This window comes from Triticum aestivum, chromosome 4B (genome assembly GCF_018294505.1).
Source record: "Triticum aestivum cultivar Chinese Spring chromosome 4B, IWGSC CS RefSeq v2.1, whole genome shotgun sequence".
NCBI lineage: Eukaryota > Viridiplantae > Streptophyta > Magnoliopsida > Poales > Poaceae > Triticum > Triticum aestivum.
Genome location: NC_057804.1, coordinates 389,914,269 through 389,986,357, shown reverse-complemented (window position 1 = coordinate 389,986,357; position 72,089 = coordinate 389,914,269). Strand labels below are relative to the sequence as shown.

The following is a 72,089-nucleotide window of genomic DNA, read 5'->3' as shown; positions in this document are numbered from 1 at the left end:
TATTCAAACCAACTTCATTTAATCTGTTGCTAGTCGCATTAGCCCAAAACACATTCATATTGCCATGTCATAGCATGCATCATATTGTGCATTGCATTGATTGTATTTCTTCTTTGTTGCCGGTATTTGTCCCCTCTCGATAGACGTGATACCGATGATGTGATCGTTGACACTGATGAAGACTCAATGTTATCTTCAGAAGTGCCAGGCAAGCAAAACCCCCTTGTTCATTCCGATACAATCCTACTCTCTCGCTCCTGCTCTCTTTTACTGCATTAGGACAACACCGATTCATCTGTTACTTGCTGCGGTAGCTGAACCCCTTTATCCTTTGCATGACCTGTCATTGCCACAGTAAATAGATGAAACCCACTAGCATGAGTAGGAGTTGTTTGAGCCCTGTTGTGCCTACTCATTCATGCTTGTTTGTCATGCCTGCTACTGCTTAGAGTTGAGTCAGGTCTGATTCATCGGGGATGAATCAGAGGTGTGTGAACATGTCCTACTGTGTGTGAGCTAAGTGTGTGAACACGATTTGGTAAAGGTAGCGGTGAGAGGCCATGTAGGAGTACATGGTGGGTTGTCTCATTGCAGCCGTCCTCAGGAACTGAGTTCTGTGTTTGTGATCCATGATTCAGCTACTACCATGCATTGGGCCCTGAAATATGACCCCGCTCGACTTCTTATTCACCCTAGCTCTCTGTCCAGGAGTTGCAAGTAGTTTCTGGTGTTTGTAGCCTACTGGAGGCCGTGGACAGCGCTGACCGTAGGGGTGGGCTGTGATGCGGTAGGTACGTGGCCGGGTGTACCGAATACCCGTTAGGTATCTCGGGAACCCTGTTCACATCGTTCGGGGCCGTATGGGAAACCTCGGTCGGACTCCCTGCGGATGGAACCTGGATAGGCGATAAACCTGGACTAGAGGCTTAAGTGTTTAGGTAGGTCGTGGTCTACACCCACGTCGGCTTTCGCTTGAAGTCTGCCGAGCACATGTCGTGTGCAGACGCTAAGTGGTGGAAACATGTATGAAGAAGTACACCCCTGCAGGGTTAACATCATCTATTCGAATAGCCGTGTCCGCGGAAAAGGACTTCTGGGTTGCTTATATCAGTTCATAGACAAGTGAAAGTGGATACTCTAAAATACGCAAGATAAGCGTGAGTGCTATGGATGGCGTTCTCGTAGGGAGACGGGAGCGGATCCATAGTGGTGTATTGATATGGTGAATATGTGGACTCGTGTGCGCCACCTCAAAAGTTATTTGCAGTCGTAGTTCAGGTTAGCCACTGAGTCAAAGCTGGCTTGCTGCAGTCAAACTCCACCATCCCCTTTGTTGATAATGAGGCATATGTAGATAGATCTGATGTAAGTCTTGCTGGGTACATTTGTACTCACGTTTGCCTATTTTATGTTTTTGCAGAGAGACTTCGATCTCGCTAGTAGTTTCACGTGGACTTCGACGTTTAGCTTGATACCTCAGCTACGATCTTGTGCCCTCGGCAGGATCTGATAGATAGTCAGGCTTCTCAGCCTTTTTCATTTATAGATGTCTGTACTCAGACATGATAGCTTCCGCTTGTGCTTTGACTTGTATGCTCTGAGTGTTGGGTCATGAGACCCATGTTTGTAATATCTCGCTCCTCGGAGCCTAATGAATAAAGTACTTGAGTCGTAGAGTCATGTTGTGATGCCATGTTGTATTTGCACATATCGAGCATATTGTGTGTATGTTATTGAAATGCTTGGTATGTGTGGGATCTGACCATCTAGTTGTTTATCTTTAGTAGCCTCTCTTACCGGGAAATGTCTCCTAGTGTTTCCACTGAGCCATGGTAGCTTGCTACTGCTCCGGAACACTTAGGCTGGCCGGCATGTGTCCTTCTTCGTTCCTGTGTCTGTCCCTTCGGGGAAATGTCACGCGTTGAATACCGGAGTCCTGTTAGCCCGCTACAGCCCGGTTCACCGGAGTCCTGCTAGCCCAGTGCTACAGCCTGGATCCACTCGCTGATGACCGACACGTTCGATGCTGGGTCATGGATGCCTGTCCCTGTAAGTCTGTGCCACTTTGGGTTTACGACTAGTCATGTCAGCCCGGGCTCCTTATCATATGGATGCTAGCGACACTATCATATACGTGTGCCAAAAGGCGCAAACGGTCCCGGGCAAAGGTAAGGCGACACCCGTGGGAATACCGTGCGTGAGGCCGCAAAGTGATATGAGGTGTTACATGCTAGATCGATGTGGCATCGAGTCGGGGTCCTGACAGCGTTGGTATCAGAGCTTGACTGCCTGTAGGATTACCAAGCCAAACTGGTCGAAGTTGAGTCTAGAAATTCTTAGTTATATAAGGGAATTGATTGTGGGATGGAACGTAAGGCTCTTTTTACTCCTTATACCTCATGGCCTTCTGATCTGAGTCATCATCTTCTCTTCTACGGGGATTAAGAACTAGGCTATCTCTTCTTTCTATTAGGATCACGTGTTACTAATCCGTAGACTTATAAGATTGTTGGATTTAAGCTTGAGTTCAGTTTCTACTACTTCCGTATGTTAATTGTTGATCTCGAAACCTTGATATCGTGCTTCTGAGTGGTTATGCCACCATTTTGTGAATGTCTCAAATCTTTTCTGAGCATTTACAGCCGTTATGCTGTCCGAGTCATCCCAGGTTTCTATACAATCTGATGCAATTTGCAAATCCTTTCTTCCCGTTTCGATGTTCCTTTGGGCCAGATTAGCCACACTAATCAGTGAGTTGAGGTACTTTATTGCCTTGACATATATGTTGGAGCTAGTATTATGACCCTAGGTGTCTTAGGGGATCATCTAGTAATTTAGCCATGATTTGTGCTCCCAGTGTGAGGATTCTGGCCATCATTCTCGAAAGCATTCCGTGATGCTACTTAGTAGTAGGTATTCTATTCCTGGGTTCTTGAACCCGAGATTCACTCTACTTACTTCATGTCGATAGTAATTGCTAGCTCCCTTAGGTTATTAGTAACCTTTGCGATAGTCCTTGAAGCCCGTGGTATCTTCTTCTTCCAGGTACCATGAACTACTTATGGCAGAAGTTCCTCGTTGAACTGAAATATCACAACAGGATTATTCTTGAGGAGTTCTCCATTCATAAATCGTGACTCTGCCAGTTCTACCTTTCTGCATGGGTTATCCGGGAGAAATATGTTGAACTTGGTTCGACATACTAATCTATGCATCCACAACTCAGAAAATTATATGTTCCTTTGAGTTGTTCTCTTTAGTTGCATTCTGACCCTCGTCTATCAATTGATAGTCAAGAGTATGCGTGCGTTCGTTTATCGATGCCTATTACTCTTGTGGTCCGTCAAGCCATTCCATCGCAGAATGACTAGGAGAAACAAACTCCAGTACCTCTTCCATATCCAGGATTGGGTCAGAGAAGTTGTGCTCCGCAGATCAAATTGCTAATCCAGCTTTCGTTCTGTTCTACCTTGGAGTATTACCATCTTTAAATCGGGATTGTTATAGGAATTGCACCCCATCCTATGAACTCCTGGTACAGTGATACTTCTTGCCGTCATTAGTCATTCCTCGGTCTTCGTGTTGATGCAACCGGAATACCGACAAATGAATTGTGATGTGTGAAATCAATACGCCTAGCAACCTCGTTGCTGGGTAGTTAAAGGACAATAATTTTATTCTTAGTGTGTTGGTTATTGAATCATCATTCTAAGATTGATCGTGCTACCTAGTCCATTCTCCTGGTTCACTCCTCGATCGATGAGTTAGGATTATTTCAAATTCTTGCTCTATTGATCATATCGTCTTGCCCTGAAAAGCAAGATTGTTCTCGAGCTTAGTAACATACCGGTGGCTCGTGATTCTCTGAATATCTTCTCAGAAGTATTACCAGGTTGTCACCTGACCGCTATGTTGAGCTCGTGATCAAGTTGGTTTTTTGTGAACCATCCTTCTCCAAGAATCTGTGTTGGATATCCCTGAGCTAGTTGGTTAAGTTAGACAACGACTTGGAGAGTTGGAAGATAAAAGCTTGCCTGACTTAGTTCGTTCCAAAGGGATATTCTTGTGTAGTGTGTGTTGAAGAAAGATGATATCTTCATCGATTGGTCCCTGTGATCAGTTGCTGGATCTATTGTCTTATCAATCCTTTGATTTGAGTGTGGGCTATCGTCAAATCAAATCAGAACCAACGATATTCGTAATGTTGTCTTACTCGTGGTTGATTCCTCGAGCATACACCATTATATCTTTGGTCTGACCAATGCTATCACCGTGTTCACTTAACTATGGAATTCCTTTTAAAAGGAAACCTAGATGAATTGTTGTTGAGCCCATTGACAACATCCTTATCTCCTCCATAATTTTGTTGAACATTAAGCTAGTGTTGGAAATTTTTGAAAGCATTTGTTCATGCTAGCTCATGAAGCATATGTTTGGATGAAGGTAGTGACTTCCTTTAATTCATGTGCATCTGATGCAAGTTGCCGCCGTGGATTCGAGAAAGTCAATGTTGTTTTCTTGGAATCATTCCAAATCAGTCATGCACACGTGCGAAGAATTCTGTGGTTTGAAGACTTGCAACCTTCAATCTATATGTGTCCCTAGCACACCAAGCCACTGATTGAATTGTTCAAGGAGAAGAAGTTCCTTCTTAAGAGTATACCTTATGCAAGGACTTCGATATCCTCGATGATGGTTCCCCTCCTGAATTCGGTAGTGTTTTATTATAAGACTACTTTGTGGTCATGCTTGTCTTGGACAACATGTTCACATGTTTGTAGCAGAACCAGCTCATGTTTTGGAGCTTGCTATCGTAGTTCGTCTCCCGAGAATCTCGCAACGTCATCTCGTCGATTTGTGTTGCAAACTTTTATTTTTCTTCCTAGACTCGATGAGTTTGGAATATCCTGACACCAACCAGATCTGAATCTTAGGCAGATATGATGGGTTGGAACATTTCCCAAGAACTATAATATTGGTCTCTCGATAACCGGTAAGGTGGATGTCGTGGCCAACACACCCATCCGGTAGACCTATTATTATAGTATCTTATTTGATGGAATTGGCCACCTCCCCATAGGGATTTCGTAGGATTTACTCCCTAGTTGCCCCTATGGATCTTTGTGTTCCCGAAGTCCGACCTTTACTTGATGTTCTAGATACCAAACCATTTCAATGAATGGGATACACTAGCACATCAAGGAGAACATTAGAAGCGGAGTGCTAAATGTCTCTCGGTCGATCATCCAGATTTTGTTTCCTTGGCCTCGCTAAGGTGAAATCTGAGAAGGTGTTATCTTCCTTTGCATCTGCATCATCCATCATTAGCCATCATGGTAGTATGTTGTGTTGTCAGCACCCTTGACACGGATGTTGATAAAACCTTGATGATTATGGAAATGCTCAAGTTCTTGAGAGCACGCACAAGCGCTAGGTGTTATCATCGACACTAATTGGGATGCTCTCAGTTTCCTCGGCAATGCTATGATCTTTTCAAACAGCGAATTCACTCCCTATTGTTGGGTTCTTCCCCAGTTACCAGAATCATTTCCAGCATTTGCATTTTGTTCCCAGCTTGCACCACCAATGTGCCATTCTACCATGGGTCTCATCCATTTCCGGTGATAAGCAAATTCATCCATTACGTTGTCTTCAACAAGGTAATCCACATCATCCAAGTCCGAGTATGCCATTCTACCGACCCCGCCAATCGATTGCTTGTGATTGCCTTAGGCTGGTATAAAGAGTTTCAATGATCTTTGAATCAAAGGTAATTCTTTTTGCCACTTAAGGGGATATATCTACGAGTCACCATCCCTAAGATGCCTCGTTGTGGTATCATGGCAATCCAACTCCTCGCTACGTTGACAACCGATCGCCACATTCTTAAGTCTGGAATTGTTGTCTACTTAGCGAACCCTCGTCATTTGTCTTACTCCATTTCTTCGGATCTGTGCTTCGTCTCTCAGCTCAAGAGATGTTGCTATATCTCATCCCATGAGTTGATCCTAAGTTGTTCGGTCTTCTCGAAGATCGATTGTTCTAGAGTTTTCCTTTCCTCTTCTTGTCATGATTAGCTGAAGTTCTCAGAGCAAGACGACAAGACAATGATGGTGTTCAAATCAACGTTCATTTGAAGTGCACCCTGGATCATGAAGATTATACTAGTTTGCGTTTCCCCTTCACCTTACCCTACGCTTGAATCTCGGGACGAGATTTTTGTTAGTGGGGGTGAGCTGTCACAGCCCCAGATCAGCCCTTGTTTGTTTTTGCTTTAGCATCCATGCAACATGTTTAAATTTTATGAAATTTGAAATGGGGATTGCTCAAACCCTAGCATTAAAGGAATTCACTAGGTTCACCTAAAATACTTTCAAGTAAGTCCAAATGGCTTTCAAAAATGTTCATGATTTTTGACAAAGGTGAAAAACCTCTACCAAAAATGATGCCAATATTTTTGGGCCATTATGGATTTTTGAATAATCCATATTGTATTTGAATTGGGGCATTTAAATACTATTAATATTTTTAAATGCTCCAACAATTCTGAAAATAGTTAAGGGCCTCTGTAATAATTCTTTTAATGGCCACAATTATTTGCAGGATTTATTAAAATGATTTGGGCTATAAACTAAATCAGAAACAAAACTACAGAAATAGAAAAGAGAAACAAAATAGAAAAAAAAGGGGAGAGAGGCCACCTGGGCCACTTACCTGCTTACCTGCCCGGCCCAGCTCCCCCAGCGGCCCAGCCCACCTGGCCCCCTTCTCCTGTCTTCTTCCCGTGCCAGCGCACGAAGCAGCTGCGTGCTGGACGCACGCGCGCCGACGCCGGCCACCTCCTGCTTCGCCGTGGCAGCCTCCCCGACCCCCTCGCGACGCCACGGAGACGGCCTCGACCCCCCTCGACCGCCTCTCTCTCTCTGGACCCCCTCCTCCTCCTCTGTTCTCCCTCCCTCTCGTCACCGAACGCACCTGAGAGCGCCGCTCGCCGTAGCCATGGCCGCCGGGCCTCCCTCGCTCCCCCGACTAGCCCAGAGGCTCCGCCTCGACCCCCTCTTCCTCTCCACCAAGCCACGAGGCCCCGGACGCCCTGCATCGCCGCCCACGTCGCCGTTCCCCTCCTCGGCCACCGGAGGTCGTCGCCGTCGATTCGCTGCACTCCGGCCGCCCCCGAGCCCACTAACCCTCCCTACAGCTCCGCGGTGAGCCTCCGTGCAGAACCCCTCTCTCTCCCCTCGCGTTTGCGAGCTCTAGGCCATAGCTCCGCCGCGGCCGAACTCCGGCCGCCGCTGACCTCGTCACCGCCGTCACTACAGCCGCTTGAGCTCGTCTCGGAGCGTGTCACCGCACTCAGGAAGCCACCAGGAGTCTAACGCCTATCCTAACTCGCCCTCCCGTGCACCACAGCGCCAGCCCCGCACTCACCGAACTCCGGCGCCGCCGCGAGCTCCGTTCCGACGAGCTCCGTCGACCCCACGACCTCCCACTCGGTCCTCTGGATGCGCGGGAGCAAGGGCCATCCCCTGGTGCCCTCAGCGCGCCAAACTGACGCCTCTAGCGCAAGTCCGGCGTGCCCCGCCGTGTTCTGTGGTCACCGGCGACTCATCGCCGGCGTATCTGACGTGGCGTCGTCATTAGCGCTAATGACCCCACTAACTAACCCCCCAGAGCCACTGACAGCCGGGCCCCACGGCCTAACTAACCGGCTAACTAAAATAGATTAAGTTTAATCTAATTGCAGTGGCCCCACGCGTCGGCGTTGACCTCGCTGACGTGGCCTTTGACCGGCCCCACATGTCTGTGACTCCAGCCAGCATTGTGTCACTGACGTGTGGCCCCCACATGTCAGGTTTGACCCGAGCCAGCCCAGTTGACTGCTGACGTCACATTGACGTGGTGCTGACGCCATAATTCATTTTCTGGAATTATTCTAATTCTAAATATTCAGGAAATATCAGAAAATGCCCTAAACTTCAATAATTCATAGAAAATTAACCGTACCTCCAAATTAAATAATTTATATATGAAAAATTATCAGAAAAAATCAAGGAATCCATCTGTACCATTTTCATGCATGTTAGAACAACTTATCACTACTTTTAGAGCAAATGAAGTGAATGACATTTAAATAATCACATATGGAGTTTGAATTTGAATCTTGTATTCAAACCAACTTCATTTAATCTGTTGCTAGTCGCATTAGCCCAAAACACATTCATATTGCCATGTCATAGCATGCATCATATTGTGCATTGCATTGATTGTATTTCTTCTTTGTTGCCGGTATTTGTCCCCTCTCGATAGACGTGATACCGATGATGTGATCGTTGACACTGATGAAGACTCAATGTTATCTTCAGAAGTGCCAGGCAAGCAAAACCCCCCTTGTTCATTCCGATAAAATCCCACTCTCTCGCTCCTGCTCTCTTTTACTACATTAGGACAACACCGATTCATCTGTTACTTGCTGCGGTAGCTGAACCCCTTTATCCTTTGCATGACCTGTCATTGCCACAGTAAATAGATGAAACCCACTAGCATGAGTAGGAGTTGTTTGAGCCCTGATGTGCCTACTCATTCATGCTTGTTTGTCATGCCTGCTATTGCTTAGAGTTGAGTCAGGTCTGATTCATCGAGGATGAATCAGAGGTGTGTGAACATGTCCTACTGTGTGTGAGCTAAGTGTGTGAACACGATTTGGTAAAAGGTGTCGGTGAGAGGCCATGTAGGAGTACATGGTGGGTTGTCTCATTGAAGCCGTCCTTAGGAACTGAGTTCTGTGTTTGTGATCCATGATTCAGCTACTACCATGCATTGGGCCCTGAAATATGACCCCGCTCGACTTCTTATTCACCCTAGCTCTCTGTCCAGGAGTTGCAAGTAGTTTCTGGTGTTTGTAGCCTACTGGAGGCCGTGGACAGCGCTGACCGTAGGGGTGGGCTGTGATGCGGTAGGTACGTGGCCGGGTGTACCGAATACCCGTTAGGTATCTCGGGAACCCTGTTCACATCGTTCGGGGCCGTATGGGAAACCTCGGCCGGACTCCCTGCGGATGGAACCTGGATAGGCGATAAACCTGGACTAGAGGCTTAAGTGTTTAGGTAGGTCGTGGTCTACACCCACGTCGGCTTTCGCTTGAAGTCTGCCGAGCACATGTCGTGTGCAGACGCTAAGTGGTGGAAACATGTATGAAGAAGTACACCCCTGCAGGGTTAACATCATCTATTCGAATAGCCGTGTCCGCGGAAAAGGACTTCTGGGTTGCTTATATCAGTTCATAGACAAGTGAAAGTGGATACTCTAAAATACGCAAGATAAGCGTGAGTGCTATGGATGGCGTTCTCGTAGGGAGACGGGAGCGGATCCATAGTGGTGTATTGATATGGTGAATATGTGGACTCGTGTGCGCCACCTCAAAAGTTATTTGCAGTCGTAGTTCAGGTTAGCCACTGAGTCAAAGCTGGCTTGCTGCAGTCAAACTCCACCATCCCCTTTGTTGATAATGAGGCATATGTAGATAGATCTGATGTAAGTCTTGCTGGGTACATTTGTACTCACGTTTGCCTATTTTATGTTTTTGCAGAGAGACTTCGATCTCGCTAGTAGTTTCACGCGGACTTCGACGTTTAGCTTGATACCTCAGCTACGATCTTGTGCCCCGGCAGGATCTGATAGATAGTCAGGCTTCTCAGCCTTTTTCATTTATAGATGTCTGTACTCAGACATGATAGCTTCCGCTTGTGCTTTGACTTGTATGCTCTGAGTGTTGGGTCATGAGACCCATGTTTGTAATATCTCGCTCCTCGGAGCCTAATGAATAAAGTACTTGTGTCGTAGAGTCATGTTGTGATGCTTCGTTGTATTTGCACATATCGAGCATATTGTGTGTGTGATTGAAATGCTTGGTATGTGTGGGATCTGACTATCTAGTTGTTTATCTTTAGTAGCCTCTCTTACCGGGAAATGTCTCCTAGTGTTACCGCTGAGCCATGGTAGCTTGCTACTGCTCTGGAACACTTAGGCTGGCCGGCATGTGTCCTTCTTCGTTCCTGTGTCTGTCCCTTCGGGGAAATGTCACGCTTTGAGTACCGGAGTCCTGTTAGCCCGCTACAGCCCGGTTTACCGGAGTCCTGCTAGCCCAGTGCTACAGCCCGGACCCACTTGCTGATGACCGACACGTTCGAAGCTGGGTCATGGATGCCTGTCCCTGTAAGTCTGTGCCACTTTGGGTTTACGACTAGTCATGTCAGCCCGGGCTCTTTATCATATGGATGCTAGCGACACTATCATATACGTGAGCCAAAAGGCGCAAACGGTCCCGGGCAAAGGTAAGGCGACACCCGTGGGAACACCGTGCGTGAGGCCGCAAAGTGATATGAAGTGTTACCGGCTAGATCGATGTGACATCAAGTCGGGGTCCTGACACCTATGTTCCCGTTAATTCAGCTAGGGCATAAGGGGAGCACCTCTGCGATTGTTACTGCCGGTTCAGCCGGATGTGTACCTCAGACTGGGTGAAGCCGAAAGCTAGCGTTCTTAAGGGAATATTCGGTCGGTGAACAAAAGATGTTTCTTTCGTTTATTACAATGTGAACCCCCAGAAGTTTTGTATCCCGTGTTTCTGTTCGCAGTCCGGACATGCACATCGATGCATGCGTACCCAGGGAAAGGAACCCCTAACGGAACTATTCTCCCTGGAAGATGTTTCTTACTACCCATGTAATATAACATAACTAGTTGGGTATTTGTCTGTTCAAGCACTTATGACCCCTACGTCTGGTTTCCACGCATACCTCGGTTCTGCATAACTGAGCGGGTATTTGGATACACCCCGGACTGTCGGATCCGGGGGCTGAAGCAAAAAGGTCCGTCATGAAAAATGATTTTTAATCCGGCTAGGGACTACATATGTCCATTAAATTACATAGTCACTTGGACTGACTATATTCTCCCTCTATACCGTCCAATAGCCTGTCTAGCTTGCAATCATGTTGGGAATACTTTGCGGCTAACGCTACCTGGTCATACACCAGACTCACGGGAATTTCTTGCCCATCTGGCCCCGCCGGTCCAACTTCGGCCATATGGTTCGAGTCAAGCTTGGTGTAGCATGTCTTCACCATGGCCCAGGCTTCCCTTGCACCTTGTCGGCAGGCTGAAATCTTCCACAAACGGAAGCACCACTGTGCTCCTTGGAGCATATCCACGAGCTCCCCCATGCCTCTTGGCAAGGAAGTGGATGGCCACAAGGCCTGGGCAATACCCTGCATCACCTGCCGAACTCGTTCATGTAGTTGTGAGAGGTCCTGTAGTAAATCGCCCGCGGACCCGGGCATCTCCTCTTCAGGACGGCCCGTCAACATACCTACAGATATAAAACTCTTTCAATATGATTCCTCACCGAGATGTACTGCGGTTCGTTTAAGCACTTACCATAAATGCCACGACGAAGCCTTCTGTTCTCCTTCACGGAGTCCGCCAGCTGAGCTCGAACATCTGATAATTCGACGCCCAGCCGGACATTGGCATCTTGGAGATTGTTTTTCTCCTGCCTAACCTGCGTAAGCACACGCTCGCCAGCCTTCAGCAGTCTTTGGAGATGCGACTCGCTATCTCTTACGATTTCCGGATTCGTCCCGAGATTGTCTGCAGAATTTTCTGTTAGACTTACAAAGCAAGCCAATTGCTAACTGGTATATTCCTTCAAGAATTCTCTATTGAGACAAATGTTACCAGATGAGGCCTTCTGGGATTCCTCTAGTTTGGCAACCGCGGCCCTCAGCTGGGTCTTGCACTCCTCCAGCTCTTGAGACAATTGAGTATTCTTCTCCACAAGAACCTATGCATAAAATGATCCTTAAATCAGTTGTTCCAACTGTTTCAAGTCTCAGGGGCTACTGCTATACTTGCTTATCAAATTTCCTTACCCGTATATCTTTTGCATACTGGTCCGTCGCCCGGGCGAGCCCGCCTTGAGCAGCTCGGATGTATGCGTCCCCCGAATTGAAAGCATTAAATGCCTCTTTGGAAAAGATGCTATTCCGAAGTACGGCCCATCGGCGCCGGTGGTTCATGGCACTCTCTACTTAGGAATTTGTGGCGGAGAGCATATCTGCATCCTCTCTCAGAGGACAATTCGTCATCGGCCCCGCATCGGCCTCCTCCCTTGAAGCCGGTTCTGGAATCTGGCTGGTAGAGGCGTGATCGGCTGGATCTTCGGATATAGTTTGGCGACTCCTCTTTCTGCCAGAACACGAAGGACGCTGTTACACTTCAAACATGATAATTACAGAGCAGGTTTTTACCATACCTCTGTAACGGTGTTTCGTCCCTAACCGCCTTCCTCTTAAGCCTGCCTGACCCGGACGCCCTTTGCCGACGAGTCCCCAGGGGCTCGGCGCCGCGCTCCGATGGTCGTCTCTATAAAAATACAATATTTTATGCATAAGGCATGGTATTAGAAAGGACTCCTCTTCAGAAGATAAGGTTTCGGCTTTGCTAACACGTGATGCAGGTAACAGCCCGGGATAGTCGGCGATAATAGCCATCGAGGCGCCATTGCGGCTGGCCTGATAAAATGTCCCGTTGACGAGCTCCACAGATATATCCAGATCTTCTTCAAGTCCTGGATCGAAGGCCCTTCCTGGGTCCTCTGGCTGTGGGGAAGGGCTGTTGAATCCTTCCACAGCCCTCCTCAGTTCCTGCTCAGAAATATCAAGGTAAAACATCGTGATGAAGAGTGCCAGAAAAAATAGAGTGGGGGAAAGAGTGACAACTTACCCAACTTGGGGGGTTGTACATGGAAAATCCATCCCGCGGCTTAATGTGAAGGAATTCTTCTTCTTCTCCTTTATACAAATCGGATAGTATTCTCGCCAGAGTAGTGGCGGAGTCCGGACCTTTACGACCACAGCGGGTGGCATCATCTTCCCCATTGTAGTGCCACATGGGCTTCCCCCGATACTGAAGTGGCTACACCCCCCGCATTATGCATATTGCTATAACCTCGACTGTTGTCAGCCCTGATTTGGCCACAGTCTTTATCCTGCTCATCAGGAAGTGGACTTCTCTGGTATATTCTTCTTGGGGGCCCCAAGGGCGCCAACTTCAGCGTGTCTTCGGCGGAGCTTTATTCAACTTAGGGAGGCCCGTCCGGACTGGATCCGGAAGAGGAACGTCATCAACATAAAATCACTCCGAGGGCCAGTTTTCAAGTGCCTTCTTGGGAGTACCGGACAGGTATCCAGTCTCGACGATGCGCCATATTTCGGCTCTGCCCACTTGACATATGGATTCCCCCTGGTTGCGAGGGACGAGGCAGAACAACTTCTTCCATAACCCGAAGTGAGCCTCGCAGCCCAGAAATAATTCACAAAGGGCAACGTATCCTGCGATGTGCAGCACGGAGGTGGGGGTGAAGTTGTGCAGCTGGAGGCCATAGAACTCCAGGAGCCCGCGAAGGAATGGGTGAATTGGAAACATGACGCCTTTTAGCAAATATGGGATGAGGCATACTCGCTCCCCCTGAGATGGGCTAGGAGATCTCTCCGCTTGCTCCCCGCCATCATAGGTGGCTAGTCCGGCTCGGACAGGGACCATGAACACCAGTGGAAGAAACCCTTGGGTCTGCAACTCTACTAAACGGCTATGGGTAACAGAACACTCTTCCCAATCACCTGGCTTAGAGCTAAGGGAGCGAGAGGAGGAGTCGCGGTGACCGGCCATGTTGGAATGGTTTTTTCCGGGCACGCTCTGCTGGATGCTCGCTCAAGGGAAGAAGGTGAGGTTTGGATCTGAGGATCCCCGTATCTTCAAATAGACGGTTTGCCTGCAAGGCCGGGGTGGCAAATGCAAAAATGCTCCGGCTCCCCATATTCGTTCGAGACATGGAGATGACCATTATTGAAGCACAGAAGCCGAGGAGTACAACATTGATGGGAAGCCGGACCCTGTTCGTTACAACAGGTACTTTGGAGTATTCGGAGATGGAACCCGCCTTGCAATGCCGAAGACAAACTGCACACCGGACTCATCGTCATTGAAGCTTGGTTTAGGGGCTACTGAGGGGTCCTGGATTAGGGGGTATCTGGACAGCCAGACTATATACTTTGGCCGGACTGATGGACCGTGAAGATACAAGACTCAAGACTTCGTCCCGTGTCCGGATGGGACTCTCCTTTGCGTGGAAGACAAGCTTGGCAATCCGGATATTATATCTCCTTCTTTGTAACCGACTCTGTGTAAACCCTAGCCCCCTCCGGTGTCTATATAAACCGGAGGGTTTAGTCCATAGAGGGACAATCATAATCATCATAGGCTAGCTTCTAGGGTTTAGCCTCTACGATCTCGTGGTAGATCAACTCTTGTAATACTCATATCATCAAGATCAATCAAGCAGGAAGTAAGGTTTTACCTCCATCGAGAGGGCCCGAACCTGGGTAAAACATTATGTCCCTTGCCTCCTGTTACCATTAGCCTTAGACGCACAGAGCGGGACCCCCTACCCGAGATCCGCCGGTTTTGACACCGACACCCTTTCCATCAAACATCTCTGCAAGTTCTTCCCAAGATCCTTCCCTTTGTGGCCCTTCACCATAATGAAATTAATAATATTCTTATGATACTTCCACTCTTCATCAATGATGTGTACAGTCACTACCATATAGCCATCTTGTTGTTGAGAAGTCCAACAATCAGTGGTTACACACACACTTCCAAAATTATCTTTAAAAAACTTTTTCAACTTGCATTTCTGATCTAGATAGATTTTGACAGTGTCCCTAGTACAAGTTCTTCTTGATGGTGGACTAAAGCGGGGGCAAGCGATTGAAATGAACTTTCTGAATCCAGATTCCTCACCAAATGCAAAAGGCAGTTCATCCTCTATGACCATCACAGCAAATGCCTTCCTAACTTTTTCTGCATCATATCTCCAAGTATTGATGCATCTCCTGGAGTTGCTTGCAAAGTGGTCTGATTTGGATCCATTTTCTTATTCGGACTGCGCTTGCATGTACCAAAGTGCCTGCACATTGTTGTTGTCCCATTGATTAACGTAGTAGCTTGAATTGGTCGGTCACAATACTTGCATTTTCCTTCCTTTACTAACCCCTTGTCATCAAAAACTTTGGTAAAATGCTCCCAGATTTGTGATCTTGACGCCATTTTCTTCCGTCCTTTTGGCTTGTCATCTTGAGCAGCTTCTGGATTGGCACCTTCACCAACTTTTGCTTCGGCATCTTCATCTTCAATGATGCTATGTAAGAATGATTTGTCTCCTGCTTCTGCAGCCGCTGCTTCTGCATCTACCTCTGCATCTACACTCATAAATGCATCATCTTTGTCCTTCAATATCTCATCATGTTCAGATTCTAGTATAGAAAGCATCTACAAAAAAAACAGGTTACTCATTACTGAACCATTTCTTCATCTAATGGTACACAGGAACATACAAACTAACAAAAAGATACTACTTACAGCCTAGTTAGTACATAAAGCAGCATGGCATGAATCTGTCGTGAATATATACAAGCCAAAAAAGGCAAGCCACTATACTAACCTTAATTTGAACATCACAGAACTTGAACAATATAATTGATTCACATAAAAGAATAACAATCTAGACATCACATATGCACATATAGAGATGAAGTATCTTGCTCACCTTTCAGGATTCAGCTGCAAGGTATGATGACCCACAAGTGTAGAGGATCTATCATAGTCCTTTCGATAAGTAAGAGTGTCGAACCCAACAAGGAGCAGAAGGAAATGACAAGCGGTTTTTAGTAAGGTTTTCTCTGCAAGCACTGAAATTGTAGGTAACAGATAGTTTTGTGATAAGATAAATTGTAATGAGTAACAAGCAATGAAAGTAAATAAAGTGCAGCAAGGTGGCCCAGTCCTTTTTGTAGCAAAGGACAAGCCTGGACAATTTCTTATAATGAGAAAAGAGCTCCCGAGGACACATGGGAATTATCGTCAAGCTAGTTTTCATCACGCTCATATGATTCACGTTCGGTACTTTGATAATTTGATATGTGGGTGGACCGGTGCTTGGGTACTACCCTTACCTGGAAAAGCATCCCACTTATGATTAACCCCTATTGCAAGCATCCGCAACTACAAAAGAAGTATTAAGGTAAACCTGACCACAACATTAAACATATGGATCCAAATCAGCCCCTTGCGAAGCAACGCATAAACTAGGGTTTAAGCTTCTGTCACTCTAGCAACCCATCATCTACTTATTACTTCCCAATGCCTTCCTCTAGGCCCAAATAATGGTGAAGTGTCATGTAGTCGACGTTCACATAACACCACTAGAGAAAGACAACATACATCTCATCAAAATATCGAACGAATACCAAATTCACATGACTACTAATAGCAAGACGTCACCAGGAACAAACATAACTACTCACAAAGAATATTCATGTTCATGATCAAAGGAGTAATAATATGCATTATGGATCTGAACATATGATCTTCCACCAAGTAAACCAATTAGCATTACAAGGAGTAATCAACACTACTAGCAACCCATAGGTACCAATTTGTGTTTTTGATACAAGATTGGATACAAGAGATGAACCAGGGTTTTGAGAGGAGATGGTGCTGGTGAAGATGTTGATGGAGATTGACCCCCTCCCGATGAGAGGATCATTGGTGATGATGATGGTGATCATTTCCCGCTCCCGAAGGGAAGTTTCCCTTGCAGAACAGCTCTGTCGGAGCTCTAGATTGGTTCCCCAAGGTTCCGCCTCGTGGCGGCGGAGTTTCGTCCCGTAAGCTTGCCTCTGATTTTTTCTAGGGTAAAAGTCTTCATATAGCAGAGGATGGGCACCGGAGGGCCACTAGGGGGCCCAGGAGACAGGGGCGCACCCAGTAGGGGTGGGCGCGCCCCCCACCCTCCTGGCCAGGGTGTGGGCCCCCTCTGGTGTTTCTTTCGCTCAATAATTCTTATTAATTCTAAAACTGACTTCCGTGGAGTTTCAGGATTTTTGGAGCTGTGCGAAATAGGTTTCCAATATTTGCTCCTTTTCCAGCCAGAATTCCAGCTGCCGGCATTCCCCCTCTTCATGGTAAACCTTGTAAAATAAGAGAGAATAGCCATAAGTATTGAGATATAATATGTAATAACAGCCCATAATGCAATAAATATTGATATAAAAGCATGATGCAAAATGGACGTATCAACTCCCCTAAGCTTAGACCTCGCTTGTCCTCAAGTGGAAGCCGAAATCAAAAAATATGTCCACATGTTTAGATAGAGGTGTCGATAAAAATAAAATACGGACATGAGGGCATCATGATCATTCTTATAACAGCAACATATATAGATTTTGTCATATGATTTCTTATGCTCAAGTAACAATGAATTCACAATGTCAAGTATGGTTCAGAAACTTCACTGGGAGCTAACAAACTATAATCTCAGTCACTAAAGCAATTGCAATTTATCATAACATCAGAAAGAGTCAAGAATAGAGCTTTTCAGCAAGTCCACATACTCAACTATCATGTAGTCTTCTACAATTGCTAACACTCACGCAGTACTTGTGGTTATGGAGTTTCAACCGGACATTGAGAAAGATAGGGGCTTATTGTGTTGCCTCCCAACGTATTCACCTTTGGGTGATGTCAACAATAATAATTCATGCTAACTTACATCCAATTGGATATATATTTCAAGATCTTTCAAACACGGGGAGCTTGCCAAAGGATAAAATGAAAAAGGGAAAGGTGAAGATCACCTTGACTCAAGCATAAAGTAAAAACATAAAGTAAAAGATAGGCCCTTCGCAGAGGGAAGCAGAGGTTGTCATGTGCTTTTCGGGTTGGATGCACAAAATCTTAGTGCAAAAGAACATCACTTTATATTGCCACTTGTATATGGACCTTTATTATGCAGTCCGTCGCTTTTATTGCTTCCATAACAAGATCGTATAAAGCTTATTTTCTCTGCACTAATAAGTCATACATATTTAAAGAGCAATTTTTATTGCTTGCAACATGACAACTTACTTGAAGGATCTTACTCAATCCATATGTAGGTATGGTGGACTCTCATGGCAAAACTGGTTTAAGGGTATTTGGAAGCACAAGTAGTATCTCTACTTGGTGCAAGGAATTTGGCTAGCATGGGGGGGGAGGCAAGCTCAACATGTTGGGAAGATCAATGACAATATACTTTAACTGAGATGTGAGAAAACATAAACCATTACGTTGTCTTCCTTGTCCAACATCAATCTTTTAGCATGTCATACTTAATGAGTGCTCCCAATAATAAAAGATGTCCAAGATAATATATTTGTATGTGAAACCTCTCTTTCCTTATTACTTCCTATTAATTGCAACGATGACCAAAACTACGTTTGTCAACTCTCAACAACTTTTATGCCTCATACTTTCTATGTGTGAAGTCACTATCCATAAGATCAATATGAACTCTTTTATTATTTTTATTCTTTCTACTATCTCAAGATCATGGCAAGATAGCAAAGCCCTTGACTCAACACTAATCTTTATTATAGATAGCTCACGGACTCGATTACATAAAGAGATCACAAAGCAAAACTCAAAACTAATTGATACTAAAACTTCAATCTACTAGATCAAGATACTACTAAAAGGATCGAACTAAATAAAATGGTAAAGATAGGAGTGTGATGGTGATACGATACCGGGGCACCTCCCCCAAGCTTGGCAGTTGCCAAGGGGAGTGCCCATACCCATGTGATTATGTCCTCGGAGGTGGTGAAGTAGGAGTTGTTGATGATGTAGGCTTGTTCCTCAATTTACGCTTGAGTATAGTGTTTTGATCCTTTAAGTCACCGATCTCCTGCTCAAGACTTAATACTCTTTTGCATAATTCTTGTTTATTTTCCTGCAAGAGACGAAAAGGGATAAACTCGATCTTTGGCTTCTTTGCTCTATCAGGGAGGCTTGACTTTTTAAACTCCACATGCATGTCCCCAGGTTGAGGTAATGGGGCTTCGTCTTTGTCTGAGTTCGTCTCCTCCTTTCCCTTAGGCTCATAGTCTTCCTCTTCTTCAGTGGTCCAGCCACCATGCTCCAAGCCCCCGTAGACCTTAGGGTCTACAAGGTAATCAGCCACATAGCTCTCCCCTTCCGAATCCTGACACCACATATTGCTCTAAATCTGTAACAGAAATAGCTCAAAACAAAAATAGAGGATATTTGCATGATACAGTGGTCAAAGCCTTTGGGAGATTATATAATGAATTTTTACCGACCAAAATATGTAACGTGCAAGAAAACGGAGTCCGGGAGGCACACGAGGTGGCCACGAGATAGGGGGCTCCCAGGAAGGGTGGGTGTCGGTGTCAAAACCGGCGGATCTCGGGTAGGGGGTCCCGATCTGTGCGTCTAAGGCTGATGGTAACAGGAGGCAAGGGACACGATGTTTTACCCAGGTTTGGGCCCTCTTGATGGAGGTAAAACCCTACTTCCTGCTTGATTGATATTGATGATATGAGTGTTACAAGAGTTGATCTACCACGAGATCGTAGAGGCTAAACCCTAGAAGCTAGCCTATGATGATTATGATTCTGTCCCTAAGGACTAAACCCTCCGGTTTATATAGATATTGGAGGGGGCTAGGGTTTACATGGAGTCAGTTACAAAGAAGGAAATACAATATCCGGATCGCCAAGCTTGTCTTCCACGCAAAGGAGAGTTCCATCCGGACATGGGACAAAGTCTTGCATCTTCGCGGTCCAACAGTCCAGCCAAAGTATATAGTCCGGCTGTCCGGATACCCCCTAATCCAGGACTCCCTCAGTAGCCCCTGAACCAGGCTTCAATGACGATGAGTCCGGCACGCAGTTTTGTCTTCGGCATTGCAAGGCGGGTTCCATCTCCGAATACTCCAAAGTAATTATCGAACACTAAAATCGTGTCCGGATCTGCAAGATGATCTTCACATGACATCATAGAGAGAATGATATTCCGCAAATGTAATCTGCTGATAACTTTAGACAACGTGATATGACACTACGGTCGAGTCATTATTCGAACCATTTTCCCACAACCAGCCATAGCGCACATTGTGAGGCAGTTTCCTCAGCACGTCTTGTCGAAGCAGAGATCATGTCCCCTTATCACGGGATTCCCATCAATACGGGTATGGGTAACCCAACCGCACCATCAATCGTGGCGCTTGGGAAATAAGCGATCCTCAACGGGCAAGTGGGGAGGTGCACCGCTTTCATCACCTCTATAAAGGGATAAGGGTTCCCCATTTTTACCCACGCCTTCTTCCTCCTTCGCTTATCCATTCTTGCCCCCTCGAACTCCAGCGCCCTAGTTCACACCTTCTCCGTACAGCCAAACATGTCCGGAGCGGGAGGCAAGTGGGTGGCCTCCACCGTCAAGGAGGAGCACATCATGAGGCTCTGGGCGGCCGGATACTTGGTCGCTGATATCGCGCACCGGCTACCGAACGCAAAGCAGATCACTCCAATTCCGGGACCCCGCGAGAGGGTTGTGTTTCTCGCCCACTTCGTCCGTGGACTGGGATTTCCACTTCATCCCTTCGTCCGCGGGCTCATGTTTTACTACGGGCTAGACTTCCATGATCTAGCCCCAAATTTCGTCCTCAACATCTTGGCGTTTATTGTCGTGTGCGAGCCCTTCCTCTGCATCAAGCCTAACTTCGGCTTCTGGATACAAATCTTTTGCGTGAAGCCGAAGATCGTGAGCGGCTAGCAAGCGGAGTGCGGAGGCGCCATGGTGGGCAGGATGCCCAATGTTACCTGGCTCGACGTCTCCTTCGCGGAGACCGTGAAAGGGTGGCAATCGGGGTGGTTCTACATCACCGAGCCACGCGACGCCAACTAGGCGGTGGCCCCCAAATTCCGATCCGGGATTCCCATGCGGCTCACCTCTTGGGAAAAGAAGGGCATGGCCTGGGGTGAGCTTGCGGAGCTGACCGGACTTCAAAACTGCATCAAGAATATGATGGAAAAGAAAATCAAACTTGTAAACATGGTCCAGGTCATGCTTGTCCGTCGGAATCTTCCGTGCCAAAGAAGGGCATTTAATCTGTGGGAGTTCGTCCCAGCCAAACACCAGACACTTCGAGAGCTCTACGGCACGACACACAAGGACACATGGAAGGTGTTGTTTAAGGCCTCCGAATTACCTCCTCCCACATCCAAGGACCGTGGAATTCACGCCACACGGCTCCCCCGTCCGGTGAGTTTTCTGACTATCACCGGATGTAGTTTTTCAGTGTACTCATGGGAGGATCTTAAGTCATTGTGTGTATTTAATCAGGAGTATGTGGAGACGGTACAGCGGATTGACTGTCCAGCTCCACTGCCAGAAGGTCCAGTAGATGCTCTCCTGACGGAGATGCTAGTCCTGGCGCCCTACAAGGCGCCAGAAAAGAAGGCCGAAAAGAAGGCCCCGGGGACCAGGAAGGGTCTCCGGTGTAAGGTCGTACTGGACGCCTCGTCCGAAGATGACGAGGCACACTCCTCCCCCGAATGGGAGGAGGAAGAGGAAAGGGCCGCCCCATCCGGAGAGGAGGAGGGGCCTAAGAAGGCGGCCCAGGGGGGCCAGGAAGGGTCCCCGACGCAAGGCCGTCATACCCTCGTCGTCCGAAGACGACGAGGCAGATTCCTCCAGCGGAGGCGGGGAGGAACACAAGGAAACTCTACCTCCCTGCACTGGGGAGGAGAAGAAGAGGAAAGACACCCTAGAGGGGGAGGCTAGGACGCCCAAGAAGGGAAAGGCATCCCTTCCGGATTACTCCACCACGGCCGCCTATAGCGAGGAGGAGTGGCTGCCCAGGGGGAAGCCCCTAGTAAGATCGTAAGTATCTACACTCTGTTGTACTTTAGTGCGACTTCGCTTCATAGTCTGTTATAACGCCGAACACGTATATGCAGTCCAGCCAGGGTCCATCCCGAGGTATCCTCCTCAGATGGGTCCTTGAGTGATTCGGCCATGAACTCGCTCCCGACGGCCACTACCCCTCGGCCTGCGGACGACGCGGAGGTGTTGTCCCAAAGGCTCCCCGAGCAGGGGAGGTGACTCTGGAGACGCCCCAAGGCAAAATCCCAGACGTCGGGCATACGGGGCGTAAGATCAACGCGGATTGTGCCGACGAGAGCCACAGCAAGCCGAGCTCCCAGCCGGACACTGTACCGGAACCTCCAATGGTTCCGGATTCGGGCAGGCGGTCCCTTGCTATGGAGGGCGAGCCGTCCATGCCGATGACTTCTGTTACGCCAGAGGCATCGGATAGTCTCCTGGAAGTGCTTCGCGGCGCTTCCATGGATGAAGAGTACCGTACTCTTATGAGTGCGGTGATTCAGAAGGTTCTGTCCGCCAAGAGCGGACTAACCGAAGCCTGCACCAGCCTCCTGACAGGCTTTGAGGTAAGTAATCAAAAAATGTGTGAAATTATCACCCGATAGGTAGTAGCCCCTGATACTCTGTTTGGTGTTCGGAAGGAAAAGTCAAACGGAGGGTCGATTATAATCCGCAGGAGTAATAGTAGGTGTGCATGTGAATAAGCAGGCAGTGCTGCTTGCTGCTGCTGCCCACACGGCCGAGGTCGTCGGACTCAAACGAGACCTGGAGCAGGCCCAGGGAGAGCTCGGCCCCATGAAGAGGTAGCTCAAAGAGAACAAAGGTGAGTGATACCCCGTTCACATATCATAAAGAATAGACAAAATTGGTGATTTTAACGACAAAGCGTTGTGATTTTGTAATAGGGGCCATAATCGAAGTGGCGTCCCTGAAGAAAGCGCTGTCCGAGGCCGAAGACAAGGCAGCCATGGAGCGCATTGAGCGTGAAAAGCTGAATGCTAGGGTGGGCGAGGTACGGCAAGAGCTCCAGGAGCTCGGCAAGAAGTTCGAGTCCTTGGAGTGTGACCTCAAGACGAAGGAGTCTGAGCTTGCGAAGGCCCTTGCGAGTATGAAAGACGCCAAGGCTGAAGTCGAAAAGGCCCAGTAGGAAATCCAGGCGGCCAAGAAGATAGCGGCGGGTAAGAAATTCTTTATGCAAAGCAAGCATGTGGAGGAGACGTTTCTTTTACTTACCTGAATTTTGAGCGGGGCATTCGTAGATCTGCCATGCAACATATCTGATGCTGCGGAGTTCTACCGTGCCGAGGAGGGGAGCTCAACAGAGAAGCTGTTCTGGTCTAAGTATGCTGGAGCCGAACACCCAGTGCCTCTGAGTGACCAACTGAAGCAGTTGGTTGAACTCCACAGGGCGGCCGAAGCGGCTATGAAAGATTTCATAGTCCGGATGTGGCCTAGTGAGCCCCTGCCCGCTAGCTACTTCGGCCTGATAAAGCGGATGGTAAATGCCTGTCCGCGGCTTGAAGTGATCAAGCAATCCGTTTGCATTGAGGGTGCCCACCGGGCCTTTACCCGTGCGAAGGTGCATTGGGGCAAGCTGGATGCGGAGAAGCTAGTGAAGGACGAACTGCCGGAGGGCAAGGCACATCGCTGTCCCAAAAAATATTATGATGGCGTTATGAAAGGCGCTTGTCTCGTGGCCAATGAATGTACCAAGGAAACGATCTTTGAGTGAATGTACTTCTGTCGTTGTTGTAATTTAAAGACGAAGTTACTTGCACTATATAGCGCTATTTGATTTAAAATATTACCTTCTGTGCGGATGTTTATAATATTCTGAAAGTAGGCCAGTCGTCGGCTTCCGCCCCCATATAACTAGTACCGAGGTGTTCCTAGAAAAACCCAGACACTCTTTATCCAAATTTTTGGTCCCTGAAGGATGTGTGTGGCGCAGCGAACAAGGCAATCGGACTATGCGGCTTTATAACTTTCACTTAGCCATAGAAATCTACAATTTTAAATTTTGGCGAAGCCCCTAGAATTCGGAAAGCCGAATTGGGGCGCTATATACGCCTAAATCGGACGAGGCCAATTCCTCGCCTAAAGCGGAAAAATCTTTAAGGATTTTAGGACCTCTCGAACAGCGACCAGCTCTCGCCGCATCATGCTAGTCAGTTTTTGGCTTTCTCTACTGAGGTGCTCGTCCGGAAGAACCGGGACACAATCGCAGTAGTTCTCCCTGCGCTACCTTAGCCGATATAACAGAACGTAAGGTACCAAAACAAGGGAGCCGGGCAATACCAACTATTGACCCAAGACATGATTCGGAGCTGATGCATATAATGCTATAAGTTCGGGGTGCCGCACTGTTGAAAGTGTTCGAACTTGTCTTGCTGTATGATGGGGCACCATAGGAAGCCCCTGGCAAACTGAACGTACCAAGGTGTACGGATGCAATATTAAATATACATTTAGAGGAAAAATGTGCAAATAGCAATAATAAGCTGACGCTATATACTATCTCCCATTGATGAATAATATGTCTAGGCGTATGTTTACAATGAATGCGTTAAGCAGAAGTAAATAGGACTATTTGACATGTCCTATCCAAGGGCAGGCTGCATGTAGGTATATAAAACAGGTATAACGATCGTGAACAGATTCCACCTGGGTATTCCCTTCATGTGCAAAGCCTTTTGCCTCCTTGGTTTTATCTCCTGTGCAAGTCTGACAATCCGGCTCTTCTGAAGAGGCTGCTCGAAAGCAGTGTCCTGAAAGATAAAAGGGGGGTTATTAAGATATGTTGCGGCTGAACCGCATTGTTGACCTAGTCACTATTGCGCCTCCGCCTATGCCCATGGTATTTTTAGTGTGTAATTGTGTATGCACGGCACGAATGCTGCCTTGATGGGGTTGGAGCGGAGGCCGGACTGCTAGTCGCGCTCTTGGCATGCCTGGTGATCCTGTTGCGGGGTACTCCGGACTCGCTTGACGGTGTTCGGGGTTGTTGTTGCCGGATTGGTGGTTTGCCGGAGCAGACTGCATTGTACTTCTGCCGCGAGGGCTGCAGTATGTTCTTCTGTATGGAGAGAGCGGTCCATGTTTCCGTTGACTGTTATGACCCTGCGAGGTCCTGGATTCTTGAGCTTGAGGTATGCATAGTGTGGTACCGCACTGAATCGAGCGAATGCGGTTCGTCCAAGTAGTGCGTGATAACCACTACGGAAGGGGACGATATCGAAGATTAACTCCTCGCTTCGAAAGTTATCCGGAGATCCGAAGACCACTTCTAGTTTTATGGAGCCCGTGCAACGGGCCTCTACTCCCGGAATTACACCTTTGAAGGTGGTTTTGGTGGGCCTGATCCTCGAAGGGTCGATGCCCATTTTGCACACTGTGTCCTCATAAAGCAGGTTCAGGCTGCTGCCGCCATCCATAAGGACTCGCGTAAGGTGGAATCTGTTGATGATTGGGTCTAGGACCAATGCGGCTGAACCGCCGTGACGGATGCTAGTAGGGTAATCCCTACGATAAAAGGTGATCAGACAGGCTGACCATGGGCTGAATTTTGGGGCGATTGGCTCCAACGCATATACGTCCTGCAGTGCTCGCTTCCATTCCCGTTTGGGAATGTGGGTGGCGTAGATCATGTTGACCGTTTTCACCTGGGGAGGAAATTTCTTCTGTCCCCCCATGTTCGGACGCCGGGGCTCCTCGTCATCGTCGTTGTGCAGCCCCTTGTCCTTGTTTTCAGCGTTTATTTTACCGGCCTGTTTGAACACCCATCAGTCTCTATTAGTGTGGTTTGCTGGCTTATCCGGGGTGCCATGAATTTGGCACGAGCGTTCAAGTATGCGGTCTAGACTGGATGGTCCCTGATTGTTTCTTGTGAACGGCTTTTTCCGCTGACCGGATTTGGATCCACTGAATCTGGCATTGACTTCCATGTCTTCAGTGTTGTCGCCGTTGTTCCTTTGCTTATGCCTGTTGCGCCATGGCTTGCCGTTATTGTCACGGACATCTGAGGTGCCGGAATTTATAGGCGTGGTGCTACTGCGAGCCAACCAGCTGTCCTCGCCCGCGCAAAAGCGGGTCATGAGTGTCGTGAGGGCCGCCATGGACTTTGGTTTTTCCTGGCTGAGGTGTCGGGCGAGCCACTCGTTACGGATATTATGCTTAAAGGCCGCCAGGGCTTCGGTGTCCGGACAATTGACTATTTGGTTCTTTTTGGTTAGGAACTGAGTCCAGAATTTCCTGGCTAACTCTCCGGGCTGTTGGGTAATGTGTCTCAAGTCATCGGCATCCGGTGGTCGCACGTATGTGCCCTGGAAGTTGTCGAGGAACGCGTCCTCCAGGTTTTCCAAACTGCCAATGGAATTTGTCGGCAGGCTGTTTAGCCAGTGTCGGGTAGGTCCTTTGAGCTTAAGGGGAAGATATTTGATGGCGTGTAGGTCGTCTCCGCGGGCCATGTGAATATGGAGAAGGAAATCTTCGATCCATACTGCGGGGTCTGTTGTGCCATCGTATGATTCGATGTTTACGGGTTTGAACCCTTCTGGGAATTCATGATCCATCACTTCGTCAGTGAAGCAGAGGGGGTGGGCGGCGCCTCTATGCTGGGCAATGTGGCTACGTAGTTCGAATGGTTCTGGTTGGCTGTATTCGGCCCGGCCGGACTTGTTGATAGTGTGTCCGGCGTGACGATCATCGTCACGTGTTGGGGCGCGCCCCCATGATCCATAGATCGATCTTGGCTGTCCTCCCTTGTTTTCTAGTATATCTTGCAGGTCCTGCCTATTGCCCCGGGCCGTAGTGTATTGGCGTGGGGGTGCGGGCTGGTATTCGGGCTGATATGCCATTTTATCCCGGCCACGAGGTGGCCGGTCAGCCATGTGGTGCTTGAGTACGTATTCCTCAGCTGCTAGGACTTCAGTCCATCTATCTGTGAGCAGGTCTTGATCAGCTTGGAGTTGCTGCTACTTTTTCAGGCTCCTCGCAGTGGCCATACGCCGGTGCTTGAAGCGCTCCTGCTCCACGAGGTCTTCAGGTACGCCGAACTCATTGTCGCCGAGGCTAATCTCGTCTTCGGAGGGGGGCATGTAGTTGTCCTCCTCCGGATATCCGTCTGTTGCCTGTTCATCTGGGCTGACCTGCCTGTCTTCCTGCTCGGCCTGCTCGAAGGCAGGCTGATCGGGGTTGTATTCATCTTCGGCACCATCCGGATTGTTTTCGTCTCCTGTGCCAATATTGCTGTGCGGGGCTTGGAGCGGCGCTGACGACGCCCATGCTTTGCTTTCTTCCCTGAGGGGTTATCCTCCATTGCCTCATCACCATTGGTTTCCTTTGGAGTGTCCACCATACATATATCATATGAGGAGGTGGTTGTCCACCGCCCCGTGGGCGGTGGTTCCTGTTCTTCTCCTGCATCGTCGTCCACACCGTCGATGTCTTCAGAGTCGAAGTCAAGCACGTCGGTTAAATCATCGACCGTGGCAATGAAGTGGGTGGTGGGTGGGCAACCAATTCCTTCGTCGCCTGCTTCCCACTCGAGTCGGACATAGTTCGGCCAAGAGTCTCCTGACAAAGAGAGAGACTTTAACGAGTTCAGCACATCACCAAAGGGCGAGTGCTGGAAGATATCTGCAGCGGTGAACTCCATTACCGGAGCCCAACCAGATTCGGCGGGCTCGGGAGTGCGCGGACTGGAACCTACAGCCGGATACGAGTCTGGGGTCCAGTGTCACAGGCTTCCCTGGGGGTGAAGCCTGTGTTCGGCTCTACCGCCGATGAGTGTGCGGCCTCCGGGGTGGGGTCCATCCACCCGTCCTCAGGTGACGCAATCTGCTCCGGATTTAGGTCTGGGGCTCCTGTTGGGGCGATATCCCGAGCATTGTCCGACAGCAGGTCTAAGCCGTGCTCATCGTGACTGTCCGGCGCTCCTGGCACAGGCGCGAACCCATTGAAGATCAAGTCTCCGCGGATATCGGCCGTGTAGTTCAAGTTTCCGAACCTGACCTGGTGGCCAGGGGCGTAGCTGTCGATCTGCTCCAGATGGCCAAGCGAATTGGCCTGCAGTGCGAAGCCGCCGAACACGAAGATCTGTCCGGGGAGAAAAGTCTCACCCTGGACCGTGTTGTTGTTGACGATTGAAGGAGCCATCAAGCCTTGCAGCGATGACACAGAGGAACTCTCAATGAAAGCACCAATGTCGGTGTCAAAACCAGTGGATCTCGGTAGGGGGTCCCGATCTGTGCATCTAAGGCTGATGGTAATAGGAGGCAAGGGACACGATGTTTTACCCAGGTTCAGGCCCTCTTGATGGAGGTAAAACCCTACTTCCTGCTTGATTGATATTGATGATATGAGTGTTACAAGAGTTGATCTACCACGAGATCGTAGAGGCTAAACCCTAGAAGCTAGCCTATGATGATTATGATTCTGTCCCTAAGGACTAAACCCTGCGGTTTATATAGATACCGGAGGGGGCTAGGGTTTTCATGGAGTCGGTTACAAAGAAGGAAATACAATATCTGGATCGCCAAGCTTGTCTTCCACGCAAAGGAGAATCCCATCCGAACACGGGACGAAGTCTTGAGTCTTGCATATTCGCGGTCCAACAGCCCGGCCAAAGTATATAGTCCGGCTGTCCGGATACCCCCTAATCCAGGACTCCCTCAGTGAGCGCGCCCTCCACCCTCGTGGAGGCCTCGTGTCCTTCCCAAACTACTTCTTTCTTTCCAAAATTCTTAAATATTCCAAAACGGATAAAAATTGCCATTAGAATTGTTTTGGAGTCGGTTTACTTACCGTACCACATACCACATACCTATTCCTTTTCAGAGTCTGGAACGTTCTGGAAAGTGTCCCTTATGTATTCCTCCGGGGTTACGGTTTCAATAATATTAGTTTCAAAATTGATAGGATTACCTGAGATATAATGTTTAATTCTTTGACCGTTCACCATCCTTGGACTTGTGCCTTCGAAGTTGTTGATTTTTATGGCACCGGAACGATAGACCTCCTCAATAACGTAAGGACCTTCCCATTTAGAGAGAAGTTTTCCTGCAAAAAATCTTAAACGAGAGTTGAATAATAACACATAATCACCTACATTAAACTCAAGCTTTTGTATATCCTTTTATCATGCCAGCGTTTGACTTTTTCTTTGAATAGCTTGGCATTCTCATAGGCTTGGGTTCTCCATTCATCAAGTGAGCTAATATCAAATAACCTCTTCTCACCGGCAAGTTTGAAGTCATAGTTGAGCTCTTTAATAACCCAATATGCTGTATGTTCAAGTTCTAGAGGTAAGTGGCATGCTTTTCCATAAACCATCTTATACGGAGACATACCCATAGGATTTCTGTATGCAGTTAGGCCCATAATGCATCATCAAGTTTTTTGGACCAATTCTTTCTAGATCTATTCACAATCTTTTGCAAAATTAATTTGAGCTCTCTATTGCTCAACTCTACTGGACCACTAGACTGCGGGTGATAAGGAGATGCGATTCTATGATTAACATCATACTTAGCAAGCATCTTACGGAAAGCACCATGAATAAAATGTGAACCACCATCAGTCATAAGATATCTAGGGACTCCAAACCTCGGAAAAATAACTTCTTTAAGCATTTTAATAGAAGTGTTATGATCAGCACTACTAGTTGGAATAGCTTCTACCCACTTAATAACGTAATCAACAGCAACTAAAATATGTGTGTAACCATTAGAGGCAGGAAAAGGTCCCATATAATCAAAGCCCCAAACATCAAACGGTTCAATAACAAGAGAATAATTCATAGGCATTTCTTGACGTCTACTAATATTACCAATTCTTTGACATTCATCACAAGATAAGACAAACTTACGAACATCTTTGAAGAGAGTAGGCCAATAAAAACCAGATTGCAATACCTTATTTGCAGTTCTATCTCCAGCGTGGTGTCCTCCATATGATTCAGAGTGACACTTGCGTAGGATCTGTTCCTGTTCATGCTCAGGTACACAACGTCAACACCATCTACTCCTTCTTTATAAAGGTGTGGGTCATCCCAGAAGTAATGTCTTAAATCATAAAAGAACTTTTTATTTTGCTGGTATGTGAAACTAGGTGGCATAAATTTAGCAACAATGTAATTAGCATAATCAGCATACTAAGGAGCAGTACGAGAAGCATTAATGACCGCTAATTGTTCGTCAGAAAAACTATCATCAATATGCAGTGGGTCATCAAGAACATTCTCTAACCTAGACAAGTTGTCTGCAACGGGGTTCTCAGCTCCCTTTCTATCAATAATATGCAAATCAAATTCTTGGAGCAAGAGAACCCATCTAATAAGTCTAGGCTTAGCATCTTTCTTTTCCATAAGTTATTTAATAGCAGCATGATCAGTGTGAATAGTAACTTTGGAATCAACAATATAAGGTCTAAACTTATCACATGCAAACACAACTACTAAGAACTCTTTTTCAGTAGTAGCATAATTTCTCTGGGCAGTATCAAGAGTCTTACTAGCATACTAGTTAACATTAAATTTCTTATCAACTCTTTGCCCTAGAACAGCACCTACAGCATAATCACTAGCATCACACATAATTTCAAAGGGTAAATTCCAATCAGGTGGCTGAACAATAGGTGCAGTGATCAAAGCTTTCTTAAGTATTTCGAATGCTTCTACACAATCATCATCAAAGACAAAAGGAATATCTTTTTGTAAAAAATTAGTCAGAGGCCTAGAGATTTTAGAAAAGTCCTTATTGAACCTCCTATAAAAACCGGCATGACCAAGGAAACTTCTTATACCTTTTATGTCCTTGGGACATGGCATCTTTTCAATAGCATCAACTTTAGCTTTATCAACTTCAAGACCTTTCTTGGAAATCTTATGCCCCAAGACAATGCCTTCATTAACCATAAAGTGGCACTTTTCCCAATTCAAGACGAGACTAGTGTCTTCACATCTCTGCAAAACTCGATCAAGGTTGCTCAAGCAATCATCAAAAGAGGATCCATAAACGGAGAAATCATCCATGAATACCTCACAAATCTTTTCACAAAAGTCTGAGAATATAGCCATCTTGCATCTTTGAAAGGTAGCAGGTGCATTACATAAACCAAAAGGCATACATATATAAGCAAAAGTACCGAAAGGGCAAGTAAAAGTAGTTTTTGATTGATCCTTCGCTGACATAGGTATTTGAGAGAAGCCAGAATAACCATCTAGAAAGCAGAAATGTGTGTGTTTGGATAGTCTTTCTAGCATTTGATCAATAAAAGGTAAAGAGTAATGATCTTTCTTAGTAGCTTTATTTAATTTACGGAAATCAATTACCATCCTATAACCTGTAATAATTCTTTGCGGGATCAATTCATCTTTATCATTAGGAACGACAATAATACCTCCGTTTTTAGGAACACAATGGACAGGGCTTACCCAATCACTATCAGCAACGGGATGCATTATACCTGCCTCAAGGAGCTTTAGTATCTCCTTCCTTACCACTTCTTTCATCTTAGGATTCAATCATCATTGAGGATCTCTAACTGGTTTGGCATCGTCCTCCAAATTAATTTTGTGTTGGCATAACGTGGAACTAATGCCCTTGAGATCATCCAGAGTATATCCAATAGCAGCACAGTGCTTCTTCAGAGTTTTCAATAATCTTTCTTCTTCTTGCTCTAAAAGGTTAGCACTAATAATAACAGGATATATTTTATTTTCATCAAGATAAGCATACTTAAGATTATCAGGTAATGGTTTGAGTTCAAACACGGGATCACCCTTGGGTGGAGGGGGATCCCCTAGAATTTCAATGGGTAGGTTGTGTTTCAGCATAGGTTCCTATTTAAGGAACACTTCATCTATTTCCCTTCTTTCCTTCATAAACATATCATTTTCATGGTCTAGCAAATATTGTTCTAATGGATCAGTAGGAGGCACGACAATAGAAGCAAGACCAATAATCTCATCCTTGCTAGGTGATTCTCTATCATGAGGTTGTCCATGAAACTTAGCAAAATTAAACTCATGAGACACATCCTCTAAGCCAATTGTAACAGTATCCTTTTCACAATCAATCCTAGCATTAACAGTATTCAGGAAGGGTCTACCAAAAATAATGGGACAAAAGTCATCTTGTGGGGAACTAAGAACAAGAAAATCAGCAGGATATTTAACCTTCCCACACAAGACTTCAACATCTCTAACAATCCCAATTGGTGAAATAGTATCTCTATTGGAAAGCTTGATAGTAACATCAATACCTTCCAATTCAACAGGTGCAATGTCATGCACAATTTCTTTATATAAGTCATAGGGTATTGCACTAGCACTAGCACCCATATCACATAAGCCATGATAACAATGATCTCCTATTTTAATAGAAATAACATGCATGCCTACAACAGGTCTATGAATCTTAGTATCTGGTCTAACAATATTAGTAGTCTCACCATAGAAATAAATAACATGCCCATCTAAATCATCATCCAAGAGATCTTTAACCATAGCAATACTAGGTTCAACTTTGATTTGCTCAGGAGGTGTATAAGTCCTAGTATTACTCTTACGAACAACAGTCGAAGTTTTAGCATGATCCTTTATCCTAACAGGAAAAGGAGGTTTCTCAACATAAGTAGTAGGAACAATAGGATCACTATAAGTGACAGTCTTTTCTTCAACTGTAATAGTGGCAACTACTTTTACTTCAATGGGAGGATTATATTTAAACCACTTATCCTTAGGGAGATCAACGTGAGTAGCAAAAGATTCACAAAAAGCAGCTACTATCTCAGAGTCAAGTCCATACTTAGCGCTAAATCCAGAAAAGCATCGGTATCCATAAAAGATTTAACACAGTCAAACTTAGGTGTCATACCTGACTCCTTACCATCATCGGAACCCCAATCTTCAGAGTTGCGTTTAATTCTTTCCAATAAGTCCCACTTGAATTCAATAGTCTCCAGCATATAAGAACCAGCACAGGAAGTATCCAGCATGTTGCGATCATTGGGAGAAAGACGAGCATAAATTTTTTGAATAATCATTTCTCTGGAGAGCTCATGATTGGGGAATGAATATGACGTTGATTTAAGCCTCCCCCAAGCTTGAGCGATGCTTTCTCCTTCGCGAGGCCAGAAATTATATATGTAATTACAATCACGATGAACAAGATGCATAGGATAGAACTTCTGGTGAAATTCCAACTTCAATCGTTTATAATTCCAAGATGCCGTATCATCACATAGCCTATACCATGTCAATGCATCTCCCTTAAAAGATAAAGGGAAGACCTTCCTTTTGACAACATCATCGGGAATACCTGCAAGCTTAAATAATCCACGAACTTCATCCACAAAGATAAGGTGTAAATCGGGATGCAATGATCCATCTCCTGCAAAGGGATTAGCTAGCAGTTTCTCCATCATACCCGAAGGAATCTCAAAGTAAATATTTTCAGTAGGTTTAGGAGCAACTCTTTGCTCTTCTGGTCGGGGTGAAGATACCCCGAACAAGCCCCTCAAAGGATTAGTTTCCATAGTAACAAGTGACAGAAAATTTCAGCACACTATATAAATGTTACCTTACCAAGTTCCACTCACCAAAGGCGCTTCACTCCCCAGCAATGGTGCCAGAAAAGAGTCTTGATGACCCACAAGTGTAGGGGATCCATCGTAGTCCTTTCGATAAGTAAGAGTGTCGAACCCAACGAGGAGCAGAAGGAAATGACAAGCGGTTTTCAGTAAGGTTTTCTCTGCAAGCACTGAAATTGTAGGTAACAGATAGTTTTGTGATAAGATAAATTGTAACGAGTAACAAGAAATGAAAGTAAATAAAGTGAAGCAAGGTGTCCCAATCCTTTTTGTATCAAAGGACAAGCCAAGAAAATTTCTTATAATGAGAAAAGAGCTCCCGAGGACACATGGGAATTATCGTCAAGCTAGTTTTCATCACGCTCATATGATTCGCGTTCGGTACTTTGATAATTTGATATGTGGGTGGACCGGTGCTTGGGTACTGCCCTTATTTGGACAAGCATCCCACTTATGATTAACCCCTATTGCAAGCATCCGCAACTACAAAAGAAGTATTAAGGTAAACCTAACCACGGCATTAAACATATGGATCCAAATCAGCCCCTTACGAAGCAACGCATAAACTAGGGTTTAAGCTTCTGTCACTCTAGCAACCCGTCATATACTTATTACTTCCCAATGCCTTCCTCTAGGCCCAAATAATGGTGAAGTGTCATGTAGTCGACGTTCACATAACAACACTAGAGGAAGGACAACATACATCTCATCAAAATATCGAACGAATACCAAATTCACGTGACTACTAATAGCAAGACTTCACCCATATCCTCAGGAACAAACGTAACTACTCACAAAGCATATTCATGTTCATGATCAGAGGAGTAATAATATGCATTAAGGATCTGAACATATGATCTTCCACCAAGTAAACCAATTAGCATCAACTGCAAGGAGTAAACAACACTACTAGCAACCCACAGGTACCAATTTGTGGTTTTGATACAAGATTGGATACAAGAGATGAACTAGGGTTTTGAGAGGAGATGGTGCTGGTGAAGATGTTGATGGAGATTGACACCCTTCCGGTGAGAGGATCGTTGGTGATGACGATGGTGATGATTTCCCCCTCCCGGAGGGAAGTTTCCCCGGCAGAATAGATCTGCCGGAGCTCTAGATTGGTTTCGCCAAGGTTCCGCCTCGTGGCGGCGGAGTTTCATCCCGTAAGCTTGCCTCTGATTTTTTCAGGGTAAAATCCTTCATATAGCAGAAGATGGGCACCGGAGGGCCACCAGGGGGCCTAGGAGACAGGGGCGCGCCCCCCACCCTCCTGGCCAGAGTGTGGGCCCCCTCTGGTGTTTCTTTCGCTCAATAATTCTTATTAATTCCAAAACTGACTTTCGTGGAGTTTCAGGATTTTTGGAGCTGTGCAGAATAGGTTTCCAATATTTGCTCCTTTTCCAGCCAGAATTCCAGCTGCCGGCATTCCCCTTCTTCATGGTAAACCTTGTAAAATAAGAGAGAATAGCCATAAGTATTGAGATATAATATGTAATAACAGCCCATAATGCAATAAATATTGATATAAAAGCATGATGCAAAATGGACGTATCAAGGTACAACACCGGAAGAACAACAGGCGGCGACCCAGCACCAACCTCGAAGAGGACGAGAGGTGGTGACGAACTGCAGCAGCCAGGAGATGGAGCACCATCGGCGGATGTCCCCATCACTGGCAGTGGAGTGACGAAAGAAGGTCGGGCTTGGCAGCGCGACGCATGGGGCACGGTGGTCACGGATGGTGGTCGGCTCGTCGTCACCGGTCAGGGCAGCAGCTTGGGGCACCGGTCCTCATCGCTCATCGGTCAGAGGCGTGCAACGCTCCTCGATCACGGCTGACGGCTCACGGCATCGCGCCACAGCGAGGGACAGTGGCTAGGCTTCATGGTGGAAGAGAAAAGAGGAATTGTGCAAAGCGGGCGGCGGCTAGGTTCTGTGAATCGATTGCATCGCGAGGTGAGGACGAGGTGTGTTTGTGTGTTATCTCGCTTGTGACCTTGGGCTGGCCAGATGGGTTGTAGCCTGTACGTATTACTCCTACGTATGGGCTTTTCTAAATTCGGTCTATACGGGCTATTTGGTCCACAACATCAGATCGCCGATCAGACCATAACTAGTTCGGTCATACAGTAGTGTAGACCGTTTTTTATTCGGTCTTATTTAGTTCGGTCATTTCGGGTTCGGTCTCGGTATTTTCGGGTTCGGTCTTCGGTCTTCGGTTTTTATGCCCGGGGCGACTCCACAGAATAGGCTGCTCAGACCATCTCAAATAACGAGGAACTGCCGGCTCAACAACATGCACAGCCATCTTATGAAGTTTCTGGTCTCGTTTGCACAAACTGGTGGTAAACACATGATATTGTCCACTATCCAGCTGCTTCGGATTACTCTGATATCCAGATTGCTGCTGCTGCTGACCCCCCTGGCCAGATTGCTGATTATAACCGCCCTCATTACCTTGAGGGCCTTGAAAGTTGGAATTAGAGCTGCCACCCGGGCCATGAAAACCGTCGCCGCCTCAGCCACCGCCTGTCCCATGATTGTTGTCAAACATGTTAGAGTTCTTGAAAGCCTTCATGATCGTATAATCCTTCCACAGGTGAGTGGCCGGTTTCTACTGAGTACCATGCCTTGGACTGGGCTCATTTAGAAACTGCTCAAGAGTGGGACCTGACCCATCGGACCGAGGAGGTGGTCTCCCCTTACATCGTTGATTGTTGCCCTGTGCGTTGGTGTTAGCTACAAACTCCGAGCTACCATCAGCCTTACGTTTATTGTTGCCTCCTTGATTTGTCGGGTTATGTTGAGGACCCTTGGCATTGCCGCTCTTCTTTCCCTTCCCTGCCTTCTCTTCGTCAGACTCGGGATCCTTGGTACTATCAGAGTCGGCATACTTGACTAGAGCCGCCATCAGCTGGCCCATGTCATTACAATCGCGCTTGAGTCGCCCCAGCTTTTGTTTCAGAGGCTCAAAATGGCAATTTTTCTCCAACATTAAGACTGCAGAGCCAACATCAGATGAATGTATTATGGCCTTGACCCGACGCACCCAATGGGTCGTGGGCTCACCCTCCTCTTGCTTGCAATTCGTCAAGTCCACAACCGACATGTGCTGCTTGCAGGTATCTTTAAAGTTTTGAATGAACCAGGCTTTTAACTCTGCCCATGAACCGATGGAATTAGGCGGCAGCCCCTTCAACCAAGTGTCGGCTGTTCCATCCAGCATCATGGTGAAATACTTGGCCATCGCAGGGTCACTGACTTCCAACAGTTCCATGGCCATCTCGTAGCTTTCGATCCTTTCCCCAGGTTGTAAGTCGGCCGTGTAATTGGGCACCTTTCGAGGTCCTTTGAAATCCTTGGGCAAACGCTTGTTACGTAGAGCCGACACCAGACAAGGCACACCTCCAGTCCTGGTGGCTACGCCTGCCTCAATAGAAGTCGTCGGATAAACCGGAAAAGACTGGTAAGCTGCCCTCTGAGCCGCCTGCTCAACCTCTTGACGTATCATGTCCTGATCAACCAAGTTAGGAGCTACATCACGCGTCGGGTCATGCCCACACGGCTGGTCACGGCACCGGGCGTTGCTTGAAACGACTGCTGAATCCATGTGCCTGCTATAGCTCGGGCTCCGGCTCGGGCGAGGGGTCAAATGAATCATGTCTCGACTATAAGAATATGCCTCCTGCTGCGCCAAAGCCGTTTGAAGAAGTTCTCTGACCCTTCGTGTTTCAACCGTCGTCGGTGAGTCGCCATCCACCGGGAGAGCTGCCAATCATGCTGCCGCAGCGATCATATTCTCCAAAGGGTTAGAATAATGACCCGGTGGTGTTGGTACATAGTGAGGTGGAGCAATATTCAGATGAGGAGGTTCCATCACCCGTGGCTGAACCGGCGTCCCAGCCCCGTGCGTTGCAACCCGGTTTACCTCGGGCGGGTTACTGGGGCCTGCACCGGGTGTGCGGAAGAGGTTTCTAGGATCATAAACCGGAGGCAGGCGGGATTGAGCCTTCCAGTGCCTTCTCCTCATGACCTCATTTGATGCGTTCAGATCCATCGTGAGCTGGAGAGCTTCTGTTTGAATCTGCTAGGCTCGAGCATTCAGAGCCACCCGCTCTGCGGCCATCCTAACGTCCTCCGCTGCCAAGTTTTCCTTGGCTTGTGCTACCTCCTCACGTAACCGCGCCACTTCTGCATCATGTTGAGCCTGATCCGCCGGATTGACCACAGCGGTTAACAGGGTTGTCATTCTATCCATGAGATCCATCAAAGCCTGAGCCGGCGGGCGTGCAGGGCCTCCTTCCCTGGCTGCCGCTGACCCAGAGGTTATCGCCGCCGCAGCCGTAGAGTTTTGAACGGGTTGCGTGCCAGCCATGAAGATCCCAACTCTGCTCGACGGCTCAAAGGGGTCCGGAATACTGCTACCATCGAAACTACCCCCAAGCCCGCCGTCTTGCAGTTGATACAACGAATCCGTCTCACCCGTGGACGACTCACCATCAGAGTAGATGGTCGTCTCACCGCCAGACACAGATCCTTCAGAAAATTCCCCTCCATGGACGCATCCCACGAAGGCATGCTTCACGGTAGGCTGAGCCCGGGCGGGTCTCGCACGCTGAGCCGTCTCGACGATGTCGGTGCAGATGTCCGGCTCAGGGCCCGGCTCGCCGATCTTGCTGATGAAGACGTGGATTCCGCCTAAGGGGACCCGGTACCCGTACTCAATTGAGCCGGCGTCGGGGCCCCAGCCTGCGTCGTCGATGTAGAGCTTGCCGCGACGACTCTTGGTCATCCGGGCCACAGAGTATCCTTTGAGCCCTTTGAAGCTACCCTTCAAGAACTCAAATCCACCATTCACTAGCCCCATGGTGGCCGCCAACTATCGTGGAATTGTCATGGCAGATGTCCTAGTGAAAGGACTTAGTCGTGGAGCCATCGCAACTAGGAAGCTTAAAGGGGTTAAAACGGGACAAAGGACACGGGAGTTTATACTGGTTTGGCCCCTTGCGGTGAAGGTAATGGCTTAATCCAGTTTGATGTGGGATTGCTCATGTCTCAATTACCAGGGAGCGAATCCGCTTGACCTAGTTCTCGATCTGATGTTACTTGTCCTGAACCGCCGCCGGGTCGTCCCTTTATATACAGAGGTCGACGCCCAGTGGCTCACAGAGTCCCGGCCGGCCCATAAACAGTGTCCGGCTTGGTCTCTTTCTATTCTTGCCTTACAATACAAGTTACATACATATGGCGGTTTATCTCTACGGGCCTTGAGTCGCCTTTGGGCTTGGGGCCCTTAACTGAACCGCCATCTTCAAGTGTTGTCTTGGGCTTCATATCTTGAATCGCCATAGGTATAACCCGGCCCCTCCTGGGTGGGTCATACCTAATAGTTATATCCCCAACAGTGTGGGGCATCCCATAAGTAATGTCTTAAATCATAGAAAAACTTTTTCTTTTGCTGGTACGTGAAACTAGGTGGTATAAATTTAGCAACAATGTAATTAGCATAATTAGCATACCATGGAGCAGCACGAGAAGCATTTATGATAGCTAATTGTTCGTCAGGAAAGCTATCATCAATAGGTAGTGGGCCATCAAGAATATTCTCTAACCTAGACAAGTTGTCTGCAATAGGGTTCTTAGCTCCCTTTCTATCAATAATATGCAAATCAAATTCTTGTAGTAGGAGAACCCATCTAATAAGTCTAGGTTTAGCATCTTTTTTTCCATAAGATATTTAATAGCAGCATGATCAGTGTGAATAGTTACTTTAGAGTCAACGATATAAGGTCTAAACTAATCACAAGCAAATACAAGTGCTAAAAATTCTTTTTCAGTAGTAGCATAATTTCTCTGGCCACTGTCTAGAGTTTTACTAGCATATTGAATAACATTTAGTTTCTTATCAACTATTTGTCCTAGAACAGCACCTACGGCATAATCACTAGCATCACACATAATTTCAAAGGGTAAATTCCAATTAGGTGGCTGAACAATAGGTGCAGAAATCAAAGCTTTCTTAAGTATTTCAAATGCTTCTACACAATAATCATCGAAGACAAAAGGAATATCTTTTTGTAAGAGATTAGTCAGAGGCCTAGAAATTTTAGAGAAGTCCTTAATGAACCTCCTATAAAAATCGGCATGACCAAGGAAACTTCTTATACCTTTAATGTCTTTAGGACACGTCATCTTTTCAATAGCATCAACTTTAGCTTTATCAACTTCAATACCTCTTTCAGAAATTTTATGCCCCCAGACAATGCCTTCATTAACCACAAAGTGGCATTTCCCCCAATTCAAGACAAGATTAGTTTCTTCACATCTCTACAAAACTTGATCAAGGTTGCTCAAGCAATCATCAAAAGAAGATCCATAAACGGAGAAATCATGCATGAAAACCTCAACAATCTTTTCCCAAAAGTCAAAGAATATAGCCATCATGCATCTTTAAAAGGTAGCAGGTGCATTACATAAACCAAAAGGCATACGTCTATAAGCAAAAGTACCGAAAGGGCAAGTAAAAGTGGTCTTTTCTTGATCGTCTTTTGACACGGGTATTTGAGAGAAACCAGAGTAACCATCTAGAAAGCAAAAATGTGTATGTTTGGATAATCTTTCTAGCATTTGATCAATAAAAGGCAAAGGGTAATGATCCTTTTTAGTAGCTTTATTTAATTTGTGGAAATCAATTACCATCCTATAACCTATAACAATTCTTTGCAGGATCAATTCATCTTTATCATTAGGAACGACAGTAATACCTCCCTTCTTAGGGACACAATGGACAGGACTTACCCACTGACTATTAGCAACGGGATAAATTATACCTGCCTCCAGGAGCTTTAGTATTTCTTTTCTTACCACTTCTTTCATCTTAGGATTTAACCGTCGTCGGTGATAAACAACTGGTTTGGCGTCTTTCTCTAATTTTATTTTGTGTTGGCATAGAGTGGGACTAATGCCCTTAAGATCATCAAGAGTATATCCAATAGCAGCACAGTGCTTCTTCAAAGTTTTCAATAATTTCTCCTCTTCCTACTCTGAAAGGTTAGCACTAATAATAACAGGATATATCTTCTTTTCATCAAGATAAGCATATTTAAAAGTATCAGGTAGTGGTTTAAGCTCAAACGTGGGGTCACCCTTGGGTGGTGGAGGATCCCCTAGAATTTCAACAGGCAAGTTGTGTTTCAAAATAGGTCCCCATTTAAAGAATACCTCATCTATCTCCCTTCTTTTATTCATAAACATATCATTTTCATGGTCTAGCAAATATTGTTATAAAGGATCATTAGGAGGCATGACAATAGAAGCAAGACCAATAATCTCATCCTTACTAGGCAATTCTTTATCATGGGGTTGTCTACGAAATTTAGCAAAATTAAAGTCATGAAACATATCTCCTAAACCAATCGTAACAATATCCTTTTTGCAGTCTATCTTAGCATTAACAGTATTCAAGAAGGGTCTACCAAATATAATTGGACAAAAGTCATATTATGGGGAGCCAAGAACAAGAGAATCAGTAGGATATTTAACTTTCCCACACATGACTTCAATATCTCTAACAATCCCAACTGGTGAAATAGTATCTCTATTGGCAAGCTTAATTGTAACATCGATCTCTTCTATCTCAACAGGTGCAATATCATGCACAATTTCTTTGTATAAGGAATGAGGTATTGCACTTGCACTAGCACCCATATCACATAAGCCATGATAACAATGATCTCCTATTTTAACAGAAATAACAGGCATGCCTACAACAGGTCTATGTTTATTTTTAGTATCGGGTCTAGCAATTCTAGCAGCTTCATCACAGAAGTAAATAGCATTCCCATCAATATTATCAACCAAGAGATCTTTAACCATAGCAATACTAGGTTCAACTTTAATTTTCTGATGTGGTGTAGGTGTTCTAGTATTACTCTTACGAACCACAGTTGAAGCTTTAGCATGATCCTTTATCCTAACAGGGAAAGGTGGTTTCTCAATATAGGTACTAGGAACAATAGGATCATTATAAGTGATAGTCTTTTCTTCAACTTTAATAGGTGCAACTAATTTTACTTCAATAGGAGGATTATATTTAAAACAATTCTCCTTAGGGAGGTCAACATGAGTAGCAAATGATTCATAAAAAGAAGCTACTATCTCAGAGTCAAGTCCATATTTAGTGCTAAATTCACGGAAAGCATCGGTATCCATAAAAGGTTTAACACAATCAAACTTAGGTGTTATACCTGACTCCTTACCTTCGTCGAGATCCCAATCTTCCGAGTTGCGTTTAATTCTTTCTAATAAATCCCATTTGAATTTAATAGTATTCATCACGAAAGAGCCAGTACAAGAAGCATCGAGCATGGAGCAATTGTTGAGACAAAGCCGAGCATAAAAATTTGAATAATAATTTCTCTTGAGAGCTCATGATTGGGGCATGAATATAACATTGACTTCAGCCTCCCCCAAACTTGAGCAATGATTTCTCCTTCGCGGGGCCAAAAATTATATATATAATTATGATCACGATGGACAAGATGCATAGGATAAAACTTCTGATGAAATTCCAATTTCAATCGGTTGTAGTTCCATGATCCCATATCATCACATAGCCTAAACCATGTCAATGCCTTTCCCTTCAAAGATAAAGGGAAGACCTTCTTCTTGATAACATCCTCGGGCATACCTACAAGCTTAAATAATCCACAAACTTCATCCACATAGATTAGGTGCAAATCGGGATGCAATGTTCCATCTCCTATAAAAGGATTAGCTAGCAGTTTCTCTATCATACTCGAAGGAATTTCAAAGTAAACATTTTCAGTAGGTTCAATAGGTTGAGGAGAAACACTTTGCTCTACTGTTCGGGGTGAAGATACCCTGAACAAACCCCTCAAATGGTTACTTTCCATAGTAACAAGTGACAGTAAATTTCAGCACACTATACAAATTTTTTCTTACCAAGTTCCACTTACCAAAGGCGCTTCACTCCCCGGCAACGGCACCATAAAAGAGTCTTGATGACCCACAAGTGTAGGGGATCTATCGTAGTCCTTTCGATAAGTAAGAGTGTCGAACCCAACGAGGAGCAGAAGGAAATGACAAGCGGTTTTCAGTAAGGTATTCTCTGCAAGCACTGAAATTATCGATAACAGATAGTTTTGTAATAAGGTAATTCGTAACGGGTAACAAGTAACAAAAGTAAATAAGGTGCAGCAAGGTGGCCTAATCCTTTTTGTAGCAAAGGACAAGCTTGGACAAATTCTTATATAAAGGAAAACGCTCCCGAGGACACACATGGGAATTATCGTCAAGCTAGTTTTCATCACGCTCATATGATTCGCGTTCGTTACTTTGATAATCTGATATGTGGGTGGACCGGTGCTTGGGTGTTGCCCTTCCTTGGACAAGCACCCCACTTATGATTAACTACTCTCGCAAGCATCCGCAACTACGAAGGAAGAAATAAGTTAAACCTAACCATAGCATGAAACATATGGATCCAAATCAAGCCCTTACGAAGCAACGCATAAACTAGGGTTTAAGCTTCTGTCACTCTAGCAACCCATCATCTACTTATTACTTCCCAATGCCTTCCTCTAGGCCCAAACAATGGTGAAGTTTCATGTAGTCGACGTTCACATAACACCACTAGAGGAAAGACAACATACATCTCATCAAAATATCGAACAAATACCAAATTCACATGACTAATTATAGCAAGACTTCTCCCATGTCCTCAGGAATAAACGTAACTACTCACAAATCATATTCATGTTCATAATCAGAGGGGTATTAATATGCATATAGGATCTGAACATATGATCTTCCACCGAATAAACCAACTAGCATCAACTACAAGGAGTAATCAACACTACTAGCAACCCACAGGTACCAATCTGAGGCTTTGAGACAAAGATCGGATACAAGAGATGAACTAGGGTTTGAGAGGAGATGGTGCTGGTGAAGATGTTGATGGATATTGACCCCCTCCCGATGAGAGGATCGATGGTCATGACGATGGTGACGATGCCCCCCTCTCGGAGGGATGTTTCCCCGGTAGAACAGCTCCGCCGGAGCCCTAGATTGGTTCCGCCAAGGTTCCGCCTCGTGGCGGCGGTGTTTCGTCCCGAAAGCTTCCTCTGATTTTTCCCAGGGCGAAAGACTTCATATAGCCAAAGATGGGCTCGGGAGGCCTACTAGGTGGCCCACGAGGCAGGGGGCACGCCCAGGGGGTAGGGCGCGCCTCCCACCCTCGTGGGCAGTGGGTGGCCCCCCTCTAGTATTTTCTTTGCTCAATATTTTTTTATTAATTCCAAAAATAACTTCCGTGGAGTTTCAGGACTTTGGGAGTTGTGCATAATAGGTCTCTAATATTTGCTCCTTTTCCAGCCCAGAATTCCAACTGTCGGTATTCTCCCTCTTCGTGTAAACCTTGTAAAATAAGAGAGAAAAGGCATAAGTATTGTGACATAATGAGTAATAACAGCCCATAATGAAATAAATATCAATATCAAAGCATGATGCAAAATGGACGTATCAACTCCCCCAAGCTTAGACCTCGCTTGTCCTCAAGCGGAAGCCAATATCGGAAAATATGTCCATATGTTTAGAGATAGAGGTGTCGATAAAATAAAATACGTACATGAGGGCATCATGATCGTTCTTATAACAGCAACATATATAAATATTGTCATATGATTTCTTATACTAAAGTAACAATCTATTTACAATGTCAAGTATGAATCAGAAACTTCATTGAAAACTAACAAACTATAATCTCGGTCATTGAAGCAATTGCAATTTATCATAACATCGTAAAGAGTCAATATAAGAGCTTTTCAGCAAGTCCACATACTCAAATATCATTTAGTCTTTCACAATTGCTAACACTCACGCAATAATTATGGGTATGAAGTTTTAATCGGACACAGAGAAAGATAGGGGCTTATAGTGTTGCCTCCCAACCTTTTACCTCAAGGGTAATGTCAACAATAATAGTTCATGCTAACTTACATCCAATTGGATATATATATTAGGATCTTTCCAACACAATGTGCTTGCCAAAGGATAAAATGTAAAAAGGAAAGGTGAAGATCACCATGACCCTTGTATGAAGGTATAAGACAAAAATAAAAGATAGGCCCTTCGCAGAGGGAAGCAGAGGTTGTCATGTGCTTTTAGGGTTGGATGCGCAAAATCTTAATGCAAAAAAACATCACTTTATATTGCCACTTGGTGATCCTCTTATTAAAAAGCACCAGTTGGAGAGCACCGCTGTCATTCGCATGCATTGCTATTAATTTATATTAACTATGACTGGATCTCTTTTACCATGAATTACAATGTCTAGTCAGTCCTTGATCTTTAGGGGTGCTCTGCATTTATGTTTTGCGGTCCCAGAAATGGCTAGCGAGATACCATATTGTTATGGCATATTATGATTGTTTTGAGAAAGTGTTGTCATTCGAGATTTATTATTATTGCTCGCTAGTTGATTATGCCATTGATATGAGTAACATGAGACCTAAATGTTATTGTGAATGTGATTAGTTCATAATCTTTGCTGAAAACTTGAATGCTGGCTTTACATGTTTGCAACAACAAGAGCAAACAGAGTTTGTAAAAGTTTTTGTTTATCACTTTTAGTTTGTCAACTGAATTGCTTGAGGACAATGAAAGGTTTAAGATTGGGGGAGTTGTTACGTCTCCATCGTATCTACTTTTCCAAACACTTTTGCCCTTGTTTTGGACTCTAACTTGCATGATTTGAATGGAACTAACCCGGACTGACGTTGTTTTCAGCAGAATTGCCATGGTGTTATTTCTATGCAAAAATAAAAGTTTTCGGAATGACCTGAAACTCCACGGAGAATATTTTTGGAATTAATAAAAAATACTGGTGAAAGAATCAAGGCCAAGGGGCCCACTGTCGGTGTCAAAACCGGCGGATCTCGGGTAGGGGGTCCCGATCTGTACGTCTTAGGCTAATGGTAACAGGAGGCAAGGGACACAATGTTTACCCAGGTTCGGGCCCTCTCGATGGAGGTAAAACCCTACTTCCTGCTTGATTGATATTGATGATATGGGTGTTACAAGAGTTGATCTACCACGAGATCACAGAGGCCAAACCCTAGAATCTAGCCTATGATGATTATGAATGTGATCGTCCCCCTAAGGACTAAACCCTCCGGTTTATATAGACACCGGAGGGGGCTAGGGTTTACATGGAGTCGGTTACAAAGAAGGAAATATAATATTCGAATCGCCAAGCTTGTCTTCCACGCAAAGGAGAGTCCCATCCGGACACGGGACGGAGTCTTGAGTCTTGTATCTTCACGGTCCAACAGTCCAGCCAAGGTATATAATCCAGTTGTCCGGATACCCCCTAATCCAGGACTCCCTCAGTAGCCCCTGAACCAGGCTTCAATGACGATGAGTCCGGCACGCAGTTCGTCTTTGGCATTGCAAGGCGAGTTCCATCTCCGAATTCTCCAAAGTAATTATCGAACACCTAAACCATGTATGGATCTGCAAGATGATCTTCACATACCACCGTAGAGAGAATAATATTTCAAAAATGTGACCTGCTAAAAACTTTTGACAACGTGTCATGACACTACGGTCGGATCATTATTTGAACCATTTTCCCACAACCAGCACTAGCGCACATTGCGAGGCGGTTTCCTCGGCACGTCTTGTTAAAGCAGAGATCATGTCCCCTTATCACGGGATTCCCATCAATATGGGTACGGGTAACCCAACCGCGCCATCAATCATGGCGCTTGGGAAATAAGCGATTCTCAACGGGCAAGTGGGGAGGCGCACCGTTTTCGCCGCCTCTATAAAGGGATAAGGATTCCCCATTTTCACCCACGCCTTCTTTCTTCTCTGCTTATCCATTCTCACACCCTCGAGCTCCAGCGCCCTAGTTCACGCCTTCTCCGCACAACCAAGCATGTCCGGAGCAGGAGGCAAGTGGGTGGCCTCCACCGTGAAGGAGGAGCATATTGCGAAGCTCCGGGCGGCTGGATACTTGGCCGCAGACATCGCGCACCGGCTACCGGACGAAGGGTAGATCACTCCAACTCCGGAACCCCATGAGAGGGTAGTGTTTCTTGCCCACTTAGTCCGTGGACTGGGGTTTCCACTTCATCCCTTCGTCTGCAGGCTCATGTTCTACTACGGGCTAGATTTCCATGATCTAGCCCCAAATTTCATCCTCAACATCTCGGCGTTTATCATCGTGTGCGAGGCCTTCCTCCGCATCAAGCCTCACTTTGGCTTGTCGCTACGAATCTTCTGCGTGAAGCCGAAGATCGTAAGCGGCCAGCAAGAGGAGTGCGGAGGTGCCATGGTGGGCAAGATGCCCAACGTCATCTGGCTAGACGGCTCCTTTGCGGAGACCGTGAAAGGGTGGAAATCGGGGTGGTTCTACATCACCGAGCCGCACGACGCCAACAGGGTAGCGGCCCCCAAATTCCGATCCGGAATCCCCATGCGGCTCACCTCCTGGGAGAAGAAGGGCCTAGCCTGGGGCGAGACTGCGGAGCTGACCGGACTTCAGAACTGCATCAGGAATATGAAGGACAAGAAACTCAAGCTCGTCAACGTGGTCCAAGTCATGCTTATCCGCCGGATTCTCCCGTGCCAAAGGCGGGCTTTTAATCTGTGGGAGTTCGTCCCGGCCGAACACCAGACGCTTCAAAAGCTCTACGGCATGACGCACAAGGGTGCATGGAAGGCGCTGTTCAAGGCCTCCGAAATACCTCCTCCCACATCCGAGCACCGCGGACTTCACGCCACGCGGGGTCCCCCGTCCGGTGAGTTTTCTGACTACCACAGGATGCAGTTTTTCCCAACGTATTCATGGGGGAATCTTAATTCATTGTGTGCATTTGATCCAGAGTATGTGGATATGGCGGAGCGGATGGACTGTCCGGCTCCACTGCCAGAAGGTCCAGCAGATGCTCTCCTGGCAGAGATGCTAGTCCCGGCGCCCTACAAGGCGTCGAAAAAGAAGGCCGAAAAGAAGGCCCCGGGGACCAGGAAGGGTCTCCGGCGTAAGGTCGCCTCATCCGAAGACGACGAGGAAAACTCCTCCCCCGAAGGGGAGGAGGAAGAAGAAGAGGCCGCCCCATCCGGAGAGGACGAGGGGCCTAAGAAGGCGGCCCAGGGGACTGGGAAGGGTCCCCGGTGCAAGGCCGTCATACCCTCGTCGTCCAAAGACGACGAGGCAGATTCCTCCCGCGGAGGCGGGGGGAAACACGAAGAAATTCTGCCTCCCTGCACTGGGGAGGAGAAGAAGAGGAAAGCCGCCCCGGAGGGGGTGGCTAGGACGCCCAAGAAGGGAAAGGTGTCCCTTTCGGATTCCTCCACCAATGTCGTCTATAGCGAGGAGTGGCTGCCTAGGGGGAAGCACCTAGTAAGATCGTAAGTATCCGCACTCTATTGTACTTTAGTACGACTTTGCTTCATAATCTGTTATAACGCCGAATAGGTATATGCAGTCTAGCCAGGGTCCATCCCGAGGTATCCTCTTCGGATGGGTCCTTGAGTGATTCGGCGATGAACTCGCTCCCAACAGCCACTACTCCTCGGCATGCGGATGACACGGAGGTGTTGTCCCAAAGGCTCCTAGAGCAAGGGGAGGTGACTCTAGAGACACCCCAAGGCGAAATTCCAGATGCCGGGCACACGGGGTATAAGATCCCCGCGGATGGTGCCGACGAGAGCCGCAGCAAGCCGGGCTCTCAGCCGGATACTGTGTCGGAACCTCTGATGGTTCCGGATTCGGGCAAGCGGCCCCTCGCTATGGAGGGCGAGCCATCCGTGCCGATGGCCTTCATTACACCCGAGGCGTCGGATAGTCTGCTGGAAGCGCTTTGCGGCGCTTCCATGGATAAAGAGCACCGTACTCTTATGAGTGCGGTGATTCGGAAGGTTCTGTCCGCCAAGAGCGGACTAACGGAAGCCTGCACCAGCCTCCTGACAGGTTTTGAGGTAAGTAATCAAAAATGTGTGAAATTATCACCCGATAGGTAGTAGCCCCTGATACTCTGTTTGGTGTTCAGAACGAAAAGCTAAATGGAGGGTTAATTATAATCCACAAGAGTCTAATAATAGGTGTGCATGTGAATAAGCAGGCGGTGCTGCTTGCCGCTGCTGCCCGCACGGCCGAGGTCGCCGGACTTAAACGGGACCTGGAGCAGGCACAGGGAGAGCTCGGCCTCACGAAGAGGCAGCTCAAAGAGAACAAAGGTGAGTGATACCCCGTCCGCATATAAAGAATAGACAAAAATTGGTTATTCTAACGACAAAGCGTCGTGACTTTGTAATAGGGGCCACCACGGAAGTGGCGTCTCTGAAGAAAGCGTTGTCCGAGGCCGAAGACAAGGCGGCCCTGGAGCGCAAGGAGCACGAAAAGCAAGATGCTAGAGTGGGTGGGGTACAGCAAGAGCTCCAGGATCTTGGCAAGAAGTTCGAGTCCTTGGAGCATGATCTCAAGATGAAAGAGTCTGAGCTTGCGAAGGCCCTTGCGAGTGTGAAAGACGCCAAGGTTGAAGCCGAAAAGGCACAACAGGAAATCTAGGCGGCCAAGAAGATAGCGGCGGGTAAGACATTCTTTATGCAAAGCAAGCATGTGGAGGAGACATTTCTTTTACTTACCCGGATTCGGAGCTCTCCAGGGGCGTTCGCAGGTCTGCCACGCAGCGTATCTGATGCTGCGGAGTTCTACCGTGCCGAGGAGGGGAGCTCAACGGAGAAGCTGTTCTGGTCCCAGTATGCTGGAGCCGAACACCCGGTGCCTTTGAGTGACCAATTGAAGCAGTTGGTTGAACTCCACGGGGCGGCCGAAGTGGCTATGAAAGGTTTCATAGTCCGGATGTGGCCTGGTGAGCCCTTGCCTGCCAGCTACTTCGGCATGATAAAGCGGATGGTAAACGCCTGTCCGCGGCTTGAGGTGATCAAGCGATCCGTTTGCATTGAGGGTGCCCGTCGGGCCTTTGCCCGTGCGAAGGTGCTTTGGGGCAAGCTGGATGCGGAGGAGCTGGTGAAGGACGGGCCGTCGGAGGGCAAGGCGCACCGCTGTCCCGAAAAATATTATGATGGCGTTATGAAAGGCGCTCGTCTCGTGGCCGATGAATGTACCAAGGACATGATCCTTGAGTAAATGTACTTCTGTCGTTGTTGTAATATAAAGACGAAGTTTCTTGCACTATATAACGCTTTTTGATTTAAAATATTACCTTCTGTGCGGCTGTTTATAAAATTCTGAAAGTAGGCCAGTCGTCGGCTTCCGCCCCCACGTAACTAGTATCGGGGTGTTCCTGGAAAAACCCATACACTCTTTATCCAAATTTTTGGTCCCTGAAGGAGGTGTCTGGCGCAGCAAACAAGGCAATCCGACTATGTGGCTTTATAACTTTCACTTAGCCATAGAAGTCTACAATTTTAAATTTTGGCGAAGCCCCTAAAATTTGAAAAGCCGAATTGGGGCGCTATATATGCCTAAATCGGACGAAGCCGATTCCTCGCCTAAAGCGGAAAAAATCTTTAAGGATTTTAAGACCTCTCGAACAGCGACCAGCTCTCGCCGCATCATGCCGGTCAGTTTTCGGCTTTCTCTACTGAGGTGCTCGTCCGGAAGAACCGGGACACAATCGCAGTAGTTCTCCCTGCGCTACCTTAGCTGATATAATAGAACGTAAGGTACCAAAACAAGGGAGCCAGGCAAACCCAACTATTGACCCAAGTCATGATTCGGAGCTGATGCATATGGTGTTATAAGTTCGGGGTGCCGCACTGTTGAAAGTGTTCAGACTTGTCTTGCCGCTATGGGGCGCCATAAGAAGCCCCTGGCAAACTGAACGTACCAAGGTGTACGGATGCAATATTAAATAAACATTTATAGGAAAAATGTGCAAATAGGAATAATAAGCTGACGCTATATATTATCTCCCATTGATGAATAATACATTTAAGCGTATGTTTACAATGAGTGCGTTTAAGCAGAAGTAAAGATGACTATTTAACATGTCCTATCCAAGGGCGGGCTGCATATAGGTATATAAAACAGGTATAACGATCGTGAAAAGATTCCACCTGGGTATTCCCTTTGTGCGCAAAGCCTGTTGCCTCCTTGGTTTTCTCTCCTGTGTAAGTCCAACAATCCGGCTCTTCTGAAGAGGCTGTTTAAAAGCAGTGTCCTGAAAGATAAGGGGGGGGGGGTATTAAAGTATGTTGCGGCTATACCGTACTGTTGACTAAGTCACTGTTGCGCCTCCGCCTATGCCCATGGTATTTTTAGTGCGTAATTATGTACACGCGGCGCGAATGCTGCTTTGATGGGGCTTAAGCGGAGGCCGGACTGCTAGTCGCGCTCTTGGCGTGCCTGGCGATCCTGTTGTGGGGTGCTCCAGACTCGCTTGACAATGTTCGGGGTTGTTGTCACTGGATTGGTGGTTTGCCGGAGAAGGCTGCATTGTACTTCTGCTGCGAGGGCTGCAGTATGCTCTTCTGTATGGAGAGAGCGGTCCATGTTTCCGTTGACTGTTATGACCCCGCGAGGTCCTGGCATCTTGAGCTTGAGGTATGCGTAGTGTGGTACCGCATTGAATCGAGCTAATGCAGTTCATCCAAGCAGTGCGTGATAACCACTGCGGAAAGGGACGATATTGAAGATTAACTCCTCGCTTCGGAAGTTATTCGGAGATCCGAAGACCACTTCCGGTGTTATGGAGCCGGTGCAACGGGCCTCTACTCCTAGAATTACACCTTTGAAGGTGGTTTTGGTGGGCTTGATCCTCAAAGGGTCGATGCCCATTTTGTGCACTGTGTCCTGATAAGCAGGTTCAGGCTATTGCCGCCATCCATAAGGACTCGCGTGAGGTGGAATCCGTCGATGATTGGGTCTAGGACCAATGCGGCTGAACCACCGTGATGGATGCTGGTAGGGTGATCCCTACGATCAAAGGTGATCGGACAGGCTGACCATGGGTTGAATTTTGGGGCGACTAGCTCCATCGCATAGACGTCCCATAGTGTGCGCTTTCGTTCCCATTTGGGAATATGGGTGGTGTAGATCATGTTGACCGTTTTCACCTGGGGAGGAAATTTCTTCTGTCCTCCTGTGTTTGGACGCCGGGGCTCCTCGACATCATTGTTGTGCAGCCCCTTGTCCTTGTTTTCGACGTTTATTTTACCGGCCTGTTTGAACACCCAGCAGTCTCTGTTAGTGTGGTTTGCTGGCTCATTCATAATCAATGAAAGCACCAATGTCGGTGTCAAAACCGGCGGATCTCGGGTAGGGGGTCCCGATCTGTGCGTCTTAGGCTAATGGTAACAGGAGGCAAGGGACACAATGTTTACCCGGGTTCGGGCCCTCTCGATGGAGGTAAAACCCTACTTCCTGCTTGATTGATATTGATGATATGGGTGTTACAAGAGTTGATCTACCACGAGATCGTAGAGGCTAAACCCTAGAAGCTAGCCTATGATGATTATGAATGTGATCGTCCCCCTAAGGACTAAACCCTCCGGTTTATATAGACACCGGATGGGGGCTAGGGTTTACATGGAGTCGGTTACAAAGAAGGAAATATAATATCCGAATCGCCAAGCTTGTCTTCCACACAAAGGAGAGTCCCATCCGAACACGGGACAGAGTCTTGAGTCTTGTATCTTCACGGTCCAACAGTCCAGCCAAGGTATATAGTCCGGTTGTCCGGATACCCCCTAATCCAGGACTCCCTCACCCACACCCTGTCCACGAGGGTGGGGGCGCGCCTGCCCCCCTGGGCGCGCCCCCCTGTCCCGTGAGCCCCCTGATGCTCCACCGACCTCAACTCCAACTCCATATATTCACGTTCGGGGAGAAAAAAATTGGAGAGAAGGATTCATCACGTTTTACGATACGGAGTCGTCGCCAAGCCCTAATCTCTCTCGGGAGGGCTGATCTGGAGTCCGTTCGGGGATCCAGAGAGGGGAATCCGTAGCCGTCGTCATCATCAACCATCCTCCATCACCAATTTCATGATGCTCACCATCGTGCGTGAGTAATTCCATCGTAGGCTTGCTGGACGATGATGGCTTGGATGAGATTTACCATGTAATCGAGTTAGTTTTGTTAGGGTTTGATCCCTAGTATCCATTATGTTTATAGATTGATGTTGCTATGACTTTGTATGCTTAATGCTTGTCACTAGGGCCCGAGTGCCATGATTTCAGATCTGAACCTATTATGTTTTCATGAATATATGTGAGTTCTTGATCCTATCTTGCAAGTCAATAGTCACCTACTATGTGTTATGATCCGGCAATCCCGAAGTGACAATAATCGGGACCACTCCCGGTGATGATCGTAGTTTGAGGAGTTCATGTATTCACTAAGTGTTAATGCTTTGGTCCAGTACTCTATTAAAAGGAGGCCTTAATATCCCTCAGTTTCCAATAGGACCCCACTACCACGGGAGGGTAGGACAAAATATGTCATGCAAGTTCTTTTCCATAAGCACGTATGACTCTATTCGGAATACATGCCTACATTACATTGATGAACCGGAGCTAGTTCTGTGTCACCCTATGTTATAACTGTTGCATGAGGAATCACATCCGACATAATTATCCATCACTGATCCAATGCCTACGAGCTTTTCACATATTGATCTTTGCTTAGTTACTTTACCGTTGCCACTGTTACAATTACTACAAAACTGCTACTGTTACTTTTGCCATTATTACCGTTACTTCCATATTACTTTGGTACTAAATACTTTGCTGCAGATATTAAGTTTTCCAGGTGTGGTTGAATTGACAACTCAACTGCTAATACTTGAGAAAATTCTTTGGCTCCCCTTGTGTCGAATCAATAAATTTGGGTTGAATACTTTACCCTCGAAAACTATTGCGATCCCCTATACTTGTGGGTTATCAATACTATAATATCATGGAACAATAAAAAAAGTATAGATACGTTGGAGACGTGTCAGGAGCATGCATAGTGGTACTTTAATTCGAGGACTAACAAACTTTTGCAATAAGTATGTGAGTTCTTTGTGACTTATGTGAGTCCATGGATTATACGTACTTTCATCTTTCGGCCATTTGCTAGCCTCTTCGGTACCATGCATTTCCCTTTCTCACCTCAAGATGTGGTGCAAACTTCGCTAGTGCATCCAAACCCCATGATATGATACGCTGTGTCACACATAAACATCCTTATATCTTCCTCAGCCACCATACCGGCAATTCCATAGCCATTCCGAGATATAATTCCATGCAACTGCCACCGTTTCGTTTTTATGACACGCATCATCGTTGTCATATTGCTTTGCATGATCATATAGATGAAATAGTATTTGTGGCTCAGCCACCATTTGTAATATTTTTATACATGTTATGCTAGATCATTGCACATCCTGATACACCGCCAGAGGCATTCATATAAAGTCATATTTTGTTCTAGTATCTAGTTGTAATTTTGAATTGTAAGTAAATAAAAGTGTGATGATCACCATTATTCATTATTAGAGCACTGTTCCAAGTGAGGAAATAAATAAATAAATAAAGAGGCCAAAAAGAGCCCAACAAAAAGATGAGAGAAAAAGTGAGAAGGGGCAATGTTACTATCTTTTTTCACACGTGTGCTTCAAAATGGCACCATGTTTTTCATATAGAGAGTCTCTTATGCTTTCACTTCCATATAACTAGTGGGAATTTTTCATTATAGAACTTGGCTTGTATTCTCCAATGATGGACTTCCTCAAATGCCCAAGGTCTTCATGAGCAAGCAAGTTTGATGCACACTCACTTAGTTTTCTTTTTGAGCTTTCATACACTTATAGCTCTTAGTGCATCTGTTGCATGCAAATTCTTACTCCTTGCATTGAGATCAATTGATGGACATCTCCATAGCCCATTGATTAGCCTTGTCGATGTGAGACTTTCTCCTTTTTATGTTCTCCATATTAATCTCTAGTTCTCTACCACCATATTCTATTTCACCCATAGTGCTATATCCATGGCTTGCGCTCATGTATTGCGTGAGGGTTGAAAAAGATGAAGCGCGTTAAAAAGTATGAACCAATTGCTTGGTTAACACCGGGGTAGTGCATGATTTATACTTTGTGCTAAGAAGATGGAGCATGACAAGGCTATATGATTTTGTAGGGATAACGTTCTTTAGCATTGATATTTTGAAAGGCATGATTGTTTGTTGGTATGCCTGAGTATTGATGTCTTTATGTCAAATTATAGACTATTGTTCTGAATCATTCAAATATAAATATTCATGTCATAAAAGAAACATTACATGATGAACATGTTAGGTAGCATTCCACATCAAAAATTCTGTTTTTATTATTTACCTACTCGAGGACGAGCATGAATTAAGTTTGGGGATGTTTGATACGTCTCCAACGTATCTATAGTTTTTTTATTGTTCCATGCTATTATAATATCAATCTTGGATGTTTTATATGAAATTATATGCAATATTATATCATTTTTTGGGCTAACCTATTAACTTAGTGCCAAGTGCCACTTGCTATATTTTGCCTGTTTTTGGTTTTTCAGGGAATCAATACCAAACGAAGTCCAAATGCCATGAAACTTTTTGACGATTTTTCCTAGACATAAGAGACCCTAGAAGCTTCAAGAGGAGGCCAGATGGCGAGGGAGTAGGCCACAAGCCACATGGGCGATCTTAGGGGGTTGGCGCGCCCAGGTGCCTTGTTGGCCCCTCGTTCCTCCGTTGACCTAATTCCAACTATATAAATTCTCTAAAATCGAGAAACCAGCGGAGAGCCACCCAAAATACTTTTTTCGCCATCGCGAGCCTCTGTTCTTGTGAGACCCCATATGGAGGCCTTTTCCAGTACTCTACCAGAGGGGGAATCGATCATGGATGACTTCTACATCACCTTTGCTCCCCTTCCGATGATGTGTGAGTAGTTTACCACAGACATACGGGGCCATAGCTAGTAGCTAGATGGCTTATTCCTCTCTCTCTCTCTCTCTCCCTCTCCCTCCCTCTCTCTGTTTGATCTTCAATATAATGTTCTCTTAGGTGTTCTTAGAGATCTATTCAATATAATCTTCTTTTGCAGTGTGTTTGTTGGGATCCGGTGATTTGTGGATTTATGATCAGATTATTTATGAATATTATTTGAGTCTTTTCTGAACTCTTTTATGAATGATTATTATAGCTTTGTATTTCTCTCCGATCTATCCGTTTGGTTTGCCCAACTAGATTGATTTATCTTGCAATGGTGAGAGGTGCTTTGTGATGGTTCAATTTTGCGGTGTTCAATCCCAGTGATAGAAAGGGACATGTCACGTATTTGTACCGTTGCCAATAAGGATAAAATGATGGGGTTTATTTATATTGATTGGATTTACTTTGTCTACATAATTTCATCTTGTTTAAGGCATTACTTCGTTCTTTATGAACTTAGTACTTCAGATGCATGCTGGATAGTGGTCGATGTGTGGAGTAATAGTAGTAGATGAAAGCAGAAGTCGATCTACTTGTCTCGGACATGATGCCTATATACATGATCATTGCCTTAGATATCGTTATAATTATGCGCTTTTCTATTAATTGCCCAACAGTAATTAGTTTACCCGCCGTATGCTTTTTGTTTGAGAGAGAAACCTTTAGTGAAAATTATGGCCACATGGCTTATCTTTATCATATATTAAAATTCAAAAATACTTTATTGTAGTTTATTTACCGTTATTTTATTTTGTGTTTTTTTATCTATCTGTGAGTACGAGATTTGATCCTTGTAATTAACCGTCAAGGGACAACCCTTTGATTTGCATTGGGTGCAAGTATTTGTTATCTTGTGTGTAGGAACTGTTCATGAGATTTTGCGTGGTTCTCCTACTGAATTGATAACCTTGGTTCTTAACTGAGAAAAATACTTTCTGCTACTGTACTGCATTATCCTCTCCTCTTTGGGGAAATCCCAATGTAGCTCACAAGTAGTAGCCGCCTCCGCTATTGGCGCCCTGATCTAGACGGGAGCGGCGCAAAGCATTCCGAGAGCGACCGTATCGGCGTCGCTCTCGTCGCCATTGGAGCCGGAGCCGCTGATGTCGTTCGCCATGATCAGATTGGGAAGAGGAGACGACGAATGAGAAGAAGAAAGAACGAATTGGGAAGAGGAGAGGACAGAGAGAGTGGAGTGAATTGAGGTCTAGGGTTCATCACAAGGGATACATGTTGGGTCGGGGTGGGTCGGGCTGACGTGGCGGACGAGCCCGGCCGTCCCATATCCGTCCCATATTTGGGTCAGATATGATGGGTGCCGGACAGTCCGGACGTCTGAGGATAATTTGAGGCGCCTGAGTGGGTTCTTTTTTGTGACCGATCAGTCCGTCCTGGCATTTGAGAAGGGTCTGAGGCTCCATAGATGCTCTTAGAGGCAGTCGAAAGAGAATTGTAATTTATTTGTCTAGACTTAATGGTTATCCCTAACCCGAATTGCATTAGTTTTATGTTATTTTACACTCTTTGCCGGTGTTGTTAGATAATTCAACGGTGGCCGGATCCATCTGTATCAGCGATCGATTCCGATGATTCGATTAAGGAGTTTCCTTTTGAAGGTAAGACTCGAAGAAGGAGCTGAGTAGTGTTGGCAGAGATGGATCGCACGTCGATGTGGAGTAGTACCATTTTCGTGTTAAGGCATGCCGAGCGCATAACTAATTAACTAGTGTTCTTTTGGCCGAATTAACTAGTGTTTTTTTTTTTTGAGAATGCTTAATTAACTAGTGTTGGTAGGTCGTCTCTCGTCCTACTTACATCAAATAAAAAAGGTCCATGATTCGGCGACGCAAATCCAAGCTCTAGATGAGGCGCAACCTACATAAAATGAACGACGACAGTGTTGCCAAATTTCCTGCAGTGGCACGACAAACACTGGAATCCTTTTTTTAGCATCATAAACTTTATTCATCAAATGATAGCCACAAACGCTGAAATCCTTTATAACACTAAGCTTTCTAGTTTTAAAGAGGCCACATTTAATTGCGGTCTTCAATTAGAATTGGGTTTTCTAATTTTAACCGGGTCAACAATTTATCAAATTTCTCTCATTCAATTCTTTTATATCATACATACACTTTCTAATTTTTAAGGCCTCACAATTAATTAAGGTAGTCAATTTAAAATTGGGTCAACCGATTTTGACCGGGTCAATAATTTGACCTCTCTCGTTCAATTCTTTTACTTTCCTATGTTTTCTAATTTCAAAACTCTTTCATTGAATTGTGGTATTCATTTTCGGATTGGATTTATGATTTTGCCCATTAAACATTTTTTAAATCAATCAACAACAACCGCCCTATAAAAACATATCAATCCCGCATACCCTCCCATCACTAAGAAAAAAGAAGCGTCACCATGTGATACCATAGCGAAAAACATTCAGATTTCTTTCACTTTTGATCAAGTTCAGAGCGAAAAATATCGACATCCACAATATTAAACAAAAAATATGATAAATTCATTTCATGATGAATCTAATCCAAATATATCAAATCTGTATGATTAGATTTGTAAAGAAATATTTTAAAATAGAGCGAGTATGTTTTTTAAGAAACCCAACAACACCAACGGCGCAGCAAAGCGCGTCTAACCCTTTCAAGTCGATGGTTAGAGGGACTATGGTATCCCTAGCCCACCAGGATTCAAATCCTGGTGCTCGCATTTATTCCTGGATTTATTTTCAGGACTTCCGGCGATGCGCGTTCAGTGGGAGGAGACGTTCCCGTCGACGATGAGACGCCTACGGTGACTTCAAAAATCTCAAAATGATATGTCCGGCTTAGTCTTTCGGAGGCGCTCATAGGGGTAGGGTGTGCGCGTGTGCGTTCATAGGGATGAGTGTATGCGCGTGTATATAAGCGTTTGTGCATGTACTGATGTTGAAAAAAAAAAGTCCGGGTGATACTCGCGACGGCAAACGCAACAAGGCTAATCCTTCACCTACCATTGTTCCTTGACACGAATCCATCCCTTTCACGATTCTCGTTCTTCAACGCAAAGGATTCCCAAGACAACACGCCAATGAGATCGCAGCGATGGATGCCGGATTTCGGGTCCAGGGAGCCGGCGCCCGATCCAGGTTCAGGTTCAGGCTCCTCTCTCTCCCCAACGGCCGAACGTGCGCGCCGTGACCAGGGCCCCGCTCCACGTCACGTACATATCACCAAACACGCCCCTCCGTGCGCTACACCCTCCTGCACCGACCGGCAGGCGGGCCACGTGGGGCCGACGCGACGGTGACGGTGCAAGTGCAACCCACGAGCGCCGGGTGCACGCTTCCCGGGCAAGGGGTAGCGAGCGGCACGCGCTTAATTACGCGACCAAACGGGCGCAGCCATCCCTCTCCCTCTCCTTCCCTCTCTCTCTCTCTCGCTCGTCTTCCTTGCCCCCTCGCGCAACAGCAGCGCCACAACGCAGTGAGTGGCACTTCCGTGATTTCGCCGCCGCGGGGGCGGGGGGAGGAGGAGGAGGGAAGGAGGCCATGGGCAACGCCAGCGGCAGGGAGGAGGACGCCGCCGCGCCCGGGGAGGCCGACGCCGCCGACGTCGACGTCGAGGACGGAGGCGACGACTCCTCGGCCCGCGGCTTCCCTCCCTACGGCGGAGGCGCCAACCACGTGCGCCGTGCGTGCTCAGTGGGCGTCGTGGGGGCCAGCGGCGGGCCCGGATCGCCGCCCGTGAGCCCCGGCCGCTCCCTCTCGCCGCGGATGTTCGTGCCCCAGGTCAGATCACCAGATCCCGCACCCTCTTCTCCATTTTGTTGCTCGCTCTACTGCTACAGAGTTTGGTTCGGTTCGGATGCCTAGTTTCTCCCCTGCTGGTGCTCGTATGTGCTCTCGAGATGTGGAGGTTCCACTGATTTCGTTGGTTGGTTGGTTGGCTTAGGGTCCCAAGGCGAGGACTGGTCGCGATCTGGAAATGGCTCTGTGTCTTCCAAATTCACTTTAGCTAATGCTGCCCTTTCTGTGGATAAACTGTTTGATCCCTGCGCGAGAATAGGGCAAAGAAGCACAAACCTACTTGCTGCTAGTCCATCTTAGTATTATTGATTGTAATGACAATGCGGGAAGCAGGGGCGGAGCCGGGCAAGCCAAGCCAAGTAAAGAAAAAATATCCAGTACAAAAATAATCATATAGAACAAAGTTTTGCTACCATTACATTTCCATTAATTTAAATTGGCCTCTATGATTGCCAATAAGATCAAAAATATTAATAAATTTCATCAGAAGCTATCTTAGCTGCTAAATTTTTTCTATGTAAATTATCATGCAATGGCGAAGCAAATCGTCTCCCATTTTATTTCGAAGACCTGTTTTCACAATTTTCATAGACGAAAAAGCCCACTCTGCCGTTGCCGATGAGACTGGGAGAGTGATAACTAGTTGTAGCAACCCGTCAACTATTGGATATGAAGAAGATTTACCTGTTTTAACTAGTCCTTTTGTTAAACCTGCACTAGATGGCAAAGTCATCAGTTCTGGATGGTTGCACACGCTGAAAATGAGGTAGCTGAATTTCCAACTAAGCTAATTCTTGACTTGATAAATAAGCGGGCTAGAATTTTAATGGTGTTTGGCCCTGCTTTTCTCTTCATAGCTGCTGCATGCGGATTGGAATGGAGTCATGGAGAATTAACATACTGTAGAAGTGTAGAAGTTTGACATAATCACATAAAAAATTGCATCACAGATAGGAACTAATACAAGATAGTAGACAATTTGCATCACAAAAATAAGAACTGACCCACACACACAGTACAGAACTATCATGATAATTGTGGACATTTGGAAGATGGGAACTCTTCATAGAATCGTAGACCATAGTCACAAATTACACAACCAAATTACCAAAAATAAAATAAAAATTGGAGCATCAATTCGACAGTGATACAGGATGAGAATCAACATTTCCGTTCGTTGGTTGAAGCGGGAAGAATTGACAGGTGCAGCAGCCAAATACCTGAACATGTGAATCAGATCTGCTGATTGAGAATTCGAGAGCACTCAGGGCAGCACGCTTGGGTCCTGGGAGAAGCCGAGCAGAGCAGGGCGACTGGAGCAGGTCGACTGGGTGAGAGGGCAAGAGGCGATCCGGGGAGAGGGCGTCGAAAACTGGAACGGTGGCGGCGACTAATCCCATGTATACGGTAATTATGAACTTGCAGTTACGATGGAAGCTAGGGGACTGACTAGAGGCAATACCCACCGGCCTACTAGTGGGCTTTTTTCACACGGGCCTTTTTTTCTTTCTACCAATATTGATGTTCGGGTAATCTGATTGGGGGGGGGGGGGGGGGGGGGGGCGAATACATGCGTACCTGGCGAACCCTATTTGACTCCCGCGTGCGTCAAACTGCTGAAGCGCATGCGGGTGGGCCAGCCCAGTTCGCGGCAGAGCGTGCTTCTTGCTGGTTTGGTTTTCTTCTGTTGCCTTTTTGTTTTGTTTGATCTTTTCGGTTTTTCTTTCTAGTTCTTTTACGTTATTTTGTTTCTTTCTAGTTTTATCTTTCTCTTTCTCTTTTACATCAAGGAAATGTTTCATTTTGCATTTTACCTTAATACTTTAATACGATGAACAGCCTGTGCTTCTTCTGTTTATTTTAAATTTTCTTCCTTTCTTGTGTACTATACAAGAGTTCATCGCATATTACAAAAATGTTCATATATTTAAGAACATGTTCACTGCATATTAAGAAAATGTTCATTGTGTACTTAAAAAAATGTTCAACATATATCACAAAAATGTTCAGTGCGTATTTTTCAAATTGTTCAGGGTATATCACAAAAATGTTAAATATATATTTTTCCAATTTTTCAGCATATATCACAAAAAAGGTTCAATGTGTATTTTAGAAATGTTCATAGTATATTTACAAAAATGTTCAACGTATATTAAAAGTGTTCAATGGTTGAATTTTTATTTTTGGATCTGTCACTACATATAGTTCTTGAAATTCATGCAGCCCTTTGACAGCAATCAGGCAGCAGCGCAAGTGGTAAGGAAAGCTAACTCTCTGTCGTGGGGTTCGGAGTTCGATTCCCCGAAACAGCGTTGTTTTTTGGGAATTTTTAGTACTCCCTCGCTGGATGCCAGGAAATGGGTCGGACCATTCAATCGCGCTCTGCGGGAATGCTCGTGTTCTTGATGCACGCGAGCGTCAGCTAGGGGCTCTCTGCATACCTGCCTATGTGTAGTCAATTGTATTGTACGTACTTCACGTTCACTCGATCGTTTGGTGGGGGGGGGGGGGGGGCGGCCAGGCCCCTGCTCGCACACCCCTTGTCTCCGCCACTGGCGGGAAGACACCAGCTGTGTTTATCTTGCCTAGTTTCACTTTGGCAGTCGTTTGTGCGAGCTTGATTGGTTTCTCCTAAGCAGCAAACCGTTTCGGAATAAGCTATGCTACTTGGACAGTAAACAGGGAGGTTCTATCATGTGCAAACTGTTGAATGGCCGTTTGATTGTACAGACTTTTTATGGGTTTTTTCTGTTCTAATTAAAAGTTAACATGAAGCAGATTGGTTAGTTCAAGAATTTTCGTTTGCCCCTTGCCTAATAGTTAGTTTAGGCACTGTAATGGTGATGTGTAAGTTAGTCATGAGAATGATGTCTCCGTGTGGGTTGTCCAAGGAATTTATAGGCTTTCTGTTAGGGTTCTGGTTCATATCGACACTGATGCTGGTTTTCAGACCATGAATTTAGATGCTTTTAAAAATGAAACTAATACTTGATATACAGTCGTACTGTAGGTCGTGTCTAAGCATTCAAAGGAAAAAAATCGGGTTAATTTGTTCAATTAGAGTGGGCGACCTGATGTATATTGTTTTCTATTATTACGGCTGAAGATTGGATTGGTATGTCGGTCACCTTCCTTCTCATTTGTTTTCTCAGTGACATGCTGTCTATTACTTCTGAACCAACCCTTCTGCTACATTCCTGGGATTATGCTACTACTATCTGCAGAATGTAGATCTCTTGTGGTGCATTGGCATCAACATCAAGTATTGGATATAATGTAACTATGCGTTAGGTGTAGGGTTGCACCAGGGATCAGCTTTGAGCCCTTATCTTTTTGCTGTGGTGATGGATGAGGTCACAAGAGATATACAGGAAGATATCCCATGGTGTATGCTCTTTGCATGTGATGTGGTGCTAGTCGATGATAGTCGGACGGGGGCCAATAGGAAGTTAGAGCTATGGAGACATACCTTGGAATTGAAAGATTTTAGACTTAGTAGAACTAAAACCGAGTACATGATGTGTGGTTTCAGTACTACTAGGAACGAGGAGGAGGAGGTTAGCCTTGATGGGCAGGTGGTGTCTCAGAAGGACCTTTCGATATTTGGGGTCAATGCTGCAGAAGGATGGGAATATCGATGAAGATGCGAACCATCGAATCAAAGCCGGATGGATGAAGTGGCGCCAAGCTTCTGGCATTCTCTGTGACATGAGAGTGCCATAAAAGCTAAAAGGCAAGTTCTATAGGACGGCGATTCGACCCGCAACGTTGTATGGAGCTGAGTGTTGGCCAACTAAAAGGCGTCATGTTCAACAGTTAGGTGTGGCGGAGATGCACGTTTTGAGATGGATGTGTGGCCACACAAGGAAGGACCGAGTCCGGAATGATGATATATGAGAGTTGGGGTAGTACCGATTGAAGAGAAGCTTGTCCAACGTCGTCAAGATGGTTTGGGCATATTCAGCACAGGCCTCCAGAAGCTTCAGTGCATAACAGACGACTAAAGCGTGATGATAATGTCAAGAGAGGTCGGGGTAGACCGAACTTGACATGGGAGGAGTCCGTAAAGAGATATCTGAAGGACTGGAGTATCACCAAACAACTAGCCATGGACAGGGGTGCGTGGAAGCTTGCTATCCATGTGCCAGAACCATGAGTTGGTTGCGAGATCTTATGGGTTTCACCTCTAGCCTGCCCCAACTTGTCTGGGACTAAAGGCTTTGTTGTTGTTGTTGATGATGATGATGCATTAGGTGTTCCATTCTCCTGGGCAGTAGTCTTAAGGATTGATTAAACTGAAAATAATTGAAGCAAATAAATATATGCAATTAGTAGTTGCCACAGCTTCTGCTCCATTTATCAATTTTCTCATTGATGTCACTAGTAAAGTGGACACGTTCAAATCCATTAAATGAGTATATCGATGCTCACAACATGACTATCCCGCTTAGCTTTGGAATGGCACAATTTGGTGTTTTCATTTTTCTGTTTTCAGTGCATTTGCATGTTGATATCCTTTCGCCCTTTCTTACCTTGAACACGCACCCAAATCATCTTGCCCTTTACTTGGTAGAACCATATGAATCGCAGTAGGCGCACAGATGGAAATGAGAAAATTCTGTTACATCTAGATGAACTGCAAGCATATAAGTATAGGGGTAAAAATAACAAGGAATACTCTATTCTAGTGAAATATGCAGTATTAAATATTTATGTCTTCATTTATTGCTATAAAACAAGGGTTAGATACAACATATGCATACACTCTTTCTCTCCTAGATACAACCTTAGAGACACCAAAACAATGGATGTTTTATTATGCAGTAAGACTAAGTGTGGTTCTCTTAGGGTGTTGCCAGTACATAGCTTCTATAGCAGTTGGGGACTAAGCAGTCCAATCGTACTAGAAAACGTCCAGAGGCAAAATAGCCGATATATAAGGATGAATTGTGTCTCAGTTTTAATCAGGCAAGAACAATCAATCTACCCTCTCAAGTTATTCTCTCGTTTGAACCCATGTCCCAATCCCTCACAGCCATGCCCGTCTGGCTACAGCACAGTAGTTATCCCGTGGTGAATCAAGGTTCACAACAATAGCTATATCTACGAGGAGAGAGAATGCGTAGATAAAGCCATTCCAATACATGGTATTTTATTGTTACATCTGACGAGGTGGGAGAGGAGGCTCACAGAACAAGCAACTCTCTTGGTTTTCTGAAAATGCTACGCCTCCAGATGCTGCCTCTATATTTTTTTTTTGCTAGTTTGGTAGTCATGCTGTTAGGTTTTGGTTCCTTTTTTCCTAGTTTTGATTTTTTTGCTTTGCTAGTTTTTGGTTTCTGTTTGACTCTTGTGTTTTTTAGTTCTCTCTTTGTACAGTGTATCATTTTGACGTGTTCCTTCCGATGCAAAAAGACACACGTTTTGATGCATATTCGGAAAAGCAATATTACAACCTTACTGTCTCTCTTCTGTAACTCCCCTTGTAGCATCTATGGTTTCTGCTTATGTATCATTACATTGGGATTTGGGTGTAACCTTAATATCTCAGCCTTGTCTTCCTCTCAATAGTTCATCTATGTCTTCCTCTTTATAACAAGTTAGCAATCACAACTTCCATAGATTTTTTTTTTGTCTTTGATATAAACACTTGAGCAGTGGTGGAGTTCCTCTGATGCCATTATAGTAGGGTGGTTCAGAAGAAATGTGTTCATTCTTATAGGGTGCCTGCGAGTGAGTATACACATACAATTATGGATATAGGTTCACTTTAGGGTTGAGCCTCCCAACAATATGGATATCATGTAGTGGCTGAGTTGATATTTCTATTTCGTGGAAAATTGTACTAATATCTGGCCTCTGCCCCGCTTTATTCTCTAAAACCTGCAAATCCTGAATGCTGATTCTTTTACACTTCTAATTGTCTGTGACTGATGTAAACGATCTAGTCTTCATGGTTAACAATACGGATTACTGCTACTACTGACTACAACTTTTCTTAGTTATGCACTTTGAAATATAGGAAAGATACTCCCTCCGTCCCATAATATAAGGCGTTTTTGACACTACACTACAACTAGTGTAGCGTAAAAAACGCTATTATATTATGGGACGGAGGGAGTACTAGATATTGGGCAATTTATATTGTCTGGGGTGGTGAACTGGTGATGTAAAAGATCCAGTCTTAATGCTTTACAATTCGATTTCTGAGACTATTGACCAAAATCTTTCTTAGTTTTGCACTTCGAAAGGATAGAAGGCCAAAGATTAGATATTAAATCATGGCTTGCTAGATCAATACATCCATAGTAGTCTTAACACAAACACAAGTACTTAGTTGATCCTGATACTACTAAATCTTGAAAGTGTTGATGTCTTTACTAGTGTTAACAGAAACACGAGTACTTAGTTGATCCTGATACTACTAAATCTTGAAAGTGTTGACTCAAAAGAAAAAATTTCTTGAAAGTGTTGATGTCTTTATTGCGCATAGGCTAACTATTTATGTCTTTGTTGTGTATATATGTATTCTGAACCATTTGCTAAGAAAACCAAGCATTTCTGATGTAAGGTATTTCTTTCAGTTACCAGTAACTGCTTAACCAGTATATAAAGCATATCAATACAGTGTCAAAACTTAATGAAAATCATTATTATTTTATCCTGGGATTTGCTAAATGACTAAGATGGGTTTTGTTATCGGTCATTTATAATCTTTTTATCTGTGTTACCCTACTCCAAATGTTTTCATCTATCTTTTCTTTAGGATAAAATATTTTCATCTATCTAATACTACAAATGTTTGCATTCTTTGTATTGATACTAGTACAATTTTGCAGACACCTGTACCTCCATTGCAAAGACCTGCTATCTTTAATGTATGAAGCAAGAACATTCTTTGTATTAATTACTACAATTTTGCAGACACCTGTACCTCCATTGCAAAGACCTGCTGATGTAACTCCAGTATTCAATGAAATACTGATGAATGAACAAGAAGAAGAATTTGATGGCCCCCCTCAAAAGGAAATACCTGCTTTGATTGTGTGGACTCTTGGAGGAAAGAATGTATCTGTTGAAGGATCTTGGGATAACTGGAAATCAAGGTAACTGATTAACGCAAAAATGGAACTACTGCACATATGATGAATATATATACATTTTTTTACGATCTGTTAATCACATGATCTCCTAGATTACAGACCCACTGGCCGTTCGTTGGTTTGACGGATAATAATAAAATTTATGGAAATACACCGTGTATATGTTCAATGCAAGACCTCCTCTGTAACTCTGGAATGCAGCAAGTTTTATTCTGATGATGTTCATACGTACATCGCAGGAAACCGATGCAGAAATCTGGAAAAGATCATTCTCTTCTGTTGATCCTTCCTTCTGGAGTTTATCGTTATAGATTTGTTGTAGATGGAGAGAGGAGATGTTTTCCTGACCTTCCATGTGAAACTGACGCCATGGGCAATGCTGTTAACCTTCTTGATGTTCATGTGAGTTTTCTTTCTTCTTCAAGGATGAAACCTTTTTTTCCTTCTTGAGCAACATGCTTGTGAAGAAACAAATTGATCAAATGCATATAAACAGACTTTATGCAACCTATTGTGACTCACACTTGTTTTTAGCTTGACTCACTTGTAGACCAGGTTATAAATAAATGCGAAAGGCACTTAGAGAGGTTGTTCGCTCTATGCTTAAAACTGGCAAGAGCTTGTACAGTTGTCTGGAAGGACCTGTTCTGTACTGATTGCACTGATTCTTATATTTAATAGGTGTTGATAATTGCCTTAAGTTTGGTGTTGGTTAAATATCTGTTTATGGATATATGGAGTACTTGAATTCAGGAACTGAAGTTATTGCATTGGCTGCTATTTTTCTTGGCTATTAATTGCGTACTCTTGGTAAAAAACCATATGAGACTTATCAGGAACTTCGATGTCAACTTGGGATTAGCAAAACTAATAATGACCTTTGGAGACAGTTATGGGATTTAAAAAAAGCAATACACACTTACATTCAGCCAATTGTAAATATGTTGTTCATAGGCAATGTTAAGATAAAACTGGAATATTTGTGTTGAAATTGCGCCTTCCATTGTCCTCTTAAATTTGGAATTTCTTTTCATGCATGCAGGATTTTGTTCCTGAAAGTGTTGAAAGTGTATCAGAATTTGAGGCTCCTCCATCCCCAGAATCTAGCTACAGTTTCCAGGCACCTGAGGAAAAGGACTTTGCGAATGAGCCACCTGCTCTTCCGTCTCAGCTTCACCTCGGCGTTCTTAACTCACAGAACTCAGAGGAAATATGTGCACGGCCCCAACACATCGTCCTCAACCACCTTTTCATCGAGAAGGGTTGGGGTGCCCATCCGCTGGTGGCTCTTGGTGTAACCCACAGATTCGAGTCCAAATATGTAACGGTCGTCTTGTATAAGCCCATAGAACGATAGCATAGCAACCGCATGAAAGTTGAAGCTAATGCTTGACAACTCACCGCGAAACCAGCAATGAACAGCAACAGCGTGGCCTCTCTCCCTGTAAAAGCACTTCAGGTACAGGAATATTTTCGATAACTTGAAGGAGCTTCTAGTCGTGATATTGCTCCCCTTCTGTATACCTCCTGGCGGATGGCCTTATCGTCGTGAGTTCATACATATACTTGTGTTGTTGTTGTTGTTGTTTCCAACCCCTCGGGAATGATATGTGTAGAATTGTCACCGAAAAGTGAGAACTGAGAACCGTGGGACTCCGCTGAATCGCTAAGCTTCAGAGTTAGATCTTGTGATCCTTATTCTTCATTGTTTTTCATTGTGATGATGGTGTTGTATAATAATACAAAGCTACCGGTTACGGATTTGGATCTGTCATCCTAGTGCTCTCAGGCTGCAAGCTGCCATTGTTTCTGCGTTGCCATTGTTTTATGCACTGGTTTGCTTTGCTTGTTCAGATGTTGCGAGAGCATGAACCTTGTACAGTGTACATACACAGGCACGGCAGTGGACAGATCAACTTTTACAAGTGCCATTCTTCTGTCGCTGCTACAGAAGCGTGGCAGGCTATTAAAATCAGCTGGAAATTCTAGAAGGCATTCGTGTTGATAGCGTCGGAGCTGGGAACAGTTGGTGCAGCAGAAGGATTGTGTGCGATTAAAGAAGCGTCAAATCTTTCCTCGTATCATCTCCATCACCACATGTTTGATGTTTGCGACTGAGCCAGGGTGAGAAAGTGGCGGGACATTGCACGTTGGGTAGGTAGTAGCGGCACAGCATCGCTCCAGTAAAAAAGTAACAAGATGGGGCAGGCAGCACCCGGTCGACTGGAACGGATCATTCTGGCTTTGCAGTGTCGCCGCAGTGGCTGGCTGCACGCCCATCAATGATGCATGTCTGCCTCACGCCCCTCCCCTTGCGGCCTGCGAGCCTCGAGTACGCATGACACGAACAATCAGGCAACTCCATCGCGTGACCCCAAACGAACGTCCATTTTGTTTGGATTCTGTCCGTTTGAATATGGATTTGGGTTGTGTTCGGGTCTGTCCTGTGATGCGATGGCCGTGCGCCCAGTGTGCGGTCGCGTCCATTTGCCCCATCCTGTCCGTCAGGGCCAAAAATGCCCAAATTTACATCAAAACTAATTTCCAACCCAAATATTTGTCTGAAAATTTAAATAGTTTTACAACCCAATTGAAATTGTCTTTAATAAAATAGTTTTACAACCAAATCGAAATTGTCTTGACTGAACATAAAATAGTTTATATCTATTGGTTGCCAATGTGATCCCAGACGTGCTCAACCAAGTCATTTTGAAGATTCAAATGAGTGTGCCAATCACGCATCTCACGGTGAATTGGGCAAACTGTTCAAATGTGGTCGGGTCTTGATGCAGGGGCTCAATATTTTCACCTTGATAATCAAATCCTTGGTCGAAGATACTCTCATCACGCTCGTCCTCGATGATCATGTTGTGCATGATCACACAAGCAGTCATCACCTCCCAAAGCTTCCTTCATCCCATGACAGTGCAGGGTTTCGAACGATACCCCACCGGGATTGAAGCACACCAAAAGCACGTTCCACATCCTTTCTAACACTCTTGCATTTGGGCAAATCTCTCTCTTTTCTCACCTTGGGGTTTCGAGATTGTCTTCACAAAAGTTGACCACTGAGGATATATACCACCTGCTAGATAGTATCCCTTGTTGTAATGGTGGCCGTTGATCTCAAAGTTGACAGGTGGGGAGTGGCCTTCTGCAAGCCTCGCGAAGACTGGAGAACGCTGCAGCACGTTGATATCATTGTGAGAACCTGCCATGCCGAAGAAAGAATGCCATATCCACAGATCTTGCGATGCCACCGCTTCTAATATGATAGTGCACCCGTTAACATGCCCCTTGTACTAGCCCTGCCAAGCAAATGGACAGTTCTTCCACTCCCAATGCATACAATCTATACTGCCAAGCATGCCTGGAAAGCCTCTAGCTGCGTTGGTCGCCAACAATCTCTCTGTATCAGTGGCAGTTGGCTGCCTCAAGTACTCTGGGCCAAACACCTCGATCACAGCCTGGCAAAACTTGTACATTGACATCAGACATGTTGTCTCACTCATGCGCACATACTCATCCACCAGATCGCCTGGAATTTCATATGCAAGCATGCGGATGGCCGCGGTGCATTTCTGGTAAGAGGAGAATCCAAGCTTGCCAAGGGCATCCGTCTTGCACTCGAAGTATGGGTCATGACTCATGAGCAACCACTCCCTCTCGGATACGATTGAACCCATGCCTTGACATACGAAAACGACGACGAAATTTATCCGGTTTGAAGAGCGGGGTGTTGGCAAAGTAATCGGCATAGAGCAGGGCGTGTCCTCTCTCCCTGTTGCGGTTCAGGTTGGGAACGACCAGTGCAGCCACCACAAGATTTTCATCATCCGACGACGAATCATCCGATGAACAAAGGAAATGATGGAAGAAAAACTCGTTTCCACTGTCCATACCTTTGTTGGCAAAAGGTTGAACACCTTGCGGGCGTGGTGGCGAAGAGGCCGCGATGATCACCTCGATGATCACTGGCCGCTCTGGAGCTCTCGTCGGAATCTGCCTCGGCCGTCGTGGTACGTCGCCGGCACTCGTGCCCCCTCCGCCACCGGAAAGGACGGCGACGGCCAAACCTCCCCCGATAGACGACCAAAACTACGGCGAAAGCGCGGGCGTGGTGGCGGCCATGTCGAGACGTGGTTTGGTATGGACGGCGGGGGGCTGCGCGGTGAGGAGGCGGCCGGAGAATAGCGACAGCTCCGACGGCGGGGCGGGGCGGGGAGAGAGGGTGAAGCGTTGGGAGCGGGAGGGACTACTAGTGTCCCCGACAGGCGGGCCACGGGGGGGACAAGGGCGTGCGTTGCGGCCGTCCGAGCGCGTCCGTTTCACCCCAAACCGAGCGCAAGTTTGGGCCGGGGATAGGTCGAAAACGAACGAAATCCGGACAATTGTCCGTTTGAGGCCGTGCTCTGGGCCGCCTCTTTTGTCCCTTTTACCCCAAACGGACGGAGCCGGACAGTATAGGGTCGCGCGGTGGAGTTGGCCTCACACAACGCCACCTCTGTCTCCGTCCTCTCTCCATCTCTCACCATGATTCGGTTCGGCCGCTGTGGCGCCAGTTGAATGGACGCACTCGGTCGGCCGCGTCCTTCGGCTCCTCGCAGTGTCGCCAAGTGACCAGGAATGAGTCCCGCGTGCTCGAACGCGAGAGGTCCCGCCCTCCTCGTGCTCGTATCCTGCTGCCTGAGCGAAAATCTCGGCGCCAGCATCATGAAGCAACAGTCAAGGCGTCAATTATTGCTGTACTCTGCCCAGGACCCCCGCACCGACTGTTCCTCCTCGATCCATCCTCTCGAGTCCTGACGCCAGGGATTGTTCGGATGTTTCATGTAGGCCACGCTTTACTGCAGCTCGGTAGCCAACTTTGGATCGCCGAGGCTAGTGCTTAGCTTGCTCTTGTCTTGCCCAATACCGGCCTGTCCGCCACAAGAGTTACTGTGGTGCATCGCTTTCTGGAAAATCATCCGCACCACAAAAGCCCCGCAATGATGCATTGGAATCTCGACAAAACGAGTGTTAGTGTTGCAAATTACATCAGCGTGTGGCAGAATTTGATCAGTATAAACATACCAAGTTCTATTATGTTAAGATTTAAACCACTTCTTATTTTTCTTTCTTTTTTGAAAAGGGCCCGGATCTATTATAAACGTTTATCAGAATTACAAAGTATTCATGACATAATAAAATTACATTGAGGTTTTTGAACCAACTAATGACCGCTAGTGCCGTAAGAAAGCCGATGACAAGCCACTGTACACGTGCCCTCTAGGCACCAAAGCCGGCCTAACCTTGTCAGTGACAGCTGGGAAGTTGTCGTACACGTGCCTCTAAGGACCAGTAGCACCCAGGAGCCGTAGTCGTCGTCATCGTTGAACCCTTTAACCGATTGGAAGCACCTCACACCATATCTCGCTAGCGCGCACACGCAACAAGAAACCCTTGCCGCCGCGAGGGGACGACATGCATATACGTCGGAGCTTTGTAGGCTCTATCGCGACAGATAGACTCAGGGAGGGACGGAGCCCGTAAGATCATCTCAACAATGAAGTGCCGCCATCTGCCGAGTGTCGCCCCTGCGAGGACTAAACCCTAGCCTATCTACTAACCGGAACCGAGTATCTGTGTTTCATACCGGCAGTGCTGTTGAGGGACAATTTGTTTGGATGGGGAGCGCAACGGGGGATCGAGATGCTCAGGCGAAGAACATGGGATTTACGCATGTTCAGGCCTTCCGAGGGGAGGTAAG

At 45.9% G+C, this 72,089-nt stretch overlaps 1 protein-coding gene across 1 annotated transcript; it reads left to right on the top strand.

The window, feature by feature from the left end:
* The first annotated feature begins 58,842 nt into the window (after nt 1–58,842).
* Nucleotides 58,843–67,918, top strand: LOC123092294 (SNF1-related protein kinase regulatory subunit beta-1). The gene is made up of 4 exons (XM_044514019.1): nt 58,843–59,219; nt 66,162–66,343; nt 66,580–66,742; nt 67,383–67,918. The coding sequence occupies exons 1-4, from the start codon at nt 58,980–58,982 to the stop codon at nt 67,695–67,697; spliced, it is 900 nt and encodes a 299-aa protein (XP_044369954.1). The 5' UTR covers nt 58,843–58,979; the 3' UTR covers nt 67,698–67,918.
* The last annotated feature ends 4,171 nt before the right edge of the window (nt 67,919–72,089 follow it).

Bases quoted from the DNA above. Each gene is read 5' to 3' on its own strand.
- LOC123092294 (XM_044514019.1), top strand. From the start codon at position 58,980: ATGGGCAACGCCAGCGGCAGGGAGGAGGACGCCGCCGCGCCCGGGGAG. The intron at 59,220-66,161 runs GTCAGATCACCA...ACAATTTTGCAG, and splicing joins CGCGGATGTTCGTGCCCCAG to ACACCTGTACCTCCATTGCA. The intron at 66,743-67,382 runs GTGAGTTTTCTT...TCATGCATGCAG, and splicing joins TTAACCTTCTTGATGTTCAT to GATTTTGTTCCTGAAAGTGT.